The 63,764-nt window shown below is 48.4% G+C and overlaps 1 long non-coding RNA gene across 1 annotated transcript; it reads left to right on the top strand.

Annotated features, from left to right (window-relative positions):
• Positions 1 to 10,073: 10,073 nt before the first annotated feature.
• Positions 10,074 to 32,204, top strand: LOC148511349 (uncharacterized). Its single transcript, XR_015868748.1, has 2 exons — positions 10,074 to 10,651; positions 31,683 to 32,204. It is a non-coding gene; the product is annotated as an uncharacterized LOC148511349 (long non-coding RNA).
• Positions 32,205 to 63,764: the final 31,560 nt, after the last annotated feature.

The raw sequence follows: 63,764 nt of genomic DNA, 5'->3' as shown, positions 1-63,764 counted from the left end.
CTTGGGCCCTCCCACCCACCCTTATGTTGTATAAACAGGACATGCACACTTTAACAAATCAATCATTTCAGCGCCAGGGTCTGCCACACAACTGTGGCTGAAATGATTGGTTCGTTTGGGCCCCCACAAAACAAGCTGGCAATTAATGTGTCCCTGCACAAACTGGCTCTACGGAGGCAAGATGTCATCCTCATCCTCCTCATCCACCGATTCCTCACCCTCTTCAGTGTGTACATCCTCATCCTCACAAAGTATTAACTCGTCCCCACTTGAATCCACCACCACAGGTCCCTCTGTACCTTCTGGAGGCTGGTCTCCCTGGAAGAGCTGATAATTCATTTTGATGAACATCATCTTCTCCACATTCTGTGGAAGCAACCTCCTACGCCTTTCGCTGACAAGGTTCCCGGCTGCACTAAACACTCTTTCGGAGTACACACTGGAGGGGGGGCAACTCAGGTAAAATAGAGCCAGCTTGTACAGGGGCCTCCAAATTGCCTCTTTTTCCTGCCAGTACAGGTATGGACTGTCTGACATGCCTACTTGGATGCTGTCACCGATGTAATCCTCCACCATTCTGTCAATGGTGACAGTATCATATGCAGTGACAGTAGACATGTCAGAAATTGTTGCCAGGTCCTTCAGTCCGGACCAGATGTCCAAACTTGGTCCTGCCTGCCCTGCATCACCGCCAGCGGGTTGCTTAGGATACCTAAGTTTTTTCCTGGCAGCCCCAGTTGCGGGAGAAAATGAAGAAGGAGCCGTTGACGTGTCACGTTCCGCTTCAGCTGACAGTGTGTTCACCAGCAGGTCTTTGCACCTCTGCAGGCTTGTGTCGGCCGGAAAGAGAGACACCACATAGGCTTTAAACCTAGGATCAAGCACGGTGGCCAAAATGTAGTGGTCTGATTTCAACAGATTGACCACCCTGGAATCCTGGCAAAGCGAATGAAGGGCTTCATCCACAAGTCCCACATGCCGAGCGGAATCGCTCCGTCTTAGCTCCTCCTTCACTTTCTCCAGCTGCTTCTGCAAAAGCCTGATGAGGGGAATGACCTGACTCAAGCTGGCTGTGTCTGAACTGACTTCACGTGTGGCAAGTTCGAAGGGCTGGAGAACCTTGCACAACACGGAAATCATTCTCCACTGCGCTTGAGTCAGGTGCATACCCCCTCCTTTGCCTATGTCATAGGTGGATGTATAGGCTTGTATGGCCTTTTGCTGCTCCTCCATCCTCTGAAGCATATAGAGGGTTGAGTTCCACCGCGTCACAACCTCTTGCTTCAGGTGATGGCGGGGCAGGTTCAAGAGTGTTTGCTGGCGCTCCAGTCTTCGGCACGCAGTCGCTGAATGGCGAAAGTGGCCAGAAATTTTTCGGGCCACCCAAAGCGTCTCCTGCACGCCCCTGTCGCTTTTCAGAAAATTCTGCACCACCAAGTTTATTGTGTGAGCAAAACTTGGGACGTGCTGGAATTTGCCCAGATGTAATGCCCGCACAATATTGGTGGCGTTGTCAGATATCACAAATCCCCAGGAGAGTCTAAGTGGGGTAAGCCACTGGGCGATGATTTCCCTCAGTTTCTCTAAGAGGTTGTCGGCGGTGTGCCTCTTACTGAAACCGGTGATACACAGCGTAGCCTGCCTTGTAACGAGCTGGCGTTTCTGAGATGCTGCTACTGGTGACGCTGCTGCTGTTGCTGCGTAAGGTGATACATCTACCCAGTGGGCTGTCACAGTCATATAGTCCTTAGTCTGCCCTGTTCCACTTGTCCACATGTCCGTGGTTAAGTGGACATTGTGTACAACGGCATTTTTCAGGACACTGAGGACACTTTTTCTGACGTTTCTGTACAGTCTCGGTATCGCCTGCCTAGTGAAGTGGAATCTAGACGGGATTTGGAACCGGGGACACACTACCTCCATCAATTGTCTAAATCCCACTGCACTAATGGCGGATACCGGACGCACGTCTAACACCAACATAGCAGTCAAGGCCTCAGTTATACGTTTTGCTTCAGGATGACTGCTGTCGTACTTCATCCTCCTCGCTAAGGACTGTTGGAGGGTCAATTGTTTAGTAAAAGTAGTGGTGTTCCTACTTCCTCTCTGGGATGATGAACGACTCCCAGCAGCAGCAACAGCAGCAGCGGCAGCAGTAGGCGTAGCAATGCAGGATCCTCCAGAGGAATCCCGGATAGGAGAGTCAGTCATGCCAGTGACATGGCCTGCAGGACTACTTCCGATCCTGACTAAGGAGGAAATTGACGAGGAGGGAGTTGACGGTGTGGTTTGCAGGCTCTTGGATACAACAGGACAACGGGATTTAGGTGTCCCTGGACTGCTTACGGTCTTAGCCAAAGTTTCTGAACTTGACAGTAACTTTTTATGAACGCGCTGCAGGTGCCGTATAAGGGAGGATGTTCCTAGGTGGTTGACGTCCCTACCCCTACTTATTTCACCTTTACATATGGTACATATGGCAAGACAGTTGTTGTCCGGATTTGGATAGAAATATTGCCAGACCAAAGAGGTGGAATGTTTGGTCTTCTGCCCAGGCATGACCGTGATGGGCTTTTTCATCCCACGGACAACAACTGTCTCCCCCGGAGCCTGATTTAAACAAACCACATCACCATCAGAATCCTCCTCGCCAACTTCCTCCTCAGCGCCAGCTACACCAGTATCCTCATCCTGTTGTACTTCAACAGTGACATCTTCAATTTGCATATCAGCAAGTGGACTGTGGGTGCTCCTTTCAGCACTTGCAGGGGGCGTGCAAATGGTGGAAAGAGCCACCTATTCCCGTCCAGTGCTGGGAAGGTCAGGCATCGCAACCACCACCACACTTGGACTCTCCTTGGGGATTTGTGATATCTTCTTAGAAAGCACAGTTCTTCGCTGTGCTTTTGCCAGCTTAACTCTTTTGATTTTTTTAGTGGGAGGAGGGCTTCCATCGTCATGTGAAGCTGAACCACTAGTCATGAACATACTAGGGATCGACCTTAGCCGTTCCTTGCCACTCCGTGTCGTAAATGGCATATTGGCAAGTTTACGTTTCTCTTCAGCTGATTTAAATGTCTTTTTCAAGGTCATTTTCCTGAACTTTGCCATTTGGGATTGTATGTGCCCTCTACTATGACATTGGGCATCGGCCTTGGCAGACGACGTTGATGGCATGTTATCGTCTATGTCATGACTAGTGGCAGCAGCTTCAGCACTAGGAGGAAGTGGTTCTTGATCTTTCTCTATTTTATTTTTATCGGAGAAAGTTTGGTCCTCCATTTATGTTATATCGATTTGATATATACGTGCGGCTAAACACAGAAAATAATTTTTTTTTTGGTTTGGACTGGAGTGTACTTTCGGGGGTTACAGCACCCTTAACGGTCAAGCCAGCCGGCCCTTTACTTATGACACAGGCGCACGCTTGGCACTACTTTGTTGATGCACGTGCGGCTACTGCGCACACAATTCACAAACACAGAAAATAATTTTTTTTTTGGTTTGGACTGGAGTGTACTTTCGGGGGTTACAGCACCCTTAACGGTCAAGCCAGCCGGCCCTTTACTTATGACACAGGCGCACGCTTGGCACTACTTTGTTGATGCACGTGCGGCTACTGCGCACACAATTCACAAACACAGAAAATATTTTTTTTTTTGGTTTGGACTGGAGTGTACTTTCGGGGGTTACAGCACCCTTTAACGGTCAAGCCAGCCGGCCCTTTACTTACGACACAGGCGCACGCTTGGCACTACTTTGTTGATGCACGTGCGGCTACTGCGCACACAATTCACAAACACAGAAAATAATTTTTTTTTTGGTTTGGACTGGAGTGTACTTTGGGGGTTACAGCACCCTTAACGGTCAAGCCAGCCGGCCCTTTACTTATGACACAGGCGCACGCTTGGCACTACTTTGTTGATGCACGTGCGGCTACTGCGCACACAATTCACAAGCACAGAAAATAATTTTTTTTTTGGTTTGGACTGGAGTGTACTTTCGGGGGTTACAGCACCCTTTAACGGTCAAGCCAGCCGGCCCTTTACTTACGACACAGGTGCACGCTTGGCACTACTTTGTTGATGCACGTGCGGCTACTGCGCACACAATTCACAAACACAGAAAATAATTTTTTTTTTGGTTTGGACTGGAGTGTACTTTGGGGGTTACAGCACCCTTAACGGTCAAGCCAGCCGGCCCTTTACTTATGACACAGGCGCACGCTTGGCACTACTTTGTTGATGCACGTGCGGCTACTGCGCACACAATTCACAAGCACAGAAAATAATTTTTTTTTTGGTTTGGACTGGAGTGTACTTTCGGGGGTTACAGCACCCTTTAACGGTCAAGCCAGCCGGCCCTTTACTTATGACACAGGCGCACGCTTGGCACTACTTTGTTGATGCACGTGCGGCTACTGCGCACACAATTCACAAACACAGAAAATAATTTTTTTTTTGGTTTGGACTGCAGTGTACTTTCGGGGGTTACAGCACCCTTAACGGTCAAGCCAGCCGGCCCTTTACTTATGACACAGGCGCACGCTTGGCACTACTTTGTTGATGCACGTGCGGCTACTGCGCACACAATTCACAAACACAGAAAATAATTTTTTTTTTGGTTTGGACTGGAGTGTACTTTCGGGGGTTACAGCACCCTTAACGGTCAAGCCAGCCGGCCCTTTACTTATGACACAGGCGCACGCTTGGCACTACTTTGTTGATGCACGTGCGGCTACTGCGCACACAATTCACAAACACAGAAAATATATTATTTTTTTAGCACTTGGGGGGAGCACCCCTGATGGACAGAGCACCCCCTGGACAACACTACAGCACTCCTTTAGGACTGGGACACTGCACAGGACTTTGGAGTGGACACAGCCCCTATGGAGAACTGACTGCACAACACAGTCCAGCCAGCCCCTATGGACTTTGAAGTAGTGGACACAGCCCCTATTAACAACAGCAGCACAGCACAACACAGCCAGCCCCTATGGACTTTGAAGTAGTGGACAACAGCAGCACTACACTACACTACACTACACAGCCCTAACTCCCACCCTCCCTCTTCACTGTCCACAGCCGAGTGAGAAAATGGCGCCGACGTGGGTACCTTACATAGGATCCAAAACCCGCGAGACTCGGAAGGCGGGAAGATGACGTTTTGCCTCGATTTCAGAATCCGAGTCAGGCGGGAAAAGTCGAGCCTGACTCGGATCGGACTCGGCTCGGGGGGGTTCGGATTTCAGAAATCCGAACCCGCTCACCCCTAATTTTAATATATTCTACATTATATGGTGATATTTTAATAGACACACTGTAACAATATCTGTATATATATATATATATATATATATATATATAGATAGATATATCTTTTGGTATCCTAGCAGTCTGGGTGCCGGCGTCGGGATTCCGGCGCCAGTATTGTAAGCGTCGGTATCCCGACTGCCGACATGCCGAACATATCCCGTACACACAATATGTCCGTGAACAATGTTTTTCACAGACATAACGCGCCGGCTGTGCAGCACAGTCGTTGACAGATATATCTGCTCATCGTACTGTGAGGTATGGGCGATCAGCCGACCACCCTTACACTTGCTGCAGAGGCTGGCAGCTATCTGCAGATATATCTGTAAGGTGAGTACCCATTTTAAGATTGGTGGTGGGATTATCTGCTAGGGGGCACCAGCCAAAATCTTGCCTAGGGCACCAAATTGGCTAGGGCCGGCCCTGCGCACGCAGGCATATACTGTAGTGTGTAGTGCATGCAGGCAGCTTTGTAATGCGATCCTTGCAATCATGCAAATGCAGCAGGAGGTGTATGACACCCCCTGCAGGGGTGTTTCTAGAGAGGAGGGGGCCCGTGTGCAGTCTCCGTCACTGGCCCCCTCCTCTCTGTCCGGCGGCCGGCAGCGCATTGTTTAGAAATATTTGATTTTCTTAGTCTTTCTGTATGGCGCTGTACCTTATTTTTCTATATATTGAAAGTCTCAATAAAACAGATCTGAGAAGAAAAACCTGTCAGATATAATTATATACTCTGGCCGACTGCATGACATTTATCAGAATCGATGATCACTTATTATCGTACACATTATGTAGTGTGTGAATGATCTGCTCAACATTTTCCTTGATTGTTCATTTAAAACGTCACCTTTGACAATCTCTAGGACAGATAGAAATGATCATTCAAATGCTGGATAGCTGGCACTCCTCTGCTCCCTTGATAATCAGCGTCGGTGCCCTCCCTGTTTACCATTCACAACAGGAGAGCGGAATCTGTATAAGGATATATTAGGAGGCACTCAGACGACTTGAAATAAATCTCTGTGAGACCCCAATAGATTTCAACGTTTCCTGACGAAAGAACCAAAGTAAAAGAGTCCTGAAAAGTTAAAATGTCTGAGTGTCGCCAACAGATATCTATACACATATATATTTGTGTCCTTACTTGCTGGGTATCTATATGGTGCGAGACATGCAGCTTGACTGAGACACTCTAAGAAGATTATTGTACCGTATTTTTCTTTAAATATTGCATCTTATTCGGAACGCGAAAACAGCGAAAAGCCGCTCACAGTGTATCAGAGACGCTGGGCTGTGACTTTAACTGCACCGGAATTTGTATTACACACGTACAAAGTCGCAGGTGAAGCACAACGGTACTTGGCGTGAGGAAAAGCCGAAATCCGCGGCTGTTTGCATCCGAGCCCCTTTTACACAGAGTCAGACTCAGTCGTACACCCCATTGATCAGTGTACACTGGCAGTGCAGTTTAGTCACCTCTATGAGTTTTAATTATGAGAATAAGACACGCAGTTTAAGCGAAAAAGACGCTCGGCCCGGCCGAGTTGTACGGGACTTAGCGCACCGAGAGGAGCTATTTGCCATCTGTAATGGTGCGTATCCACTTACAGACATAGAAACGAGTGCACGATTATGACATAGGGTCATCAATCATGCCCGAACATGGGCAACCTGACGGTGTTGTCGGGTTTACCAGCATGTTCGGGTGATGATTGATGTCAAAAACAACCAGCGAGGCGCGCACATCTTTGGTCGTTTTCGACATTTACATGGCCGATTTGCAAGCCATTAACAAACGATTGAACGATAACGATGTCATTGTCGTTCAATCGGCCTGTTTAATCGCTAAGTGGATACACACCTTAAGAAAGGACACACGTATGTGTGTGACTGTGTGTATATATATATATATATATATGTGTGTGTGTGTGTATATGTGTGTGTGTATATATATAGTGTGTGTATGTGTGTGTATATAGATATATAATATATGTATGTATATATATATATATATATATATATATATATATTTTTAGATATACTGTGTGTGTGTGTATATATATACAGTAATGCAATGCATTTTAACTTGCATTTAATTGTACAGTAAATGTAAAAATCTTTTCAGGATTCATTATCAGCTTAATATGAGCATCAATATGTTCTTAAAAAAAAAAAGTTGACATGCTGTTGAAGGGTGGGAAATAAAGGTGCCATAGTATAGTTTATTTTTATTTCTTTTTTAAATTTAAATTCATTTTTTTCCGCATTTTGTTTTTGTTTTTTGCTCAGTTTCAGTACTCATATGTGTTCAGATTTCAACATAACATTAGTCATTTACACCTCTGCCCAATTACAATTTGGAGGAACTGGTCTCACAGTTATCATTTACAATCCGCTTCTTCCGAAAAGCCGTATACTGCCTTACCAGGATGTACTAAGTAGTCAGCAGTAGGCAGTGCACTTATAATGACCTATATAAAAATCAGAGTTTTCATGGATTTTGAGTTTGACCTGTTCTTTAATGTAATGTGCTCTATTGACTTTACAACAAGTTGTTGCACTTGCAATGTGATCTATTAATTCCAGTTAAATCAATATGTTATGGGAATTCCAGGCTATTAGGCTGTAAGGGAGCCTTGAGTATTCCACTTTCGGTAAATAACGCATTTCCCTGCCCACATGCCATTTTCTGGCAGTTACGTGTTCCTGCAGATTTTCTCTGAAACTGGGCCCAGCCCACAACATACAGCTCTGGCCGTAGGGTCCTAGAGCCCAGCCGGCGACCTCTCCCAGACTGTCCCCTTGTCGCAAAAGAGGAAACCTGCTATAACCGTGTAATGCTCTTGGGGAGCTTTGCTCGGGTCTCGCACGTTCTGAGAATCGTGATCTTGCCTGGTGTGTGTGTGTGTGTTATTGTACCAGGATGTACATGCTGCTCTTTGTCCTGTGTGGGGATCCAGAGACTCATTTACCCTTTCATCCATCTTTTGAGTTTCACGGTCGTAAGACTTGATCATTTTTATTTTCATAGTGGAATGTGCACACAGCAAGTAGAACAAGTTTATTACACTGCCAGAAGCAGATTGCAGTGGAATCCCACAGACAACTTTCATAGTTGTGTGCTCAGCACTGAGAATTAATTTGCTTATAATTGCTCTGCCCAAGAAAGCAGCCACCGACTGTGCAGATTGGCATGATCCTGCCATTTGCCCCCTCTTGCAGGAGGGCGGAGGGAAGGAGCGTCTTAAATGAGGCTGATGGTTCCGATGAACGATATATCGGATGGTTGGTACACACTACACAAACCGTTGACCTACCGACCACCCGATATGTCATTCACCGACACTCACCTTGCTGGCGTGGGCCTGGCAGCTGGGTCACTCCATCGTCCGTGCATGCACGGACGACGGAACGACCCCAATGACGGCCAGCGGGGGGCGCATATTGGGTACACGCTAGAAGATGTGCTCGATATGTCAGCCCAATCTGTGGGATCAGACAATATATCATCTAGTGTGTACCCGGCATAACGTAGGTTGCGTTGGCACTATTTGTTAACAGGTGAAAAAATTGGCACGTAGAGGAACATATTGAATAAAGACGTATGTACACCTGAGAAATGTATAATTTCCGGTGGTTGAGGGCAGGTGAAAATCCACGACGATGATGGGCGCCGACACTAACGAAGTGCTTCTGATTGGCCAATTGTAAATACACCGCTGATGCTGATAGGTGCTTTGCTCGTGTGTTTATTACGTTTTTTGTGCGTGTTTTAGAATTATTATTTTTTTGCACATGAAACGGAGAGTTGTACCTGCTGTATTACAGAGGTTTATAGGTGTTACTGAAGCCTAGTCATGTGTAATATTATATAATCCTGCAAGAATACGTAGTTCACATGCACAACAAGTTTTAAATCATGGCTGTAACTATGCATTTGCCTGGCATAATCCGAGCCTGAAAAGCAGAGAGGAGAGCAGAGCTAGAAGATTGAGGGAACTCGCTGGATAAGGGGGGGGAGCGGGGGGGAGGGACACCCAGCACTGCAGATCTTTAGATTTTATTAGAAATGTCCATTGGTGGTTTAGCTATTGATGGTCACCATCGATTAAACTATTGGTGATTACCCTTGATGGTAAGAAACCCTCAAAAGGGAACCATCAATTATTTCACCCCCACTGATGGTCATCCCTGCTCTTTTAGTCGCCGGAAACGGGTCATTCAGAGGTGAGGGCAGGACTTCGAGGGTCACATCGAGGGGAGGGGGGGGGGAATCAGAGCTAGGTCCCGTGTCCCGATGTCAGACGGGATAAAAAACCATCGCTGTGCTTTGTACCATCAATGGTGGATAACCATTGGATTTTCACCATGGATGGCAAAACCATCTATCATCAATGTTTGGTAATCATCAATGGCCGATGGCCATCCCTATTTTAAATTGGTGGACTCATCTTAAACTATGTTTTAAGTATTCGGTTGTCATTGTTCTTTGGTAGCAATTGAATGTAAGTGACGTACTATATGATAAACAAGATACAATACAATTACGTCACAGTGCATCATATGTAAAGGCAAGGCCATAAATGCTGTACATAAATAGCATAAACATAAGGATCTGGCTGACAGCCTCTCAGGAATAATCTGTGTGTTACAGCTGCACAGTGCTGCTGAGGAATCTAGAAGATCCACCTTAAGTCGTAGTTTGGGGGAGGTGACACTATGTATCCGTGTTCCAAGCAACAGAGAACCATTTCCTGAAACAAGTTGTGATCTAACATTGTCTGTACATGAGACATCACAGGGGTTACGCTGCCATCTCTGCGATCAGAAAAATCCCCTGTTTCATTTTATGTGCTGTAAATGAACAGAAACCTTCTCTGCCCCTGGTCGGATTGTCCAGGAAAGACCTAGGCTACAAAACAGGAAATAGAGTGTTAAAGTGTACCTCTTGCAGCCTGTAAATTCAGCAGAGACTAGTGATATCACAGAGGCATGAGGCACTGCACAGGAGGCAGTGAATTATTTTTATTGTTTTTACTTTTTCTGTAAATAGCATGTTAAGAACCTTTTGAGCATTAATCTGAACTTTGACAAATTATTCCCTCTTCTTAAAATCTCTGTGGAGATAGCAAAAAAAACATGCCAGTCACACAGACTGTCAGCATATCATGTGATGGTAATGGGGAAAGAGGAGGATGCTTATAGAGTACACAAAGCAGACAGCTCAGAGGGGTATTCCAAAGCCCCTCTGCTTCAGTGACTGCTGTTAGTCTATAGAAAATCTGCAGATTAATTATTAATAGCACTCTGAAGAAACACAACCAAATATAAAGGTAAGTAATGTTTTTTTTCTTATAGCCTGCCACAGTGGTTCAGGAAAAAAAAAACATACAAAAATAAAATAAACATTTTATATGGGATTTCTGCTTGAAACAAATGTTACTGTTCCATTGGAGTTTATTGATTACACCGTACCTCAGATTGTGGTAGCTTCCACCCAGTCAATAAATAATTTACGTCTTTATATTTTACTGAATATGTTAACGAAGCATGAAAAATGAAAACTACTTATCCATAGATTTTTTTTTTATTAATATTTGTAATTAAGTTTACAAAAAATGAAAGTTTACTTTACAAAAAATGTTTTCTATAGGCTAAAATAAAATTAATTATTAATGTGAAACTCTTTTTACCTTTCACCTTGTTTTATAAATTTGTAGTCGTTTCCTAGCTTCAAATGATTTTTAATTTAATGATTTGGATTGTAGCAAGGTCGGGGAACTGGTACCATCTCCTGGGGTAGATAGCACTGCGCAGAAGCTGAGAAATCACACAAAGTCCACTGGTCTGGTGCAACTGGCCTCTGCCAGTTTTATTAGTCAATGCAAACAAAAATAAACAGAAATAAACACCTTGCTGTCTGGCACTAGCTATACAGAAGTGATCCTAGCTCACTAATACCCCTTTTACACCAGAGCAAAAACCTGGGTTTTTGCTGGGTCTACCCAGGTCGCAGCTCAGTGTAAAAGGGTCCCTGAAAAATAACCCAGGTCAAGTGACCCAGCAATCCAACCCAGGTAGCTACCAGGGTTGGACCCAGGATGGACCCGGGTAATGGTGCAGTGTAAACGGTGCAACCTGGGTTATCTGACCTGGATCATGCCTAAAATGAGCTGATTGGTGGTTGTGGGGCATTCACTCCCACTTTTTATGACCTCACAGGTTTAGCAGGGCAGACCTGAGTTCAGTGTGAACAGGGCTGACCTGGGAGTAACCCAGATCAAAGGTGCAGTGTAAATGGGTCTGACCAGGGTTGGAACCATGTCCAAAAACCCAGGTCGGACCTGGGTTTTTGGTGGAAAAGAGGTATTATAAACAAAGTATAAGAAGGTCTTTTCAGGTTTATACCCCTTTTCCACCTAAATTCCGGGTCTGACCCGGAGTTGGAACAAAGTTCCTATCCGGATCAGACCTGGAATTTTGCCGGCGCCGACTCGGGATATTCCCGAGTCAGCACCGCTCACACCGCAGTTGGGTCTGCATAGACCCGGCTTTTGCGGAGTGAAAGTGGTCGCTTGGAGATGATGTCATCTCCAAGCGCCACTGAAGCCGGACCAATCGGCCGGCTAGCAGCGCACTCCAGGTCATCGTGACCCGGAGTGCTCTGTTTTCATACGCCCGTGTTAAACCCTGCCACTTACCTGGTTGGATTGCCGGGTCACTCGACCCGGTGATCCAACTCTCTCCCCTTTTACACCAGGGAGCTGCCCGGTTAACCCTTCAAAAACCCGGGTTTTAGCTCCGGTGTAAAAGGGGTATAAGTTTACCTGCTTTTTATCAACCTGATTCTCTCACAGAGACACAAAAGACTGTCCTTTCCCCAGGCAGAGTCTCCCTGTAATAATCAGCCTCACAGCACTAAAAAACAGCCACACAGCTGAAAACCCTAATTAGCCTCCTGTGAAGCTAATAACCCAAACAGCTCCTAACACAAACACCTTCCTGAGGTTTCAAAATACATAGGTCAGGAATCTAGGGCAAATATACCTGCCTTCCACTATGATGCCAGTGACCTTGTCACAGGATGTACTCTCATGCAACTTTTACTGAACACTGTTTTATTTCCTCCGAGCTTCCTTTCGTGCCTTTCAGCCAGGCATGTACATCATAAGGCACAGGTGTTTATTGCCGCTGCCCTGGGACACAACACTGCTGTGCGCATTCTGCAGTTCTTATAGTTATAGCCAGAGCGGCTTTGTGTTGTATACCACAATGATATAAATTCCTGGCTATCAAGCATAGAAGAAAACTAGGTTTAGCTAGAAATCCAGAGTACAGAAATACATGAGAAGTGCACTTTTTATAATATTATATAATATTTATATGGGGGAGAAATAGGGTGGCCACTTAATTATTTTTTTTTTTCAACCAGGCCGATCACAAAAAACTCCAGTCGGTCTCCCCCATTACTTACTTGCCTCTGGGAAAGCTCCAGCAGACTCATGATTGTCGGGAAGTTCTTCCAGACTCCCAGGAGAATAGGCTATCCTCCCAGATCCCTCCCTCTGCGCTAGTGTAGTGGGTGCAGAATTGAAGACACAATTTCAATGGGTCAGGAAACGAGGTGGAAACTATTAGTAACAGCTGGTTTGTCTTCAAATACGTGCAGATGACTCTGGCTATGTTCTGCCTCTGCTGCATATTTCCAGGGGGTTCCGCCATTGCCTAATAATAACATCAGAGGATTTCCCCTTACTAATGGGAAAGTGCAGAAAACTCAGCACTAGAGACAGACAGCAGTAAGTAACACACCTATATGCCGTGTTCCCTGGCAGAATCTAATTTATCAGTATGGGCTCTATTTACTACAATCCGCATATTGAATGTGGATTGTAGTGTGATATTACCGAGTGAATTCGCATTGCGAATTCAGGCAATATCACAGGGATTTACTATAAATCCCTTGCAGGGACAGAGCTTGCGATAAAGCTCTGTCCCTGCGGATCCCATCCGCACTCTAGTCGTGGTATTTTCGGAGAAAATACCGCGACTAAGAGCCCGCGCATGCGCCGACCCTCCGTCGTTGCTGCCCCCCCACCGGCGCTAAGCCCCACCCCCCGCGATCGCGGACCACCGCGACCCCCCCTCACCTCCCCTGCGACCCCCCCTCCCTTCATTACACTTACCTGCATCCTCCTGGCCTCCGGTGATCTCCGGGCTTCCCGATCAGGTGATCTCCCATACTGCACTGGGACCCGATCACCTGATGACCGGGCAGCAGTGCACTGTGGGAGACCAGCTGACCGGAGAGGAGCCATCACCGGAGGCCCGATCACCGGTCCCTGGAGTCAGGTAAGTAAGAAAAAAAAAAAGTTTTTTTTTTTTTTTTCTTTTTTTTTACAGCAATCAGCTTGCGGTCTGTTTAGATCACACAGCTGATTACTGGTACCGGCTCCCGCCTCTGCTCTCCCCGTTAGAGCAGAGTGGGAGCCTGGTAACCGGGGGAGACCCTGGATAACGCCACCTCCAGGTGGCGTTATTATCACAGGGCTTCCCCCGGTATTTTTACACATTTTATTTTTAGTAACTCTGGTCGGATCACATTTCCCATTACAATGATAGGAAATGCGATCTGATTACTAAAAATAAGTGATACTTAGGGGTTGGAGTAGAATTTTACGAATTCTACTCCAATTGCCCTATAGTAACTACAGGTGAAACTAAAATAATGTGAAAAGGGTGTGAAAACACCCTTTTTCACTTTATTTTAGTAAAAATAATGTTAATAAATAGAGCCCTAAGTGTGTAATAAAGGTATTACACACAGATTCAAGCTCGGTAACCTTTCTATAGAAGACTTGCAACTCAGCCACCCGTTTCCATAAGGATCCCCATAAGAAGGCTTTAAATGCATTCCAAGTAACATCCATAGAGGTGGAACCAGTGTTATAATTAAAGTATCCCGACCATAATGCCCGCAACTCAGATCCTGTCCCTATCTGTAACATCCAAGATGGGTGGTATTTCCAAAAGACCTGTCCCCTATTAACCTTCTTAGACGGAAGAACAAGAGGGGAATGGTCAGATAAACCTCTAGTGTTGTATTCCATAACAGAACTACGGCCTAGTACTTTTCTAGAGACCAGGGCTTAAGATGCATACACACACAACGATTTTTTGAACGATTACAGTTAAACGATATTGTTTAACGATAATCGTTTGAAAAAATCGTTCACTTTCTGAGTCAAACGATGAACGATTATCGTTCATGCGCATTCACGTTTGTAGTTTGTAGTTCAGTTAAGGTGCCCACACATATACCGATGTGCTCACGATCAGCCGATGTGTACGATTTGTGTACGATTTCCCTTGAAACTCTCCCCGGCAGCTCTGCACACGATTTGGTGTCCAATCTTCAAACGATCTCTCCTGCAGTCAGACTTTTTTACAGTGCATTGTGTCCTAGATTGTCAGATCTGCCCTACTGCACGGCGGATCTGAAGATGCGATGTGCGACCAGCGGGGACGCGCATCGCATCGTGATCGTGAGTGGGGACTCACGATTTCCTCAGGATTTGGCCATATTTGACACGATCTGTCGTCACGATTCGTCGAAATCGGTCAGATCGTGTAAAATGTCGCTATATGTGTGGGCACCTTCAGACTTGTCAGTTGAACGATTTGCATTAAGAGAATATGCAAAAATCGTTTGTAGTTCAAAAAAATCGTTCATTACACTTTAAAAAATCTGACAGATAATCTGACAGAAAATCGTTCATAAAATCGTTGGTAACAAAATCCTTGTGTGTGTATGCAGTTTAAGGGGTATATTTACTAAAGTGAGAGTTTTTAGAAGTGGAGATGTTGCCCATAGCAACCAATCAGGTTCTACTTACCATTTAACTAGCACCTTCTACAAGATAATAGCTAGAATCTGATTGGTTGCTATGGGCAACATCTGCACTTCTAAAAACTCTCACTTTAGTAAATATACCCCTTAAGCTGCATACACACACAGCTTAAGGGGTATATTAAGCATTATGGGGGAGATGTATTAACGGCGACATCGCCGTTGCGGTACATCCCCCCCGACTTCGCGTACATACCGCGGTTCATTACCAGTACCAAGGATTTCGCAAAGGACAGCTCTCTCGATGAGAGCTGTCCTTTGCGATGCTCCCGGGCAGAGGGACTTCCGGGTTGAACACCCAGAAGTCCTTCTGCGCCTGCGCAGAAGGCCGCGGGGGCTCATGGGAGGGATCCGATCGGATCCCTCCCAGTCCCGAGCGTCGCGCTAAGAAGCCCATAGGTTTCTATTGGGTAACGCCACCTGAAGGTGGCGTTACCTAGCGACGCGTAGCAGCAGAATGCAGCGCATTCTGCTGCTTCATACATACGGGGAATGCGGTAAAACCCCCGAAAACTGCATTTTCGGGGGTTTTACCGCATTTTGCCGTTAATACATCTCCCCCTATGTGTGAGACACACAAGAGAACTGTTGTGTAACAGGATCCTTCTCACGCCAAGGATCAGCCCAGTCCAGGTCCCATACACATGCTGCCAGCCCCTTACTACCTTGCTGGGGAAAAGCTGACATTTCCCCCATCTGTACAATGCAGGATCTAATACGTTAACATCCCCAAGACACATAACCGGGGTGTCAGGTGAGAGTGTAGCACATCCAGCAGCCCGATTCAGGACAGCATAGGAAAACGGAGGAGGAATGTAGACTGCTATATAAGAGATACTTGCCGACTATACGGTATAATCTATGACATAACATCCCCGGGGTCAGTCTTTACAGCGTTACGCAGTGTTAGAGTAAAAAACATATTCTCAGCGCACACCTGCTAGCACATCAGCCTCACCTGATCATTATCATGCTAATTATAGAAATAAAATTCCAAACTGGTAGTAATATTAAAATCTGGTTTATTTGATCATATTCAATTGATCATAAAAATTAGAGATATATTTGCAATTTATCTCTTTTTCACACATATGTAATGTTGCATTAAATTTGTAAAAATAAATATTATGTGTAGCAAAAGAGAAAATTATTCTCCTAATAGTGTTTCCTAATACCGGTATACACAACTTACCACACACATATAATTACAAAGACATAAAAATGCCACAATGGTATTCGCATACAAAATGCAGTATGAAAAATAATTTATTGAGAATTCCAAGTCTGGGATAACGCTGGCAATGTATTGATTTTGTGTGTAAATCTTGCCCAGAGAAAAGCATCAGCATTATCAATGATTAATAAGGACAGACCCCCCCCACCAAGGTCTTATTAGGGAGAGAAGTTACCACCTATCAGATGGGCCTCAGTCAGGTTGGTTATTTTTGCACCATATTGCCCCAATTGTTTAAGGGCCAGAGAATGTTTACGTTTATCACTATCACCCCTTATATTCCAGGTCAGTATCTTACCCATAAGGACAGCAAAACAGCCCGGACAGGGTATTTCCAACAGCGATAGACAGGCTGCCCAATATTTCTATAGGAATAATTAGTGACATGTCCACAGTATGAAGGATATACGCGCAGTATCTTCTGATGCACCACCCAGCGATGGATATTATAACGGCATACCTTACAGCAAGATCCAACCTCGTATATAGGCATAGAATACATTGCAACAGACAGAAAACATCAAAAAGAAATAATAAAAACACCACAAAATCCACCTTCCACCCCATATACCAACCCAACTGAGACAGGCTTGGATCACTATAACAATATCTAAGAATAAACTAAAGTCCCCTATCCTAATCACACTAGAGCCCTAAGATCAAACTCTTAAGAGCCTGCAGGAGACTCTGAATCTGGGCAGTTGAATGTAGTGCCATTTGCAGTATATTATATGTAATGTTTATGTATATATCTATATATATATATATATATATATATATATATATTTCTGCATTGTATGTGACTTATGCTAGGGCTGACTGTCTGTGCTTTATTCTCTCACCTGTCAGTGTAAATCTATCCCTTTTCTTTACAATCTGCACCAATACAGGTGTACCTAGGGTGGTTCTGAGACCTCACATATATACTTGTCAATATTTGTGAGGTTTGTCACATACTGTTGAATGCTGCATGTTGCCATATTTTAGATGGAACTGTGTGTTGCATATGCTGATAATGGGTCCCTGCAGCTAATCTTAGCATCAGTCAGGACCGGTATAGCGATGCTTGATATTTCCACGATGATCTATCCTGCAAGTCATGTGCTGCTGGTATTTGTATGAAGGATTTGATTCAGGAAGGGTTATGTATTAGGTGCCATCAGGGGCCGGGCCCCTTACAGGACCGCCTTGGGCGGTTTGTTTCTCAAGACCCTGGCCTCCACTGAGGATCGCCTGGCAGCCCCCATAGTTGTAACCCACTTGGGGTTCCTTCAACATGCTTCCCTTCCCTCTCAGGGTATCTCGCAGTTCTTGCGGTTTACCCCTGTGACACAGACTATCGCTCCTTACCGGGGTTTTTCAAATTCCCTTAGGTACCACAACAGTCTGTCATTTCCCTTGCAGGGATCACCACAACAGCCACCCTGGGTGGATGTCGTTTCTACGAAACACAAAATGGCGTAATAAACGCCCTGTGGTTACTTCCCAGTCTGCACTGCTAACATAAATCGGCAGCCAAGGGTGCACTGGATGAGGTATCGGACTCCTATCACTCTCACACGAGGGGGAGCCTAAGTCAAGTATTTTTATCCCTACTTTGGTGCTGGCGGTCAAGTCCATCCTAGTTATAGAGGATGTCGAACCTGCACCTAAATCAAATCGCCCTCAGTTTAAGCATTAAAGTGTCTTCGGCTGTTTTCCCCTTCTCTGACCAGCGGGTGGATCACATGGCGGGGGTCTGGCAATCGCCAGATAAGCGGTATCACAAGAGCATTTGGCCTTATGTTTCCCATTCCCTGAGGGTCATTGCAAGTAATAGGAATCACCTCCTGGGGTGGATTCTCATGTTACTCGTCTCATTAAGAGCGCTACTACGCCTTCCATCCCTGCTCTGACGGATTCTACAGGATACGTAGGTGGTAACTTTGCCTGAAATCAATATACTCACTTTCAGGGGCTGTTGCCCGTCCAACTATGGCTAGCGCATGGATGGCTAATGCTATTGAGTGCTGGGCTGATGCATTCGTAGAACTTTTTCCCTCAGAAACTTCTGGGGATCAGAGGCCTTTTTGTTGATCACATTCAAAATGCAGTTTCATATGTTGGAGTAACAACATTGGATGCCAGTCTCCTAACCTTCAGAGTTTCGGCTGCGACTGTATCCACTGCCATACCTTATGGCTGCGCTCATGGAAGGCAGAGGTGAACTCCAAGATAGGCCTTAAAATGGATACCCTGTATTGGGGAGATCTTGTTTGGTCCTGACCTTGACAATATTATAGCAACGTTGGCAGTATCACTAACGGCAAGTTTCCGCCTTCAGCTACTCCCACTACAAGGCCTCGGACTAAATCTGTTAAGTCTTTTTGTCCTCAGGGACAGCCTAAAGGCCAGTCTTTTCCTAGGCTGTCGGCCTATACGAGTGCCGTCATACCCGGTACCGAACAGACCTGGACATCCAGACGCTCTGCTTCTAACCCTAAGGATAAACCTTCAGCCTGACAGGACAGGTCTTCATCTGGGGGATCCCAGAGTGAGATACCGACTTTTTCAGTTCACCCAGTGCTGGTGTCAAGTCACCACGGATGCTTGTGTAAGAGTTGAAGTCTCTCACGGGTACGCCCTCTCATTGCTCAGACGGCCTCCCCACAATTTTTGCTACACAGGCCCTTCTTCAGACCCGAACAAGGCCTTACAAATACATAAAGCTATAAAGTCCTTGCGGTAAGCAGGGGTAATTATGCCAGCCCCACTATCTCAGTGAGGGACTGGTTATTTTACATTCTTTCTGGTGCAGAGGCTGAATGGTCCTCATTGGCCTATCCTCTAACTCAAATCCCTGAACCAATTCCTAAAGGTGCCTAGGTTCCGGAGGGAACCCCTACGCTCCATCATCCGAGCAATGGAACCTGGGGACTTTGTGGTATCGCTGGATATTCAAGACATGTACCTACAGGTACCTATATTGCCCTCTCATCAGCTTAGCTCAGGTTTGCTGTGCCACAGCAACACTTCAAATTTCCAGGCTCTGCCCTTTGGACTGTCCACAGCCCCACCGGGGTTTACCAGATTTATGGCTTTTATGACAGCCCACCTGTTCAGGGTATCCGACTGCTCCTGTATCTGCATGGCCTCCTGCTCTTAGCAGGTTTACCAAGGTACTTTAAAGCCATTTCCAGTTAACCATTGCTTTCCTTCACAAGCACGAATGGTTAATCAACTGGGAAAAAGTCCTCCCTGAATCTCTCACAGTGTATGATTCATTTGGGAGCCCTGCTGGATTCTCAGAAGCAGACAATCCTTCTGACGTCAGACAAGATCTCCACCTTTCAACTACCAGTGCGTGGATATTGCCACAGTCATTACACTCTATAAAGCGGGTTCTGGAATCCAGGTTGTCTACCTTCGGAAGGGTGGAATATGCTCCATTCCAGGCCTTTGCAAAAACTGATCCTCTCCAGATGGAACGGGTTTCTCCACTGGATCACTGTTCAGATGATGATGCTCTCTCCGGAGGTGTGTCTTTCTCTATCTGGGTGGCTATGGCCATCTCATCTAGGGTAGTCCTTACAACGGACGCCAGTCTCTGGGGCACAGTGACTGGTCCGCACTTTCAGGGCAGTTGGACGTCTGTCGATTCCGCCCTGCCAATCAACATATTGGAACTTCAAGCTGTCTTGGGCCCTCGCTCTGGCCTAACACATACTTCACGGTAAACCTTTAAAGGTTTAGTCCGACAATGTCACAACAGTGGCTTACATCTAGGAGACACTTGTAGTTGGGCAGCAATGACAGGAATGTCGCACATTCTGACATGGACTAAGGGTCTCCTCCTGGCCATCTCTGCAGTGTTCATTCCGGGAGTTTTCCATTGGGAACCGGACTTCCTCAGCCATCACGACGTGTATCCCGGCGACTGGTCTCTTCTCCAAGAGAGGTTTAAACTCCTAGTGAGTAGAGGGGTCCTCCCAGAGGTGGTCCTCATGGCATCCTGACTCTATCACACACTGCCGGTGTTAGGATCCAGAACTAGAGGTACTGAAGCAACCTTCGGTGACGTGTTGTCAGTGAAGTGTTCCTTCCAATTTGTGTACCTGTTTCTTCCGTCTCCCTTCTTCCTCGAGGTCTTCAGAAGTTCAATCGAGACGGAGGTATGGTCCTGCTGGTGGCTCCAGATTGACCCAGACGTCACTGGTACATTTCGGAGTCTCTCCATCGACACTCCGTTCCTGCTGCCTCGATATCCGGACCTGTTGTCTTAGGGTCCTTGCCTTTCCCTGGACCTGGATCGTTTGTCTTTGACTGCATCCCTACTGTGGTCCTAAGGCTTCTCTGGCTCTGTCATCATCAGGATGTTTAGAGCGCGTAGGTCAGCTTTTGCTGGGATCTACAGAATGTGGCATACATAATTCTTATGGTATCGTACCGGTAGCTACGATCCTCAGGTGTTTTAGGATTTCCAGAAGTTCTGGCATTCCTTCCAGCTGGCTTGGGTCTAGCCCTCCGCCTGGCCTCCCTGAAAGTGCGGGTCTCTGCACTGTCAGTATGGTTCGGATGTGGAATTGCTCCACTCTCGGGCATCCAGACCCTCCTTCAGGGTGTTTTCTGGATTCTACCTCCCTTTATCTCCCCTAGGGGCTCCTTGGGATTAGACAGTGGTTCTTCGTGCTCTCCTGGGGCCTCCATTTGAACCACTAGTTTTGATAGCCCTTACGTAGTTTATGGCTTAGACTTTCTTTCTTATGGCGTTTGCATCTGCCAGGAGAGTGTTGGAATTGGGACCGTTCTCAGGTGGGTCACTCTTGTGGATATTTCACCAAGACTGGGTTGTGAGTTGCACTTGCCTTGTGTTTGTTCCTAAAGTGGTTTTTAAGTTCCATATTATTCAGGAACTTATTGTACCGACATTTCAGTCTCCAGTCCTCTCAGCTGGGGTGGCCTCATTCACTGTGGTCCGGCCTCTCAGGATTTATGTGGTCCGTTCAAGTTCCTTCAGGAAATCACACTCCTTATTTGTGGTCTATGGATTTCACGGGAAAGGATGGCCGGCCAGTAAACAGACATTGGCTAGGTGGCTTCGTATGCCTATCTCAGGGGCCTACACATAGGAAGGTATTTTCTGTTTCTGTTGATGCTTATTCTACTCGGGCTGTAGGCCCCTCATGGGCGGCTCGCTGTAGCGCCTCGGCTGTTCTGCCTTGCAAGGTGGCCGCATGGTCTTTTGTCCTGAAGAAGAAAATGAGCGATATGGTAAGAACTTACCCTTGTTATCTCTCTTTCTTCAAAGTCCATAGGGTCCACAGGGCACCCACCCTGACTCGCCTGGCTTCATATGGGCTGTGTTACTGGCCACCGGTTTCCCATCTCCTTCTCTGTTAGTATGGTTCTTGAGTGTTCCAGTCTTCTCTCTCTTTCTTTCCTCCTCCGGCCTTTGGCTACTTACAAACTGAGGTGCCTCTGGCTTGGGGGCGGTGTTATAGGGAGAGTGGACCCAGTGCATCCTGGGAGCTGAAAGCTTTAACTGCGTGGTGCCTGGACTTGGTTCCCAACCTATACCCCAAGGTCAACCCTGTGGACCCTATGGACTTCGAAGAAAGAGAGATAACAAGGGTAAGTTCTTACCATAGCTCTCATTATTACAGCCTATGGGTACAATAAAGAGGTAACAGTAGATACACGATATACCCAGGACATCAGCAAAAATATAATAATAACAAATACACATAGTACATATGAAATGAATGGCAGTAAGAAACAAATATTACAACCAATAACAGATCAAAGTAATGTTTATTTACAATCTGCAGATCATGTATTCAGAGGGATAACCAGTCCTGAGTAATCAGTCCTCAGCTAACCGCTGTCATCCGGGCATGTGCGGTCCAGCCACACCGCTGCTTCACCAGCAGTCATGAAATGTTTGGTTTCACCATCCGCCATAAAACCGTTTTAGGTCCTTCTACCTTTTCTGGCAGGTCTAAGACACGAACATTCTTGCACCGCAAGCGTCCCTCCATGTCCGACAAATTGTTTTGCAGAGATTGAACATGCTCAAACGCAGAGCTCCAGCTTCACCGACGCATTCCCTGACTCTCCGCAAGTCTTGTCTAAGCAGGGATAGATCACATTCTCCAATTGTAGTGGAGATTGATCTCTCACAGCTAGTGACAGCCTCTAGGACATGCTGTAAATTACATCAGGAGAGGGAGGTTGTCCTGCAGCAGGGAGGGATTTGGATGGTGGTGGAGGGTCAGGGGTACTGCCTGCAGGAGGCGTCTGCTGCTTGGTCTGATTTCAGGGGCACTGCCTGCAGGAGGTGTCTGCTGCTTGGTCTGATTTCAGGGGTACTGCCTGCAGGAGGCGTCTGCTGCTTGGTCTGATTTCAGGGGTACTGCCTGCAGGAGGCGTCTGCTGCTTGGTCTGATTTCAGGGGCAATGCCTGCAGGAGGCGTCTGCTGCTTGGTCTGATTTCAGGGGCACTGCCTGCAGGAGGCATCTGCTGCTTGGTCTGATTTCAGGGGCACTGCCTGCAGGAGGCGTCTGCTGCTTGGTCTGATTTCAGGGGCACTGCCTGCAGGAGGCGTCTGCTGCTTGGTCTGATTTCAGGGGCACTGCCTGCAGGAGGCATCTGCTGCTTGGTCTGATTTCAGGGGCACTGCCTGCAGGAGGCGTCTGCTGCTTGGTCTGATTTCAGGGGCACTGCCTGCAGGAGGCGTCTGCTGCTTGGTCTGATTTCAGGGGCACTGCCTGCAGGAGGCGTCTGCTGCTTGGTCTGATTTCAGGGGCACTGCCTGCAGGAGGCGTCTGCTGCTTGGTCTGATTTCAGGGGCACTGCCTGCAGGAAGCGTCTGCTGCTTGGTCTGATTTCAGGGGCACTGCCTGCAGGAGGCGTCTGCTGCTTGGTCTGATTTCAGGGGCACTGCCTGCAGGAGGCGTCTGCTGCTTGGTCTGATTTTGGGGGTATTGCCTGCAGGAAGCGTCTGCTGCTTGGTCTGATATCAGGGGTACTGCCTGCAGGAGGCGTCTGCTGCTTGGTCTGAATTCAGGGGTACTGCCTGTAGCTGCTGCTTGGTCTGATTTCCCCGTGTAGGAATGGCAAGACAGTGGTGGTAATCCTGGCCGCTGTACACAGTGGGCTATAGGAAGCGGAGCACATGAGGTGGAGATGGGAAGGAGCACTGCATCAATGCCCGCCTTATAGACTTCTGAAGCCCCCAAACACTCCTCTGAGCACAGCGCAGCCAGCCAGCACAGGAGAGGAGAGAGGCACTAGGTTGAAGGCACCACAGGAGGAGGATGGGAGACACAGGATATAGTCAAGGGTCCTGTGAACTGAGTAAGCTGGTGAGCCCCAGGGACCTGCACCACACTCTGCTGCCGCCGTGGCCACGCCCCCACTGGTAAGTAATGTTGGGGGTGGTGGTGGGGGTCACTGGTGGTCCATAAGACTTAAACTCCATAAAATGTTTTAACTATGAAGGTGAAGCTTATCAGGTCTTTTAAGCCAAATGTCTTGCATCCGCCGAAACCTTCATGCTGGAATTGAAGATGAAAAAATGTATATTAAAATATAATAAAATATTAAAAATGTAAAACAGTGTGATTTACTATAATTATGTATTTATTTACATGATCTATGTGTCTCTCTATGTAACACGGAGTCACGGAGCAATATAACAGCTGGATAGTTACTAAGGGAATGCAGAGCGTTGTCCCCACATCTACGGAGCCCCTGAGCAGAGTAACTATACTGCATAGGAACCAGAAACCTGGGTTCCGCTCTGTACAGTCATCAGAGATCTGGGCGCTTATGTAATAGTCTGCGAGTTGCAGGAATTGGCGCATTCCCAGAGATTTCGCCTGTAGTGTTTGGTTTTTGCTTTTTCAATTATTTACACTTAAAATCTATGGGCTAAATCCCCAGAACTGTGCCGGTTTCTGCACCTGGCGGGATATTACATAAGGGCCCTGGGGTCTGCGCTATGTGCAGGGATCGCCTGGTGGGATATTACATAAGGGTCCTGGGGTCTGCACAATGTGCAGGGATCACCTGGCGGGATATTACATAGGGGCCCTGGGGTCTGCGCTATGTGCCGGTTCCTGCAGCTGGTGGGATATTACATAAGGGCCCTGGGGTCTGCGCTATATGCAGGGATCACCTGGCGGGATATTACATAGGGGCCCTGGGGTCTGCGCTATGTGCAGGGATCACCTGGTGGGATATTACATAGGGGCCCTGGAGTCTGCGCTATATGCAGAGATCACCTGGTGGGATATTACATAGGGGCCCTGGGGTCTGCGCTATATGCAGGGATCACCTGGTGGGATATTACATAGGGGCCCTGGGGTCTGCGCTATATGCAGGGATCACCTGGTGGGATATTACATAGGGGCCCTGGGGTCTGCGCTATATGCAGGGATCACCTGGCGGGATATTACATAGGGGCCCTGGGGTCTGCGCTATATGCAGGGATCACCTGGTGGGATATTACATAGGGGCCCTGGGGTCTGCGCTATGTGCAGGGATCACCTGGCAGGATATTACATAGGGGCCCTGTGGTCTGCGCTATATGCAGGGATCACCTGGTGGGATATTACATAAGGGCCCTGGGGTCTGCGCTATATGCAGGGATCACCTGGCGGGATATTACATAGGGCCCTGGGGTCTGCGCTATGTGCAGGGATCACCTGGTGGGATATTACATAAGGGCCCTGGGGTCTGCGCTATATGCAGGGGTCACCTGGTGGGATATTACATAGGGGCCCTGGGGTCTGCGCTATATGCAGGGATCACCTGGTGGGATATTACATAAGGGCCCTGGGGTCTGCGCTATGTGCAGGGATCACCTGGCTGCATATTACATAGGGGCCCTGGGGTCTGCGCTATGTGCAGGGATCACCTGGCGGGATATTACATAGGGGCCCTGGGGTCTATGCTATATGCAGGGATCACCTGGTGGGATATTACATAGGGGCCCTGGGGTCTGTGCTATGTGCAGGGATCACCTGGTGGGATATTACATAGGGGCCCTGGGGTCTGCGCTATGTGCAGGGATCACCTGGCGGGATATTACATAAGGGCCCTGGGGTCTGTGCTATATGCAGGGATCACCTGGTGGGATATTACATAGGGGCCCTGGGGTCTGTGCTATATGCAGGGATGGAGCTATGAGCACAGTAGGCACAATGACAGGACTCTTTGCTTTATGCTGTGTATTGGTGCCTTATCCTATCAGTAATCTACATTACATACATACTGTTGTGAACACATCACATTATTTTGCCCCTAGAGGATTTGGGTCCTAGTGAATAACACATATTATCAGACTGTCATAGCGCTAATCTGTATTCTACATCTTCATCATTTAGGCCTATACACAGCAAATACTGCAGTGATACTGTGGTCAGGCAGATAAGCGCGTAGGGCGGACGTGAGAGTTGCGCAGTGAATATGACGCATGATACACAAGTATAATTCTGTCTATACTACACTTAGGTCCAGGGCCGGCTCCAGCAGTAGCCACAGCCTGTGCATACAGGGACTACAGCGCCGCCTGCTACTGAAAGGGGACATGGTCTAATTACCATAGGCCAAGCCCCCTAAATGACGCTATTTGAGGTTGAGCCCTTATGGCACACCTCCCATTTAACGTCAGGCTTGGGGCGAGCCCAGGACCCTCAGTAGCTGGGCTGCCCCCAGCCCTCTTCCTGCGCCGAATGGATGCCGCGTGTATGCGCCCGGCATCCATTCCTCTTCTTCGGGGTCGGTACCACTGGGCACCCAACCTTCCGACCACCGGCGGGACACTTCAGCCCGCGGGTGGAACAGCGAGCCAGTGCCCGAAAAACGTGACTGTCCCGCTAAATACGGGATGGTTGAGAGGGGTGCACCCTCTATGGGGTGGCGCCCCCCTGTTTGACCGCACTGCTTCGAGCCGGCCTTGCTTAGGTCTCCTGCTATATCCCTCACTATTGTGCTTTGCAGCTGTGTTGGGCTCTGGCTCATTAAGGAGCAGCAGACACAACATATTAGGACACGAGGATCTTATATAATAGCCTGCAGGGCGCGAGTCCCGCCAGATAGCCTCTATTATTAAAGTGTCATCATTTCAGTAGCAAAACCAACCTGTTTTGCCTTATAGATTATTGCTGCTTTGAAATGACAAGCTAACGCTGAATCTCGCAGGTTGGTAAGTAAGGGCGGATGTTTTGGATCAGACTGTATGCTGTATTTATGGTCAGCTGGATGGCCTTTAGAGCAGCAATGGGCAGCCTGTTACAGGTCAGAGGGCACATGTGCAGCCCTATGTACAAAACTTACCAGTTCTAACCAGTTTATTTCTTTTTCTATATAATAATGAATTGTGCTTTTGAGTATATTCCTAGTTCTCTTACCTTTGATCTCTTCAGTTGGGCCGTCACTTGGTTGAGGTATTTCAGCTGCATCTGCCAAGTGGATAAATAAAGCAGGATCCATGAGTGGCTCAGTAACACTTACATACAGAATATAATATCACCTTATTCTTGTACTTGCAGTAACATAATATATTGCTGTGAGCTCTAATAACATTGTATACAGAACAATACACACTGCAGCCTGTAGCATCCTGAGAATGTGCTGTTTTACCTGATGGATGGTGGCCCCGCCCCCTCAGCATGATGTCATGCACCCAGGGGGCGTGGCCAGGACAGAGCGCAATAGAGCCCAATTCTTGAGTGGTGACTGGGAGGTGGCTAGTCAGATGCACGGCTGTACACCAGGCGAAGGGCTGATACTGACATTAGCATTAAGTCACAGACGCACCTACGGCAACAGGCGCTAATGCGGACGCAGCAGCGTGCGACTCAGAATCAGGCCACAGACTCAGGCATGCTCAGAATCTGTGGCTCTATGACAATAACTGCGCACGCTATTGCTATAGCGGCTGCTTCTTTTGTCGCAGCTGCTTCTGTGTCTTTATGCTAATTACGAGGCTAATGGGTGTCAGACTGAGACACTGGATGCAGCACAAATCTGCTGATGTGTGTACAAAGGCGAAACTGTCAGTGCCCATTTAGCTGCAACATCGGACGTCGCACCTGCACAATGGCAGGCGCAGAATGTCTGACTGAACATGTTGGTGCACTTACGTCTTTAGATGCATTCGCTGTCACCAACACACCCAGGTCTGGTAGCAACCCCCCCCTCAGTTACCGCCCATTAAACACCCATCTAGATTGCATAAATCATCTACTGTACATGCAGGATGACCTCAGTATGGAAGTGTACTGGGACTAACCATCCAACAGTAGCTTAGATCATTGGGATGTACAAAGCAGCAGAGTATCTCAGGGTGTGACCTGTCTGCTTATGTGGTTATGTTATGTAGGGCTGTGTGTGACAGGGACAGTGTCTGTATGTGATGAGGACCACGGGGGAAGAAGAAGGCAAGAGGTGGCACCAATGGTGCTCATATTATACACAATACTATGATTGGGGAGGTAGATAGTATAAACCCCCCTCAGTGTGGGCTGAGACAGACTTACTGTATATGAGGCACTTTGGGAATATAATGTCCCTGTCCCTGCACAGAGGTATAAGTCATGGTATTGTATAGGCATCTGAGTGATGACAGGGGGTAACACAGTGAGCTGTGTGTCTTTATGGCCAGATACACTAGTGTCTGTGAGTTACCAGGTAACCAGACCACACAGCAGGAGATTACACTACATCATCTACAAAGTATGAAGCTATCAGCAGCTAATTAGCAGAGGCTTCTCCATGTACAAGAACGTAGGTGGGCACCGTACACTGAGCAGGACGTATAGGTGCACTAGGGACAAAATGGCTTTCTGTGGCCCCCAGTGTATGTGGTAACTGAGGTCTGGTGGAGGCAGCCATTTTGTGGGCTGAACTAATATTCATGACAATGTAGCCTATCAAGTCACTGGGAACAAGGAACTTATTATTTATCATATATATCTCCATGGTCAATAAAAGCCATCAACAGTTTAGTAGAGATCCCGTCTGCTGACAAAGGGCTCTATTTACTACAATCCGCATAGTGAATGCGGATTGTAGTGTGATATTACCGAGTGAATTCGCATTGTGAATTCAGGCAATATCACAGGGATTTACTATAAATCCCTTGCAGGGACAGAGCTTGCGATAAAGCTCTGTCCCTGCGGATCCCATCCGCACTCTAGTCGCGGTATTTTCGGAAAAAATACAGCGACTAAGAGCCCGCGCATGCGCCGACCGACCACCGCTACTACCCCCCCACCGACGCTAAGCCCCGCCCCCACGATCGCGGACCCCCGCGACCCCCCCTCCCTTCATTACACTTACCTGCATCCTCCTGGCCTCCGGTGATCTTCTCCCGGCTTCCCGATCAGGTGATCTCCCATACTGCACTGGGACCCGATCACCTGATGACCGAGTCCCAGTGCACTGTGGGAGACCAGCTGACCGGAGAGGAGCCATCACCGGAGGCCCGATCACCGGTCCCTGGATTCAGGTAAGTAAAAAAAAAATGTATAATTTTTTTTTAATTTTTTTTACAGCAATCAGCTTGCGGTCTGTTTAGACCACATAGCTGATTACAGGTACCGGCTCCCGCCTCTGCTCTCCCCATTAGAGCAGAGTGGGAGCCCGGTAACTGGGGGAGACCCTGGATAACGCCACCTCCAGGTGGCGTTATTATCACAGGGCTTCCCCAGGTATTTTTTTACAATTTATTTTTAGTAACTATGGTCGGATCACATTTCCCATTACAATTATGGGAAATGCGATCTGCTTTACTAAAAATAAGTGATACTGGGGATTGGAGTAGAATTTTACTAATTCTACTCCAATTGCCCTGTAATAACTACAGGTGATACTAAAATAATGTGAAAAGGGTGTGAAAACACCCTTTTTCACTTTATTTTAGTAAAAATAATGTTAATAAATAGAGCCCAAAGTGCCATTAAACAAGTGTTTGACTTAGAACAAGTCCTAACTAAGAGCTTGTACCCAATCTACCCAGAGGCGGCTGAGCTGTACATGGGACCACTAATGCCTTGGACCCACTGGAGAAACTTTCTGGTTATTTTAATAGTCAGGCTCCAAAAAAATAACTCATCAGCGCTTTCTGCGCAAGCAGCAGCGCGTACTGGGCTGCAGTGAGATAAGAGGGAGTGGGCTGGCGCCCCAACCTGGGCATCGGTCGGTCCCATGTAGCAAGCCTGGGCCTGGGTAATTAGTACCGCTCCGCTCTGTATAAACATCTCAGTCACCATGTCTAATTATATCATGCTTTGTTACATTAGACAACGATTTGTACTGAGAATGTACAATGAATGTGTGAATGGAGCCTCCCTGCGGAGGCCGGGGGAGGGGGGGAAGAAGGAGCGTGGCGGCATGGTGTTTGAAATCAAAGCGCCCTCTGCTGCCTGGCGCCCTCCGCACACGTGTAGTCGGCGTAACGGGCCGGCCGGCCCTGATTTTGTGACCTAGTAGAATTGCAGGCGCAGCAAAAAGCCGCTCACAGTGCATCAGACGCCGGGCTGCGACTTTATCAGCACAGGAATTGATTTTACACACGTACAAAGTTGCAGCTGAAGCACCAGGGTACTCGGTGTGAGGAAAAGCTGAGGCCGCTCACATCGGAGCCTTTTACTACAGATTCAGTCACACACACACACATGTATAAATGTCCCAGCCCCCGGTGCTCTGTGGGCCTGATTCAGAACCGCTCGCTCTGAGTCAGGGCCGGGCTTTTTTTCTTTTTGGAGCGGCCTCTTTGCCGCTCGCATAGCTGTGGGTTACCACCCACAGCTATAGCGAGCGGCCATGATGATGGTCGCGATGGTCAAGACCATCGCGACCATCGGGCTTGCGACGAGACCCTTGTGGTAGGGTCTCGTGGCCGCAAGCCCCAGAGAGCTTTCGTCTCTAACAGAGGCGGAAGCTCTCCACTGACATCACTTGTGATGTCAGTGGGGCCGCCCCCAAACGGCAGGCGTTTGGGCAGCCACCCCCCCCCGGCCCGCCCATCAAAGGGGGCGAGCTGTCACTCAACATCGACAGCTCGCCCCCTTTGGTGCGAGACCCGGAGCGACGGAGTGCCCGTCGCTATCCGGGTCTCGCGCATGCGCACGATGGAGCCGGCTCCGTCGTGCGCATGCGCTGTGGGCCACCATTGACCCGGTTGCGAGCGCTCAGCGCTTGCGACCGGGTCTGAATCAGGCCCAGTGTACGCCAGCAATGCAGCTTTGCCGCTACCATTTGTTTTATTTATGTGAATAAGAGGCACATTGTGAGAGAAAAGGATGCTCCGCGCTTCCGAGTCACCCTGGCCCTGGACCGCTGAGAGGGGCTATTTGGTGCGACTGAAGCGACGGTATAAAAGGACACAGCTGTAATTAATTAATGATATTGAAGTATTCAAACAGTGAAAGCTAATAAAAAATCAATTTACCTGACTGAGGGAGACTGACCAGATGTTTATGGCTGCCAGCATGAAGATTAGAAGGACTAAAGACAAAAGACATAAGAAATGTGTAAAGCTGGGTACACTACACACTACATGATATCTTCAACGATTTGTCCGATTCCGACACATCGGAACGACAAATAGGTATAGTGTTTATGTACTATGTTGTGTAGTGCGCGCTCTCATTGGGTCGTCAGCCTCATCACCTGACCTTTTGTGCAGCATGTACGATCAGGCGCAAAGGCTGATGATCCCATGCAGTGTTATGCGGGGGCAGGAGGTATGGCATCATGTTGGGCACCGTATATATACACACACACACAAGGACTTACCACAGAATGCTGCCAGCATAAACATGTTCCTGAAAGACAGAGCGGGAATTATCAGTATATGAATTTACCGGCACATTCATTGCTTTCCTGGTGTGACACCAATAACAGTGACAAATACTTCATATACAGCAACAAGTAACCCTGAGTGCCTCAATGCCTCCAATAGCGAGGTACAGCCACTGCCTGACTTGTACATGCCTCACTCTGCTCTGTGATGCCATGCTGTGATCTCTCTCTCTCTCTCTCTCCCTCTCTCTCTCGTGTCTTACATGCAGACAGTGGGTCTATGATATTTGGAATAAACACTCACCTCCTTATAATCCCTAAAAATGCAGACCACGCGCCTGAGGGGAGGGAAAAGCAGATATTGTAAGAAACATGAGACGCAGTTTTATATATGTGTGTGTGCTAATTTTAAGTGTCTCATTGCAGATCCGCAATGGGGCTCTCACTTCACATGTTCCATGCCAGTCGCTCTATACAAGTTGCTGACTCCAGATCCAGTGAAAGATTTGCAGACCATCATACTTCCTCCTCCATGTCTGACAATTGGATGCTACTGGAGATTATTCACTAAGCAGTGTCTTGTAAAAGCAGGGGCGTAACAATAGCCCCCGAAGACTCCCGCAGTGGCTTGGGGGCACAGTGGCTTGTGGGTTACAGATTCCATGTGGACTAGCCATCTGCATGGCATCTGATAAAAATGGCCCCCCAAAAATTTGCGCCATCTAGAAGTAGACTGGACCTACTGGACCTCTAGTGTCTATCTAAGCAGCACAAGTGCCGGGAACACTGGCACCATCGAGGGAAGATGCAGGAAGCTGCGTCTTTCTCCCGTGCAATCCCTGACAACAAGCATGAGACCCCTGAAAACTAGCTTGGAACACCTGACCATGAGCATGAAACCCCTCGCAACGAGCATGAAACCCAGAGAATAAAACCCTTGACAACGAGCATGAGACCATTGACAAAGAGCATAAAATGTGTTGGGCATTATGGTTTGTGGAATAATGTGTAATGGGCATTATGGTGTGTAGAATAATGTGTAATTGGCATTATGGTGTGTAGAATAATGTGTAATGGGCATTACGGTGTGTGGCATAATGTGTAAGGGGCATTACTATAAGGAGGAAGAATGACAAATAATGTAAACTGTCTATGAGGGGTGAGAGCGCATTTTTAACTGTTTGCACTGGGCGTCAAATTGCCTAGAAATGGCCCTGTATTAATTTGACCAAAATGCAATGGGAGGGGGCGCCATAAAATTATTTGGCAGGGGGCGCAAAATTTATAGTTACGCCACTGTCTAAAAGCCACCACTTCCCGGCATGTTTAAGCCCAAAATGTAGAAGGGCAATGCTTTTACTATAGTAGCAAAACTTAGTGTCATTTGTTATTAAAACCGCATAGCAGGTCATTTATTTGGAGGCGGTTTCTAGAACTGCTGCTCATTAAATCCAGGGTATCAGTGAACCAATGTTATTTTGTATTCTAACTCTGGCTTCTCTGTGGTTTCCATCTGTATGGGGTTTAGTAATCTGCGGATTGCAAAACCATCGGAAAACCACCACACAATACTGCTGCTTAATAAATATATCCCCAGGTTTCCTCTTGGAGTGCCAGCGATAAACTCTGCTCCTAAGCGGGTATCTTGCCCTCATCTGCAGCATAACACTGCCAGCGATGTGCTCCAGAAATATGCACTGAGATGTTACCCCGTACTAATCCAGAGAGGTTTCCCTGGAGTCGCTGTTCCCCCAGGTACACAGGTAACGCCACCTCGCGATGATGTCACCTAGTATCATAGCTTTATAGATTGGGCAAAGCTGCCATCCCTATAGAAGTCTATGGGGACAGCGTTATAGTGCGTAAAGTAAATTAAGGCTGGAGAAATCAGAGCACTTAGGGCTCTATTTACTACAATCCGCATTTTGAATGCAGATTGTAGTGTGATATTACCGACTGAATTTGCATTGTGAATTCAGGCAATATCACAGGGATTTACTAAAAATCCCTTGCAGGGACAGAGCTTGCGATAAAGCTCTGTCCCTGCGAATCCCCTCCGCACCCTCATCACGGTATTTACGCAAAAAATACAGTGACAAGTGCCGATGCATGCGCCGACCGACCGTCGCTAAGCCCTGCCCCCTGTCGCTAAGCCCCACCCCCTCGATCACGGAACCCCCCCCACGACCCCCCCCCTCCCTAAATGACACTTACCTGCAGTAATCAGTGCTCCGGTGATGTCCTCCGTGGCTTCGGTCAGCTGACATCCCATCCTGCACTGGGACCCAGTCAGGTGATGACCGGGCACCAGTGCAGGCTGGGAGACCAGCTGACCGGAGGGGTGACATCACCGGAGCCCTGATCACCGGTCCCTGGACTCAGGTAAGTTTTTGGACAAATTTTTTTTTTACAGTGTATCAGTGTGTGGTCTGTTTAGCAGAGATCAGCGTGTGGTCAGTTTAGACCACACAGCTGATCACTGGGGCCAGCTCTGGGCTCTGCTCTGCCTGTTAGAGCAGAGAAGAAGTCCGGTAACCGGGGAAGACCCTGGATAACGCCACCTCCAGGTGGTGTTATTATCACAGGGCTTTCCCCGGTATTTTTTCACAATTTATTTTTAGTAACTATGGTCAGATCACATTCCCCATTACAATTATGTGAAATGCGATCTGCTTACTAAAAATAAGTGATAATTAGGGGTTGGAGTAGAATTTTACGAATTCTACTCCAATTGCCCTGTAATAACTACAGGTGATACTAAAATAATGTGAAACGGTTATGAAAACACAAAACACCCTTTTTCACTTTATTTTTGTAAAAATTATGTTAATAAATAGAGCCCTTAATGTGATCTAAGCCAGATGAAGAGAAACATGCATAGTCGTGCTGTATGTATGTGTTATGTTACTGAAGTCGGTCTCACCATCGCGTCTGCTCTCTGCAATTACTGCAGGTATCCTGCGGGCGCTGGAATGTAAAGGAAGATGCGTCAGAAACAGTAACGGGAACTAGTCCAACATTCAGTAAACATTTAGATTTACTTTACTGCACACAGATGTATGATTACAGTATATATATATTATACAGGGCTATTTTTATGGAAAAAATAGGTTCAGGAACTGGTGGTGGATCTACTGGGGGAGGAGCTATAGAAAAATAAAAACAATTATATCTATATATATTATACAGTATATACTTAGATATACGTAAATATTAGGCAATGAGAAATAAAGCATCTACATACTGTTCTGTGTGGGCGCCATGCAACAAATAACAGTACAGATTATATCTAAGGCCCTCATTCAGAGCCACTCGCTAGCGGCAGTACGCTCGTTCCGAGCGATGTTCGCACATCTGCGCATGCGTACGGATCGTTATACGCATGCGCGAACCAGTCAGTGCGGCCGAAATTCATGTGCTCGCAATATAGCGAATGCCTGCTATTTTGAGTGACAGAATGAGGCGTATGTGGGTGGTAACAGGGGAAGGTGCTTGAAAATGGGGAGTGGAGATCCGAACGCAGGCGTGCTTAAAGGTCAAAACGGGCGTTTAATGGGTGTGCATAATTAATACCGCAGCGTCATTGACCACGTCACTGGGTTATTTTATAGCCAGAACTGCTCGCAAGATTGTGGTAGCAAAAACCAACCACAGGAATTGCGAGCAGTTCATACGCTGGTCGATGTACTCGATTAATCTAATAAATAGCGGACATGACGTATGGTGCGAGCGGCCAGGGGGCGTTTTTAACAAATAAACGAGCGTATGTTTTTCTCGCTCGTTCAAACTTAGAGGTGTGAACAGACTGCAATTTGCGAACGGATCATTTGAATAGCCACCCCTTGTTTTTGAACGAACGACCGCAAATAGCGAACAGCTCTGAATCAGGCCCTATGTCTATTACTGTTATACTCACACTCAGGGCCATATTAACAATGGGGCAGAGGGGACTGCAGCTCCAGGCCTATATATTCCCATGACAGTACGATGATGTCCAGCCACCCAGCTGACCACACTGTTACCATAAGTATAAATATTATATTTCTATTTGCGTTACAAAATTATGTAAATTGTCCTATTCTTATATACTTAGGGAGACTTTGGGGCTAATAATGTAGGGGTGTACACGCCCACATGGCACTGGCCACACCCATGCAGCACTGGCCACACCCACACAGCACAGGTCACACCTACACAGTACTGGTCACACCTACACAGTACTGGTCACACCCACACAGTACTGGTCACACCCACACAGCACCGGTCATCACACCTCCTGCCCTTCTCGCAACAGGCCCTTGATCATTTTCAGCCCCAGGTCTGTGTGATCCTTAATCCGGCCCTGTGAGTCGTACTAAGGGGCCCATATATCAACAAGGTTTTTTTTATATTACTTCATTAACATAAACACCAGAAACAAATCTGAAATACAAATAAGTCAAGTATAATACCAAACACTACACACAACGATAAACGATACACAAGGCTTGCATAAAATACAGACACATACAGTATATAGTGTTTGGATATAAATATAAGTGGGAGATACAATGAGGAACAAAAGTAAAAAGAAGGGTGTCTGACGTTCACCTGTCGGGCAGCGTAATGGGAGGATACCTCAAAAGATTGCACATGATAAATGGTGCTCACACCAATCGGCTCCCAACTGTCATTTTTCAAACAGATGACAGTTGGGAGCTGATTGGCTGGAGCACCGTTATCATACGCAATGCGTTTTAAAACTTGTTGCATATGATAAAACTGATTGATAAATGGGCCCCTAATTCTGTTACATCAGGAAAAGCATTCTGGGTAATAGACTTTCATCTGTTGCCATTGGACGTTACTCATTCGCTCTATTTTCACATTATCCAGCAAAATTTACTTAGCTAAAATGAGTGTAACTTACCGCCTACGGTGGGTCAAGGCGTCTCCAGCCACGTAAATACTCCCACTCCTCAAAATCATCACAAATCAAGTAAATACTCACTGAGCTGTCAGAAAACGACTAAACTGGTTCAATCTCACACTGACAATGGCCAGTAACCAGTGACAACAGCAAATCAGAACTGTCAGTGATGATGTCACAATGGCTGTATGTGACCACTGACAGCAGTAACTCAGATATGGCAGCGATGATGTCACACTGGCTGTATGTGACCACTGACAGCAGTAACTCAGATATGGCAGTGATGATGTCACAATGGCTGTATGTGACCACTGACAGCAGTAACTCAGAAGTGGCAGTGATGATGTCACAATGGCTGTATGTTACATTGAAGTGAATAATTGAAGAAGAAATGCTTCTGGCCACGGCTACAGCTGTTTCCAAATAGCAGTGAAACGTGTTTAGGGTGCACTTACCCTCTCTATTCCAGAATGACCGGGAGACTCCAGAAATAGTGGGTTCTCTCCCCAGTCCTAGAATAATATACCCTGGGGCCCCGATCCTCCCCATCCCTCATTTTCTTTATTTTTTAAAAAATCTTTTATTTATATTTATTTCCGGCGCACAGCCGCAGGCATAGAGGCCATGGTCAGAGGGGGAAGCTGCATCTGCCATAGGGCTGGTGCAAGTTTTGTTGGTGCGACCGATGGTGCGTCTAAGGATACAGCAATCAGTATTACGTGTACAGACGGTGAAAGCGCGCACATTCAGCTGCACAGATGTACACATGGCAGGGATCCAGTACCCACACGTGATACACCTCCTGGCAGGGTCCAGCGCCCACACGTGATACACCTCCTGGCAGGGGTCCAGCACCCACATGTAATACACCTCCTGGCAGGTGTCCTCCACCCACTCATGATACACCTCCTGGCATCGGTCCAGCACCCACACATGATACACCTCCTGGCATCGGTCCAGCACCCACACGTGATACACCTCCTGGCATCGGTCCAGCACCCACACGTGATACACCTCCTGGCAGGAGTCCAGCACCCACACGTGATACACCTCCTGGCAGTGGTCCAGCACCCACACGTGATACACCTCCTAACAGGGGTCCAGCACCCACACGTGATACACCTCCTAACAGGGTCCAGCACCCACACGTGATACACCTCCTAACAGGGGTCCAGCACCCACATGTGATACACCTCCTGGCAGGGGTCCAGCACCCACACGTGATACACCTCCTAACAGGGGTCCAGCACCCACATGTGATACACCTCCTGGCAGGGGTCCAGCACCCACACGTGATACACCTCCTAACAGGGGTCCAGCACCCACATGTGATACACCTCCTGGCAGTGGTCCAGCACCCACACGTGATACACCTCCTAACAGGGGTCCAGCACCCACACGTGATACACCTCCTAACAGGGTCCAGCACCCACACGTGATACACCTCCTAACAGGGGTCCAGCACCCACATGTGATACACCTCCTGGCAGGGGTCCAGCACCCACACGTGATACACCTCCTAACAGGGGTCCAGCACCCACATGTGATACACCTCCTGGCAGGGGTCCAGCACCCACACGTGATACACCTCCTAACAGGGGTCCAGCACCCACATGTGATACACCTCCTGGCAGGGGTCCAGCGCCCACACGTGATACACCTCCTGGCAGGGGTCCAGCACCCACACGTGATACACCTCCTAACAGGGGTCCAGCACCCACATGTGATACACCTCCTGGCAGGGGTCCAGCACCCACACGTGATACACCTCCTAACAGGGGTCCAGCACCCACATGTGATACACCTCCTGGCAGGGGTCCAGCGCCCACACGTGATACACCTCCTGGCAGGGGTCCTGCGCCCACATGTGATACACCTCCTGGCAGTGGTCCAGCACCCACACGTGATACACCTCCTGGCAGTGGTCCAGCACCCACACGTGATACACCTCCTGGCATCGGTCCAGCACACACATGTGATACACCTACTGGCAGTGGTCCAGCACCCACACGTGATATACCTCCTCTCAGGGGTCTACCACCCACACGGATACACCTCCTGGCAGGGGTCCACCACCCACACGTGACACACCTCCTGGCAGGGATCTAGCACCCACACGTGACACACCTCCTGGCAGGGATCCAGCACTCCTGGCAGGGATCCAGCACCCACACGTGATACACCTTCTGGCAGGGGTCCACCACCCACACGTGATACACCTCCTAACAGGGATCCAGCACCCACATGTATACACCTCCTGGCAGGGATCCAGCACCCACACATGTTACACCTCCTGACAGGGGTTCACCACTCACACATTTTACACCTCCTGGCAGGGGTCCTGCGCCCACATGTGATACACCTCCTGGCAGTGGTCCAGCACCCACACGTGATACACCTCCTGGCAGTGGTCCAGCACCCACACGTGATACACCTCCTGGCGCATCGGTCCAGCACCCACATGTGATACACCTCCTGGCAGTGGTCCAGCACCCACACGTGATACACCTCCTAACAGGGGTCCAGCACACACATGTGATACACCTACTGGCAGTGGTCCAGCACCCACACGTGATATACCTCCTCTCAGGGGTCTACCACCCACACGGATACACCTCCTGGCAGGGGTCCACCACCCACACGTGACACACCTCCTGGCAGGGATCCACCACCCACACGTGACACACCTCCTGGCAGGGATCCAGCACTCCTGGCAGGGATCCAGCACCCACACGTGATACACCTTCTGGCAGGGGTCCACCACCCACACGTGATACACCTCCTAACAGGGATCCAGCACCCACATGTATACACCTCCTGGCAGGGATCCAGCACCCACACATGTTACACCTCCTGACAGGGGTTCACCACTCACACATTTTACACCTCCTGGCAGGGGTCCAGCTCCCACACGTGATACACTCCTGGCAGGGGTTCACCACCCACACATGTTACACCTCCTGGCAGGGGTCCAGCTCCCACACGTGATACACCTCCTGGCAGGGGTTCACCACCCACACATGTTACACCTTCTCGCAGGGGTCCATCACCCTCACGTGATACACCTCCTGGCAGGGGTCCTGCGCAGACACGTGATACACCTCCTGGCAGGGGTCCAGAACCCACATGTGATACATCTCCTGGCAGGGGTCCAGCACCCACACGTGATACACCTCATGGCAGGGGTCCAGCACCCACATGTAATACACCTCCTGGCAGGTGTCCTCCACACACTCGTGATACACCTCCTGGCATCGGTCCAGCACCCACACGTAATACACCTCCTGGCAGGGGTCCAGCGCTTACACGTGATACACCTCCTGGCAGGGGTCCAGCACCCACACGTGATACACCTCCTGACAGGGGTCTATCGCCCACACGTGATACACCTCCTGGCAGGGGTCCAGCACCCACACGTGATACACCGCCTGGCAAGGGTCCAGCACCCACACGTGATACACCTCCTGGCAGGGGTCCAGCGCCCACACGTAATACACCTCCTGGCAGGGGTCCAGCACCCACACGTGATACACCTCCTGGAAGGGGTCCAGCACCCACACGTGCTACACCTCCTGGCAGGGGTCCATCGCCCACACGTGATACACCTCCTGGCAGGGGTCCAGCACCCACACGTGATACACCGCCTGGCAAGGGTCCAGCACCCACACGTGATATACCTCCTCTCAGGGGTCTACCACCCACACGTGATACACCTCCTGGCAAGGGTCCACCACCCACACGTGACACACCTCCTGGCAGGGATCCAGCACCCACACGTGACACACCTCCTGGCAGGGGTCCAGCTCCCACATGTGATACACTCCTGGCAGGGGTTTACCACCCACACATGTTACACCTCCTGGCAGGGGTCCATCACCCTCACGTGTTACACCTCCTGGAAGGGGTCCAGCACCCACATGTGATACATCTCCTGGCAGGGGTCCAGCACCCACACGTGATACACCTCCTGGCAGGGGTCCAGCACCCACATGTAATACACCTCCTGGCAGGTGTCCTCCACCCACTCGTGATACACCTCCTGGTATCGGTCCAGCACCACACGTAATACACCTCCTGGCAGGGGTCCATCGCCCACATGTGATACACCTCCTGGCAGGGGTCCAGCACCCACACGTGATACACCGCCTGGAAAGGGTCCAGCACCCACACGTGATACACCTCCTGGCAGGGGTCCAGCACCCACACGTGATACACCTCCTGGCAGGGGTCCAGCACCCACACGTGCTACACCTCCTGGCAGGGGTCCAGCACCCACACGTGATACACCTCCTGGCAGGGGTCCAGCGCCCACACGTAATACACCTCCTGGCAGGGGTCCAGCAGATTGTAATAGATCAGTCCTGCACCAGTGCCCAAAGAACCTATAGTACAAATTATCCAATAACCATTGGTTCCATATCTGTATGCGTGCTGTCATAAAGATTAATATTCCATCATTTATATGCAAGATTTCAAAAAGGTGCTGCCCTGATACTATAAGTCTGAAACCAATCATTTTAAAGAAGGAAGGAAGGATATCATCTTCATAGGTGCACTCTGAACCAAATAGTATGTTAAAAATTATACTTTTGTTGATATATATTATTAAAAATAACGTTTAATTTCGGAGAATGGGTGAAAAATTTAAATATATAGGAGCTCATTCAGAGCCGCCCACTAGATGCGATTGCTCGGATCTAGCGTATGCAAATTGGGCAAAGTGACGCCATGGCAGGCGCTCGCTCGGAAAGGCATTAGCACACTTACTTTGGCTGTGCGAGCGATCGCTCTGTGTATGCAGACACCCATTAGCGTATGTTGAGATGCCCCCACTAATGCACGTCATCTCCAGGAAGTGTTTTAAAACATTGGTACATCGAAGACCATCGGAAGCGATCGCAGTGCTTGTGGTTGTCTTACCCTACCGCAAGCACTGCGAGGACTTCAGTGTAAAAAACAGTCATGTGACGTGTACTATGACGCTGCCTGTTAATTATGCACGCCTCTAAAACGGCATTGGAACACTCAGGCGCGCCTGCGTTCGCACCTCCACTCCCCCGTTATTAGTGTCCTGCCCCTGTTACCACCCACAAACGGCTTCTCCCGTCACTCATTACACTGGGCTGTCTTTGCTTGCGAGCGAGCAGTTTGCGATTGCACAGAGTAGTTCACGCATGCGCAGAACGAAGCGTTCGCATACCATTGTCCCGCTTGCGAACGGCTCTGAATCAGGTCCCTAGTGTGCAAAAGAAAGAACAGTGTATTAAAATGTATATAAAAAAAAATTCTGGCTACTGTCTTTTTATTATAAACCTTTTATCCCATATAATAAAAAGGCTATTATGTTGCTTATATTCTGTGAGAACTGTGCTATTTAGTGTTAAATTTGTATCCTCAAACAGTGAAACCTGGTTAAATTTCACTGTTACCTTTCAGTGAAATATACTTTTCAGAAAATACATGTAGCCATGGGGATCACTGTTCCTCATCACCAATGGCCATTTTCCCGGTGACCTACACATGCGCTATAGATTCTAGGCACACTCTAGTGCCCAGAGTCTATAAGTGTGGCGCCGGCCGCGCACCACTCAGTACGTTGCCGGCCACCAGACGGAGAGGAGGGGGCCCGTGACGGACCCTGGACTCCTCTCTAGAAACGCCCCTGAGTGAAATGATACTGAAGACCCCATTGGAATGTATATATCTCTGTTTTTTGTTTCTATAACAGCTACATAATTGGGGTAAGGTGCACTCAGGGAGATTGCTGGACTCTTCAGGGGGTTAGGGAGACTGCTGCTATTTCAGAGAGTCTCCCTTACACTCAGGGAGAGTTACAGTGGCCCCATGTGCCATGATGGTAGGGTGAGCCATGCAACTGTCTGAGTGCTAGAGTTTGGGGTCAGTCCCAGGAGTGGTCGCTGAATTAGGCTGCATTATATATATATATATATATATATATATATATATATATATAGTATAAGTGGATGATGTTTCAGTTTTTATGATGTAGTCTGTATTATTAACAATTACCTATACTAACACCAATATGTGTCCTCTTTCCTCCCTGCTTTTTGCACTTTGCACTCAAGCAACTATACATCAGAATTAGACTAAAATATTTCTGGAGTACCCCTTGGTGACCAGGAGTATACAATGTCACTGTTTGCTGACAATATGCTTCTCATTTTGTTGAACCTGACTGTATCACTCCCGAATTCAGAGCCGGCCTTAGACAAATTAGTGCCCTAGGCCATACTTACTGACATTCCTGGGCACCTTTCCGGGAGCAGCCGGGGGGACTGCTGCTCTCCTCTTCAGGGGTGGGGCCAGATGATAGACATTATTAGGCCCCACCCCCTTTACAGAAAACCCCCACGATTTGTGGGTTCGTGAGGAGGGGGCAGGGCTAAATGACGTGATTTGTGCCACTTAGCCCCGCCCCTTCCCTACGGACCCGAAAATTCTACGTAAAATCTCCCCATCCTGCCCACTTCACTAGGAAATGGGCGGGATGCGGGAGATGTGCCTACTCTTCTGGGGGTGCGGGGTTATCCGGAAAATCGGGAGCCACCCGCGACTCCCAGGAGGGTAGGCATGTATGCCCTAGGCAAGATTTTGGGTGGTGCCCTCCCTCGGGATCCTGATAAGGGGTGTGGCCTCACAGAAGGGGCATGTTCTAGCTGTGCTGTGACACCTTCCTCCATTGTGCTGTAATCCTAGCACCCCTCTCCTAGCACAGATCACAGCACCTAGCACAGCACCCATCACCAAGCACAGCACCCCTCTCCTAGCACAGATCACAGCAAAACACCCATCACCTAGCACAGCACCCCTCTCCTAGTACAGATCACAGCACAACACCCATCACCTAGCACAGCACCCCTCTCCTAGCACAGATCACAGCACAACACCCATCACCTAGCACAGCACAACACCCATCACCTAGCATAGCCCCGTGGGATCCAATACCGCCCGAACAATGTTCGAGCAAATTGGATACCGCCCAAAGTCTGCTGTATGTGCTGTCGATCACCAGACCAGAGAGCGGCTGCTAGAAAGAAGAGACAGGTGTCTTACCATGAGGTGAGAGAATGTGTGCTTAGAAAGCTCAGTTCTCTCTCCTATTGGTTATACTAAGATGATTTAATATGGTATGCTTAACCTTTTCCTAACCATGTATGTTATTTATATGAGATATGTTTCATACGGAAATATTGTTTTTTAAATTTTATCCCCCACAGCCTTTACTATAGACCATCCATAGTGTTAATTATTAATACTTTACAGTGTATAAGGAGAGCAATGTGTATATATATATGAGATGCTAGGTTCTTCTGCACCTCCCCCAGACTCCTGAACCTGCTCCAATGCTCCACAGAGCAGGGGACTCGGATCTTGGAATAGTGCCCACTTCCATAAAAACAAAAATCCCCAAAAACATTCAGCTCAGGCAGGCTGGCCCTACTGCCGCAACTAACGGCTTCCTGGGATTGCTGGTCCTCTAAGTGTTTAAAAGCATTACATACACTGCTCTTAGTATGAGGCAGACTATAGCTTGTTATGTGCTAATTGTGCCCTCTGCATAGGCTGGTAACACATGTGCAAAAGTCAAACAATTGGAAACCTATAAATCCTGCATTTGCCCCTGAGGTTGGAATCGGGATTAGTTTGGAGACTGCCTATAAATGTCAGTGGTGCCCCACAAAGCTCTGCTACTTGGGGATTTATATCACCAAACATTATTCACATCTTTATCACACAAATTATACCCCCCTTCCTCAGAGACGCCAGCAGCACTTACCCACCTGGGATTAATTAGATGTAATTATTCGGGATTGGTAGGCATCCGTGGATGGCATCACTGAGGTTGTTTGTTGGCATTATGCAATTTTTACGTATTACCGGGACAGTGTGACCACGCCATGTTTGCTGATGGTCAGGAATGGTATGGCCTCCCCGCTATGCTCCACTACCCCTGTGTACAGATTACTAGCTTCATACAATCTCAATGTCACTCCAGGGCTTCAGAGGCTGTCCTCTTTTGAGCCAGGGGTGTATCTGTAATGGGTGCAAGGCAGCCAGGCTTGCCACCCGCCAGATTTGGCCCGGGAGCCTCCCAAATATTGTGTGCTGCTCCCGCCGACCCGTCTGCTCCGCCCACCCATGGTGAAGATAGAGACCCCTGCAGCGGGTGGGGGGGCAGTGCACACAGGCTCCCTCCTCTCTTAAACTGCATGTGCTGGATGACGAGGGATGGTCTCACATTAGGAGTATAGTTGCTAAGGCTTCTATTTACACTGGCATCAGATAAATGTATTTTATAGTGTACACTCATTGGCAGGGCCGCAACTAGGGGGGGGGGGCTGGAGGTGCATGTGCACCGGGTGCGCCGCTGCACCCAGCGCCAGTGTCCTCCAGCCTGGTGCCGCAGGGAGGCTCTAAGCCGGATGCCCCCTGAGATGTTATTACCAGCGGGCTCCCTGCTCCTTCCCTGCAGCGCCGCGGTAGCCGGAGGCTGGAGTTCTCTCCTGAACTCCAGCTTCCCGCTCTCCCCCTTCCCGGGCACTATGGGAGAGACGTCATGACGTCTCTCCCATAGTTCCGAGGAGCAGCCGGGCGGTCCGGATGGCGGTGGACGCAGGAGCGGGGTTTAAGGTAAGTATTGTCTTTTATTTCTTTTTGTGTGTGTGTAAAAAGCGGCACTACAGGGGCATTACTATAAGGGCACTACAGTGGCAATACTATAAGGGCACTACAGGGGCATTACTATAAGGGCACTGCAGGGGCATTACTATAAGGGCACTACAGGGGCATTACTATAAGGGCACTGCAGGGGCATTACTATAAGGGCACTACAGGGGCATTACTATAACGGCACTACAGGGGCATTACTATAAGGGCACTACAGGGGCATTACTATAAGGGCACTGTAGGGGCATTACTATAAGGGCACTACAGGGGTATTACTATAAGGGCACTACAGGGGCATTACTATAAGGGCACTACAGGGGATTACCATATGGGCACTACAGGGGCATTACTATGAGGGTATTACCATATGGGCACTACAGGGGCATTACTATGGGGGCACTACTATATGGGTACTACTACAGGGGCTTTACCTCAGGGGGCATTACTAAAGGTGCACTGCTGAAGGGGACATTACTATGGGGGAATTACCAGGGGGGGCGCGCCAAATTATGTCTTGCCCCAGGTGACAAAAATCCTAGTTTCGGCCCTGTCATTGGTACATGACTCCTGATAAGTGTCATCACTTATATCCACACTCCTCTAACCACTGTTGGCATAACTGTGACATGATCGGTACTCCATATTTGGTGGGACTGTCTGGTGACCCAATAGTTTTGGTCTGATGTTGTGAATCTTATAACACAAATCTCCTGCTGTACAGATCTTAGTGATCCTCTGGTGCGCTTGTTAAATGGGCCTTTACCTTCCATCAGGGGAGTTTTAAGAGAGGAGGGGGCCCGTGTGCAGCCTCCGTTTGTGCCCCCTCCTCTCTGTCAGCGCACTGAGCACTGCAGATTCTGGCTTCAAGGTCTCCAGGAAAATGGCCACCACCGGGGACATCTTTTCTGCACATGTGCAGATCACTGGGAAAATGGCCACCACCATTTTCCCAGTGAGCTTTTGCTGCTCTGCAGCGCTGTTCCGGCGCTGCGGAGCAGTACATCAGAATCTGTGGAGAGGTAAGTATATTATTGACTATGGGTGCAGGCTGTGCGGTGTGGGCCAGGGATCCGTGTGTACTGCACACCTTTTACCCATTATAAAGATGCCTATGCCTTCCATGTCCAAGCACTGGCGTAACTAGGGTGCAAAGGGTGTGCTTGCTATGGGGCCCGGCAGATTAGGGGGCCCGCCGGCCCAGCAAACAACCCGCTGCACCCTCTATAGTCAAGTACAGTGCCAATGTTATCTTTAATCAAGAGCCGGTCGCGAGCCAGTAGGAACTCGCGGACCAGCAGCCAATCAGCAGCAGCTGCTAGTCCGCGAGTTCCGATTTGTTCACGACCCGTGCCTGATTAAAAATGACATTGGCTCTCTTAGAAGCTGGGAGGAGGCGTGGCTATAATGACATCCCTGGACCATGGCCACGCCTCCTCCCAGCTTCAGTAAGTTCAGTGAGGAGAGATGGAGCCGCGCGACTGGCTCAGGAGGAGGTAAGTAGTGCGGGGGTGGGTGCAGGGGGGGTGCTGCGGGTGGCCAGGCAGGCAGAGGGGGCAGTTGGTGCATTGGTAGATCTATGGGGGCCCCGAGGAAATTTTGCTATGGGGCCCCCATACCTCTGGTTACGCCCCTGTGTCCAAGCCTACGAATCAACTGATTGCGCCTGTGTGTAATGCCTCCAAACTATTCATTGCAAAACAATGATCCCTGTACATTATGGCAAGAGAAAGTAGTCACTATTGTGGGGGCACTCTTAGGGGTATATTTACTAAAGTGAGGGTTTTTTAGAAGTGGAGATGTTGCTCATAGCAACCAATCAGATTCCAGCTATTATCTTCTAGAAGGTGCTAGATAAATGAGAAGTACTATCTGATTGGTTGCTATGGGCAACATCTCCACTTCTAGAAACTTCCAGCCCACAGATGACATCGAAATCCCGACAGACAGTATCCCGATGGAAGGTAAGCCGGGGTGCCCTTAGTTGTTAGCCGCTGGGGGGAGGTTTAGCTTTAGGCACCACGGGGGGTTAGAGTTAGGCTTTGGGGAGGGTTAGGGTTAGGCACCACTGGGGGGATTAGGGTTAGGCATTAACGGGGAGGATTAGGGTGCAGGATAGGAAGATTTAGGATTAGGGTGCAAGAAGGGAGGGTTAGGGGGAGAAGGGGGGAGGTTTAACATACTTACCCGACCCCTGTCGGTTTCCCAGTATCAGGATGCCGCTTTTGGCAGCCGGCATCCCGGCTGCCGGGATTTCATACCCATCCCTATAGTGATCATTCCTATCAATGGCAATTAGACTTATACATAGCTAATGAGTACAAGGGTTAGTACGGTATGATAGTATTAGGGCAAGAGCGTAAATGTCAGTCCCTGTCACATCAGGAACGCTTTAGTCTGTGCATGTAATTTGCATACATTAGTGACTCTTAATGAGCAGTGTTGTGTCCACTCAAAGAAATGCCTCAGTTATATGCATCAAATACACGGGATACGTTTAGAAAGCCGGCGGCCGCAATCCCGACCGCCCGGCTTCCCGAATCCTCTATCCCGCCTAGGTTAAATGACAGGCGTCTAAAATCTAGACGCCTGTCATTTTCACGACGCCGGGAGACAGGCGCCTGGCATCCCTATCGAAGGGATGCCGGGCGCCGCGAGCGGACAGCCATGGGGGGGGAGGTTAGGTTTAGGGCACCCGGGGGGGGAATCAGGGTTAGGCACCACCCCGGGAGGGTTAGGGTTAGGCACCCCCCTGGGAGGGTAGGGTTACGCTAGGGGGAGGGAGGGTTAGGGTTAGGCACCCCCGGGGGGGACTTAGGGTTACCCCCACCCCGGGGGACTTAGGTTTAGGCAGCGGGGAAGGGGGGGTTAGGGTTATGCACTTAGAGGGGGGAGGTTAGGGTTAGGCTCCCCAAAGGAGGGTTAGGGTTAGGGGGGTTGGTTAGGTTAGTTTATACTTACCTTTAGACGATCAGGATTTCCAGCGCTGCCGGGCTCTGCTGCTTTGTTGGGCTGCCGCAGCCGGGAATCAAACTGCCGGTCATGCGGCAGCCGGGATCCCATACCGAATGCCAAATACACCAATCACAGATTGTCAGACTCATTTGTAGTGTCTTTATTTTGAAAAGAAACCGTAATTTTAATATGCAATATATATTCATGGCAGGCCATAACCGTCCGCAGTATTTGTCATTTATCAACTGGTACACTGAAAAAGTGATGTAACACTGTAGTAACAGCACTCTTTGTCAGGGTTAGGCCCCACAGGGTAATATACACTATACTCAGTCCAAGTTCTGTATTACAAGTGACATATACCGAGAATAGTATGTTTACCTCATTCCATACCATTCATTTCCCTTATATCATAGCTGAGACATAAAATCAGACTGGATGGCAATTAATCTAGATAAAGGTATAGGGTTTTTTTAGGCTTGTGTATAATCTCTTAAGGGCCTATTCATGATGTTAATTATCAGGGTTCGAACGGACCCCGATAATTAACATTCTGACTCGCCATGGTTACCGGAGCAATTCATCATTGCTCCGGTGCGGTGACAGCTGTCCCCGCGAGCCGCGTCACTGCTCCTTTTTTTAGAGCAGTGATGGGAGTGCGCATGCGCGACCTAGAAGTTTACGCATGTGCACAAGAGCACCGACATCCGGTGGAAGGAGCCGGACACGGGTGGAGGGATCCGAAAGGATCCTTCATCGAAACCCGGACATCCTTCCCATAGGGAAGGAGCGAGTTGCGATGCCGGAGAATTTGCCATCTGAAGATAGCGAATGCTCCCGCAGTAAAGCTCCAAAAATATTATATTTTCGGAGCTTGATGAATTCTGTCCCCATACTAGTGTATGGGGACAGCGTGTCATTCCGCAAAAGGAAGGTAAGCAGGAGATATCTGTGATACTAGTGTATGGGGACAGCGTGTCATTCCGCAAAAGGAAGGTAAGCAGGAGATATCTGTGATACTAGTGTATGGGGACAGCGTGTCATTCCGCAAAAGGAAGGTAAGCAGGAGATATCTGTGATACTAGTGTATGGGGACAGCGTGTCATTCCGCAAAAGGAAGGTAAGTAGGAGATACTTGTGATATCTCCGGCTTTACCTTCTTGATGAATGGCCCGATAACTTAATTTTTACAATTGCAGGTGAAAATTTGCATTTTCACCTGCTTTTGTGAAAATTAAGTGTTGATGAATAGACCCCTATATCTTGAATATATTCTTATTACTAGAAGTAAAGTATAGATGAGATTAGAAAAGCACCTGCTTTTCTAATCTGTTTTTGATCATGTGCTTGTCAGTAGTGAATGATCACTAAGAGCTTCTGGGCTCAGTGCTTGTGATAGATAGATTTCCTGTATCTGCTGTCGGCTCCAGAAGGTAGAGGGCAATGAGAGTACAGAGGGTCTGGACAGGGTGTAACTAGGTATTTGAAGGCCCCATAGCAAAACTTTGTAAGGGCCCCTGTGTACCACCCAATGGTAAAAAATATAAATAACACATTTAACTTTGACAAGGAAGATGGGCCCCCTCAGCTCTGGGCCCCATAGAAGCTGCACCCCTTGCATCTAATGTAGTTACACCCATAGATCTGGATGTAAGGTTTAAGCAGCATATGTATATGTGAGAGGGGGCCTGGCTGGGGAGGAGGAGGCGGGGGTCCCGTGCCGGTACCTGGTGTCCATCGGGCTGGTGGGTGACTCCATCTTCTCTGATACGGCGGTGAGGCACTGGCGTGGACGAGCTTGCATCCGAAAGGATATAAGCTCATCCAATGAATTTGTGGTATTCTAAAATTGGTGCCAGTCATGAGCCATTCGTAGCCGACAGCCTATCAAAGCCAGCCATGGCAAGTCAATCACAGCTCGCTGCATCCTGGCTCCTCCCTCGTGTATCATCTTATAGTAGGCGCCACAGAGAGCAACAAAGAGCAAGTGGTGAGGATCGTCTGTAAGAAAGAAGAGCTCCATTGGAGACGTGAAGATGCCTGAAAAAACCAAGCTCAACAGGAGAAGACAGAGAGTCGGAAGCAGAGTGTTGAGGATGGCGGAATTCGGCAGTGGACAGAGCCACAGCTAAAGACCACAGAGATCTGTAGTGGTGGGAAGGAAAAGAGTGTTAAGAAGCTCCCCACTACAGATTCTCCCAACAAAATGGTCCACCACTACCTTCCACTAGTACCTCCTAGACCACCGGGGATCAGGCATTAGGCCCATGGACACAATCAGGCTTAGGCCTGTGAGGCAAATAGGCAGGCACTAGCCCAGTGAGCAGTAATCAGTCATTTGGCCTGTGGGCCCTATGGAAGGCATTAGGCCCTATAGTCATAAGGCCCCTTTAGGTTGTTAGTGTACTGGGCACTAGGCAAAGAAATAATAATAATGACTCGTTGAGTCTCCAATCCCGAAGAAGCAGGCCGAAGTCTGAAGTACAGTTTGCAGCTTTCTCGGAAGTTAAGAAAATCTTTACGGTTGCCAGAAAAATGAGTTTAGGCTCAGGGGGCCAAACTGGGGCTGAAACTGAAGCTGAGGGTGGAGCTGCCCATGTCTCCTCCACCCGGAGAGATAGTTCCTGGACCTTTTGCATCAGGACCTGTATTTGGGCAGCAAGAATTTGAGCTGGATTCTGACCAGGCTCCATGATCACAATCCGTGGCTCTACAAATCTTTGATTGGTGATAATGTTATGGTTCCAGGAGGAAATCGACTGTGTCTATGTAGAGCCGACTGATGACAGCCTTGAGGGCTGGAATGTATTTTACTAGTCTTCGCCAAGGGTTAAGGATATGATTGCAGCCTTTGGGCTGTCGATGCCTCCTTGAGGGCTGATTTGCTTTGACTAGTTTTGGCCGAGGGCAAGAGATGTGATGCAGCCTGTGGGCTGTTAGACCAGCCTTGAGAGCTGGTTGTGGCCTTTATAGTCGTGGCCAAGGGACTAAAGATGTGAAGCAGCCTTTTGGGCTGTTGGAGCAGCCTTGAGGGCTGATTGTGGCCTTTATAGTCGTGGCCAAGGGACTAATGATGTGAAGCAGCCTTTGGGCTGTTGGAGCAGCCTTGGGGTTGATTGTGGCCTTTATAGTCATGACCAAGGGACTAATGATGAGATGCAGCCTTTGGGCTATTGCAGCAGCCTTGGGGGTAGATAGTGACCTGGGGCTCCAGGACCGATGCAGCCTTTGGGCTGATGAGTCTCAGGTGAGGTATGCACAAGAATGTGGAGCTGCTACCAGTGCCGCCGGGGTGACACTGACGACAGTGTGCTAAATAGCGCACCTGAAACGCAGAGTTGCTACCAGTGCCGCCGGGATGACACTGGCGATGGTGTGTTAAATTGTGCACCTGGAATGCAGAGTTGCGACCAGAGCCACCGGGATGACACTGGCGATTGATGTGCTGGATTGTGATGCTAAATTGCGACCAGTGCCGCCGGGTTGACACTAGAGATGAGCGGTTCGGAATCTGTGTAATCCGAACCGCTCCGAACATTGGGGATCCGAGTCCACCCGAACCCTGTTCGGGTGTTCCCCGCCTGACTCGGATCCCCGTATGGGGCCGAACGGCGGCCGCCTGATGTCTCGCTAGAGAATCCGACATCAGGGCTCCTATTGTGTAGGGCAGAGCGCTGAGGGGCCTGCTACTGGGGGGGGCCTACTACTGGGGGGGGGGCTGCTACTGGGGGGGCATACTACTGGGGGGCCTGCTACTGGGGAGGCTATACTACTGGGGAGGGCTGCTACTGGGGGGGTCTGCTACTGGGGGGCCATACTACTGGGGGGGCATACTACTGGGGGGGCCATACTACTGTGGGGCATACTACTGGGGGGGCATACTACTGGGGGGGCCATACTACTGGGGGGGACCTGCTACTGGGGGGGCCATACTACTGGGGGGGCCATACTACTGGGGGGGCCATACTACTGGGGTCCTGCTACTGGGGGGTCCTGCTACTGGGGCAGCCTACTACTGGGGGGGCCTTACTACTGGGGGGGCCATACTACTGGGACCCCCCAGTAGTATGGCCCCCCCAGTAGCAGGACCCCCCAGTAGTATGGCCCCCCCAGTAGTATGGCCCCCATACTACTGGGGGGGCCATACTACTGGGGGGTCCTGCTACTGGGGCAGCCTACTACTGGGGGGGCCTTACTACTGGGGGGGCCATACTACTGGGGGGGCTGCTAATGGGGGGCATACTACTGGGGGGGCTGCTAATGGGGGGCATACTACTGGGGGGCATTCTACTGGGGGCACTGCATAGGGGACCCTACTACTAAGGGGACTGCATAGGGGGGCACCACTGCTGGGGGCATTGTGTAAGGGGCACTACTGTGGGCATTGTGTAAAAGGGTCACTACTGTGGGTATTGTGTAAAAGGGGCACTACTGTGGGCATTGTGTAAAAGGGGCACTACTGTGTGTCGTAACATAAATGAGAGACACTACTTTATGGTGTAATGTGAATCAGGCTCTATGTGCGGTGTAATGTGAATAAGATTGTGCACTGTGACTCCTTGGGCCGTAGCCTGCTATGTAAACAAGTACTGTGACTGCTGGCCGTACCCCACTGGGTGGGTGCACTACTTTTCATTTCTGCCACTGCTGTGTGGCAATGTGTCATAGATGTGCTTTATACTGTGGTGTCTGTGACGCTGCTTTGTCGCTTGGTAACCAGTCAGCTCACTGCAACCTTTGGCCAATAATGGTGAAAACTATAAATTAAACTGTGAGGTGGTCTAAATTGACTGTAAATGACTGGAAATGAAGGTTATTGAGGTTAATAATACTCTAGGAAGAAAAAAAAGCCCAATTTATGTGATTTTAGCTTTTTTTTTATCCATTTTTGTAAAAAAATCCAAACCCAAATCCAAAGCCAGTCACCGCAGTTTGGCAAATCCAAATCCAAAGCCGGACGACGAATTAAAACCAAATCCAAATCCGGCAAAAATGGTCCGGCGCACATCCCTAGTTGACACAAGCCGCTGGATGGCGACAGATGCTTCTGAGGTGGGAAGCGCACTGTGCTGCCCAGATGGCAAAAGCAGCATAAGTGGACAAGATGCAGGTGGAGCTGCCTGGATGGAACAAACGGCAATAGCAAAACACAGCAAGACTGGCTCAGGAACTCGACTGACAAGCAGGAGACTGGAAACTGGAAGTACGAGAAACTCTATCACTGGCATGGAGTGAAGGGCTGGCTGGAATTTAACAGAAACAGGGCCCAACAATAGCAAGCCTCCCTGTTATGATTTGTGGTTAGCAAATCATCTTGGTGGTAGTTCCCAGTCTTAGTGTTACTGGGATACTGCATCATGTCCTGTCCTTTTTCTGGCTTTTTGCAAGTAGCTGGAAATCCAGTCTTGTCTGTGTCCATTCATGGCCAGTCACTCATGTCTGTCTGTGTGTTTTTTCATGTGTTCACTAATTAACTAGCTCTCTCTGCAGAGCTCAGGTGCACACATGCCTTTGATTAGGAAATGCTCTCTCCGGGAATTGGTTCTGATTGGACCCTGCTTCCTTTAAGTTTCAGCCAGCCTTTCACTTCACTGCCGGTTATATTGCCTGACATCCGGAGAGTGTTTGTGCTCAGAAGTCTGAATCCTTTGCCGGTCTTACCTTGTTCCACAGTTCCTGTACGCTGAGTTATTCTTCCAGTATCCTGCACCTGTCTGCCTGTTTAGGATTAGCCTGTGGAATATACCCTGCTGCTGCCTGTGGACTTTCATTTCAGAGTCCAGCCTAGCCGTGTCAGCCTGCTTCCAGACTGTGTTCCTGTCGTGTCAGAGTTCATCTGTCTGCCATATTGCTCCAGACACACCTCAACCTGCATCTCATCTCGGCTCTTAAACTGCGTCTCGGCTGCCATAGCCACACCAAGTAGCATTCATCTAGCAGCCCCCGTGCTGCCAACATTCATCATACGGCTTACTAGATGCTCCAGCCAGCTCCATCGCTACAACATCGGCACAGTTGCCGCACCATTGGCTCTCAAAGCCATTTCCAACCCCTAGGCTGTTTATCTATGGCTGTTGCCGCAACGTTGGCACCATCGCCGCAACATCGGCACTATAGCCGCACCACGGCCTGCAAGGCCGCACCTTCAACTTGTTGCTTCAGCCACTGGTCCTGCCACTTCGTTGTTCATTGTCTGTCTAGTCTTAGCTTGTGTTTTGTCTGTCTAGTTCTTTTATGTATCTTGTCTGTCCAGTCCTTGTTTTATTTTTCTGTCACTCTTGTCGTAGTCCATTCTTGTCTAGTCTAGTCTTGTCTTGATATCCTGCAGTATCGAGTCCTGGTCATTCCTGCTGTGCTGCCTGCTTAGGTTGTCCTCTCGCTTCTTGCCTGACTACCCAGCTACACCATTGTGCCTAGACATTCCTGAGACCTATCATCTGCCGCTGCTAGAGTATCCTGTCACTCACGTCAGTCCCTGTACTCATCATTTGCAGCCTCACTCCAGCTAGTACCAGTACAGGAAGCACTGCCACTCCTCAGCAGTCCTGCAGTCTCTCATTGGTTGTGTAAGCCTCTACTGCTGGAGGCATAAATCCAGACGGCCACCTATGTACCGGTGTGTAAATAAAGCACTAAGGGAACAGCGGGTGGCTGTTATTGGTAGAAGATCCTCTCCCTGGCTCTAGAGGTCTTACACAACCGTGCGAGTATCGTAACACTCCCTTAACGATAGACTAGTGTGCACCTGGGCTGTGCATAGACATGAGAATCAATTAGCGTGCACCTGACACTGCACACAGACAGGCAGTAATTAATGCAGTGCCTCAGACTGGAAACTGCAACCAATATGATCTGCTTAACTGCAGATCCTGACAAGTACATACCTTCAGCCTCCCTTACTATACTTTTGTAGTTATATAAACATAACAACACGTCTATACTTAATATATATATATACACAGTGCAATTATGGACATAGTTGATATGATAGATACTATCCCACTGTTATATTGCTCTGTGACTCCGTGTTGCATACAGAGACACATAGATCATGTTAACAAATATATAGTTATAGTAACTGACACTTTTTTATACATTATTTTAACATTTGTTTACATTTTAACATACATTTTTCTGCATCTTTAATTCCAGGATGAAGGCTTCGGTGGAGTGAGACCCTGGGGGACCAAAGAACTGCTAAACAACATCTATTTAATCCACTTATTTTATGGGGATTAAGAAAACCAATGGTTGGTGACCCCCATATCTAAAGTTTCTTACCAATGGGGGGGTTTTATGTTTTTTTTTTTATGGGGTTTAGATAGACTAATGATTGATGACCCCATATTTAACACTAAAATGTTACAAGCCTATACTTACTTGATGATGGTGTTTATCTATCATTGCCTAGCTACCCTACATTAGACCATTATGATTGGTCTTCTCAAACATCAACCATATGCTAAGACTCTTCTCCTAATCATGATGGCAAACCTGTCTTACCAAAAGGGTTTCCTCAAACATTGCTTGGTTACTCTATATAGGAATTTTGTGATTGTCCCATTCAACATGAATCACTGTCAGGTCACAAGCTTAGGGCGTGACTATATAACTAAAAGCCGCATGTGACTGGCTCACACTGATGCCAATCTATGATCTGTACTATGATTGGCAGTGACTTAGTATTTGTACCAGACTATGGGCGGTTTATTGCAAGCTGTAATGTGATCAAGGCCCATAAGGGGCGAAATGCGTGTCATCTCATTTCCAGTTTCCCAGCTGCAGCGATGAGAACCACGGAATGAGACAGGGAAATCTATCTCACACCATACAAGATTACCACTGGTATTCTACCACTCTGACACTCTATTATCTGGACCAGAGTTGAATCTCCTGCAATGGGAATTGGTATGTAATGCCGGTGGCTGTTTAGCCGCCGGATCAAATACCAACAGAGCAGCAGCCCGATGGATTGAAATCCTGACTGCAGCAGGTAAGTACCCTAACCCTCTCGTCTCCCTACCCTGCCCTTAGTGGTGCCTAACCTTCCCCCCTAGTTTCTAAACCTAACCTCCCCCCGTTAGTGCCTAAATCTATACCTAACACCCCCTCCCTGCACCCTAAACCTAACCCTCCCAGGGGGGTGCCTAACCCTAACTCCTGCTAGTGGTGCCTTACCCTCTTCCCCCCCTTTCCCTACACTAACCCTCCCGGGGGGATGCCTAACCCTAAGTCCCCCCGGGGTCTCTAAATCTAACCCTCCGCCCCACGGCTAAACGCTGAGACACCCGGCTCACCTTTGTTCAGTATGCCGGGTGTCGGGATTTTGTAGCGGGGCTAATGATAGGCGTTGGGATTTCGACGCCTATCTTTAGACCCATGTCGGATGTCAGTGTCGGGATATCATCGGGCGGGATAGCACCCACCGGTATCCTGACTGCATCCCCTGCAATGTTATCACACATCAGGAGCCCGTCTGGCTAACATTAAGCAGCAGAAACATATCTCATCCATATTTCTGTCCAGCAGCATACTCTACGTTCACCTCATCCACCGTTCACTGTGTAAGCAAACGGTAGGGCAGCAGTAACTCTTTGTGGGCGAGATGCAGGAAGGGGAGAAATGCTGTCAAACCCCCAAAATGTGCATTTCTCATATGCACCAAGCGACGCACTCCGGGACTTGATTGCAGTGGGTAACGCCATCTTCCCTCCATCGCAAAGGGCCGCTCTTACTGACAGAGCGGTCCTTTGCGGTGATCGTCTTGCATACCAGCATTACCAATGCCAGCATGCATGCAAAGACCGGCAGAATACATGGCATCCCGAGTGCGATGCATCATGTGTGTCTTCTGGACATCTTTTCCACTCCGTCATCTATAACACTTTATATTTGCAGAGACGTCTGCTTTACCCGTGTGACATTATTTAAACTTTTACAGACATCTTACATTATATTTATATGCTGCCTGTGTTTATTACAATTGTTGGAGACACGGGGCCTGATTCTGAGCTGGGAGTAAAGCAAAAAAGGGGCAAGAAACTTTGCACATGGCAAAAAAACATGTAGCACTGCAGGTGAGGCAGATGTAACATATACAGAGACAGTGGTGTATCTATAATTATTACCAGTTATTTATATAGCGCACACATATTACGCAGCGCTTTACGGAGAATATTTGGCCATTCACATCAGGCCCTGCCCCAGTGGAGCTTACACTCTATGGCCCTGATTCAGAGCCGGACGCTCTGACCAGAGCGCTCGCTCTGAATCAGGGCCCACCTCCATTAAAATGGAGCGTGGACGCTCGTATAGCTGTGGGTCACCACCCACAGCATATACGAGCGTCCAACAAGATGGTCGCGATGGTCTTGACCATCGCGACCATCAGACTTGTGAGTGAAACCCTGTGGTCGGGTTTCTCAACCGCAAGGCCAGGAGTGATTTTGGCTCTATCAGAGCCAAAATCACTCCCACTGACATCACTAGTGATGTCAGTGGGGCCGGCTTCAGACGGTAGGCGTTCCCATAGGAACGCCTCCGTCTGGCAGGCACGCCCCCGGCACGCCCACCAAAGGGGGCGTGCTGTCAATCAACATCGACAGCACGCCCCCTTTGGTGCGAGACCAGGAGCGATGGAAAGTCCTTCGCTCGCCGGGTCTCGTGCATGCGCACGACGGAGCTCCCTCCGTCGTGCGCATGCGCAGTGGGGAACATCAACCCACTTGCGAGCGTACTGCCGCTCACGAGTGGGTCTGAATGAACCCCTATATTCCCTATCACATGCTCACATACTAGGGATAATTTTTGTTAGGAGCCAATAACCTACCAGTATATTTTTAGAGCGTGGGAGGAAACCGGAGCACCCAGAGGAAACCCACGCAAGCACAGGGAGAATATACAAACTCCCCACAGTTAGGGCCGTAGTGGGTATCGAACCCACGACCTGAATGCTGTGAGGCAGTAATGCTAACCATTACACCGTCTGTGCTGCCCATAATGGGTGCAGGGTGTGCAGGGCACAGGGGACCAGGGGAGCCCACATTGCACACCCTGCACCCATATTCTCTAATACCTCTCCGTAGTCCTGTGTCGGCAACAGCAGCGCTGAACAAATCTCCAGGAAAATGGCGAGGCGGACAATGTCTACTCACTTGTGCCACCGGCTAGAGAGGAGGGGGCCCGGACATAATCTGCACACAGGCTCTCTCCTTACTTAATACGCCCCTGTGCAGAGAGGTTTGGGAGGGGCTTGTCCAAACTCAAATATAAATTGCAGTGTACAAATAAAGCTGTCCAGCATTTGTGGGCTACATGCAAAAGCAGCCGGTATTTACCCTGCATGCAAACATAATACATATATATGTGCCTTAGCATTTATACCAGCCTATGGCCTGAATCTGAGTGGCACACACTGCTGATGTCTGGCACAGGGAAGAGATATTTTTCTTTTGCGCATATGTCTATGTCGCAATGCGCGCAACGGGTCTAGACAGCGCGTGCACAGAGGTGGAGCTGCGATTAAGGCACATGGGAGACGCATGGTCTCAAAAATGTTTTGAAATTGTAGCAGGCATTCCTGGGTGGTGACAGGCAGGGCCGTAGCTAAGGTAGTGCGGCCGGTGCCATCGCATAGGCCACCACAGGACAGAGGGCGCTGTTTGGGCCTGTCAAATTTCTGTTTATTATCATTCTTGCTTGTAGCTTCCTCTTATTTCATCCCCAGCATCTCCTGGCCTCCCCTATCTCTTCCCTGGCCCTTTCCCATCAAGCCAACATTCTAACTCTCCGGAGAAACCGGAACAATTCATCATTGCCCCGGCACGGTGACAGCTGATGTGAAATCAGCTCTCCCCGCGAGCGGCTTCACTGCTCCTTTTCAGAGCAGTGAATCTTTTCACTGCTCTGAAAGGAGCAGTGACTGTAGTGCGCATGCGTGACCTACAGGTCACGCATGCGCACAAGAGCCCCATTATCCGGCGGAAGGAGCCGGACAGGGGCGAAGGGATCCAAAATGATCCCTTTTTGCAACCCAGACCTCCTTCCCATAGGATAGGAGCAAGTAGCGATCCATAAGCGGGAGCATTCGCCATCTGAAGATGGTGAATGCTACCGCAGTCAAGCTCAGAAAATATTGTGTTTTCGGAGCTTGATGAATTCTGTCACTATATGAGTGTATGGGGACAGCGGGCCATTCCGGGAGAGGAAGATAAGCAGGAGATATCTGTGATACTAGTGTATGGGGACAGCGGCCATACCGGGAGAGGAAGATAAGCAGGAGATATCTGTGATACTAGTGTATGGGGACAGCGGGCCATTCCGCAAAAGGAAGGTAAGTAAGAGATATCTATGATACTAGTGTATGAGGACAGCGGACCATTCCGCTAAAGGACGGTAAGTAAGAGATATCTGTGATACTAGTGTATGGGGACAGCGGACCATTCCGCTAAAGGACGGTAAGTAAGAGATATCTGTGATACTAGTGTATGGGGACAGCGGACCATTCCGCTAAAGGACGGTAAGTAAGAGATATCTGTGATACTAGTGTATGGGGACAGCGGACCATTCCGCTAAAGGACAGTAAGTAAGAGATATCTGTGATACTAGTGTATGGGGACAGAGGGCCATTCGGCAAAAGGAAGGTAAGTAAGAGGTATCTGTGATACTAGTGTACGGGGACAGCGGACCATTCCGCTAAAGGACAGTAAGTAAGAGATATCTGTGATACTAGTGTATGGGGACAGAGGGCCATTCCGCAAAAGGAAGGTAAGTAAGAGGTATCTGTGATACTAGTGTATGAGGACAGCGGCCATTCCACGAGAGGAAGGTAAGCAGGAGATATCTGTGATACTAGTGTATGGGGACAGCGGGCCATCCCACGAGAGGAAGGTAAGCAGGAGATATCTGTGATACTAGTGTATGGGGACAGCGGGCCATTCCGGGAGAGAAAGGTAAGTAGGAGATATCTGTGATACTAGTGTATGGGGACAGCGGGCCATTCCGGGAGAGGAAGGTAAGCAGGAGATATCTGTGATACTAGTGTATGGGGACAGCGGGACATTCCGTGAGAGAAAGGTAAGCAGGAGATATCTGTGATACTAGTGTATGGGGACAGCGGGCCATTCCGGGAGAGAAAGGTAAGTAGGAGATATCTGTGATACTAGTGTATGGGGACAGTGGGCCATCCCACGAGAGGAAGGTAAGCAGGAGATATCTGTGATACTAGTGTATGGGGACAGCGGGCCATTCCGGGAGAGAAAGGTAAGTAGGAGATATCTGTGATACTAGTGTATGGGGACAGCGGCCATTCCGCCAGAGGAAGGTAAGCAGGAGATATCTGTGATACTAGTGTATGGGGACAGCGGCCATTCAGGGAGAGGAAGATAAGCAGGAGATATCTGTGATACTAGTGTATGGGGACAGCGGGCCATTCCGTGAGAGGAAGGTAAGTAGGAGATATCTGTGATATATCCTGTTTTACCTTCTTGATGAATTGCCCGAAAACTTTACAATTGCAGGTGAAAATTTTTATTTTCACCTGCTTTTGTAAAAATTAAGTGACGATAAATAGGCCCCAATGTGTTATGAAGAAAAAAAACAACAAGGTATAGTTTGTGTGGCTACCGCATAACAAAACGATTGAAGTTGATGTTAGACTGTGACAAGAGAAAATATTTTTCAAAAAACTTCATCACAAGGGTGAGAAAACTCTCAGCAGCGAAAGGGGTTAAGGGCATACTTGCCAACTCTCCCTCATTGTCAGGGAGACTCCCTGAAATAGTAGCAATCTCCCTGTCTCCCTGAAGAGTCCAGCAATCTCCCTCATTTCATCCTTACCCACATTATGAAGCTGTGATATTAAAAAACAGAGATCTATACATTCAAATGGGATCATTAGTGTCATTTCCTTGCATTGGTTATTATAAGGCACAATGGCCCTCATTCAGACCCACTCGCAAGCGGGCGCACGTACGTTAGGCGTACGTACAAAAATATTTAAATTCAATGGCTCGCTCGTATTTTCGTTCGCATCTAAAATTCCTCCCAAAACTCTGACGACCCCTCCTCTAACTAACGAGCGTACGAAATAACGAGCGTACATCCCCGAAATGGCTGGAAAGGAACGCACGCACAAGTATAAACAGGAAGTGGCCTTGTCAGATGTCGATTACCTGCTCCTTTATTCTGCCTACCTCCATCAATCGTATCATGCCAATCAATGTATCAATTAGCTTAATTGTTTGTTTTTTTCAACACAATGCAAGAAACTTTACTCTTGTCCGTGTTTGTGTTTACCCGCAGAATACGTACGAATGAAACATTCGCTTTTATTGTTCAAAAAACATGTGAACCACAATTAAACAATTGTACTATTGCTGTGGATCCCCGCATATTTCCCTGGGTTCATTTCTTTATTTAAATTTGCTTACGCATGTCACTGCATCAAGCCTATCCTAACTCTCCAGAGATTTCTGGCCCTGTCGAACACATGACTCATACACTAACCAATAAAATTGCTCCTGTTAATTTCCAAAATACATTAGCCAATCAGAAAATTTTTACACACTTTATCAAAAATGATTTTTAAGAAAAACACCATTGCCATCATGAGAGCCTCCGCATTCACCAGGCGCGAGCTGCTGGTGCTTACGGAGGTCATGGATCGCCGGATCACCAGCCAACCTCAACCCATGACCAACCGGCAGAAGCGCTCCGCGTATGCGGAGGCACGGTCCCGCCTGCGGTCCTTCGGCTCACGCCGCAACATTGGGCAGCTGGAGCGCAGGTGGTCCGACCTGCAACGGCGAACGCCCCGCTTGCTGGCATGCTTTCGCATGCAGATCCTGGCAAGTAAGTGTTATGTATTGTGGTTTTAATGTTTGTGTTTGTGGGGCAAACTGCGTGTGCATGTTTTCCTGTCTGTTCTATTTATTATTTGTACTCATATCTGCGTGTGCATGTTTCCTGTCTGTTCTATTTATTATTTGTACTCATATCTGCGTGTGCATGTTTTCCTGTCTGTCCGATTTATTATTTGTACTCATATCTGCGTGTGCATGTTTCCCCTCTATTTCTGATTTATTCATTCTACTGCTATTTGGCTTTTTTTTTTTTTTTTTTTTTTTTTTAGTTTTGTTGCCCGGATTTGTCCATAAACTAACCGCAATTTCTTTGTCATATTTTAGGGGGACAGCCAAGACTCCGCCGTCACCGTCCGTCCAGACGGCGTTCCCGGCCACTATCCCCAACCCCCAGCCAACACTCCACCCCAAATCTTTCCCCTATTCCCCACTCCTCCCCATCCTTCCCAGACCCTCTCCCGGAAATGTCGGGCCTCCTTCCCCTCCGTCCCACTTCCCCCTCTCCTCCACCCACCCCTCTTCCAATTACCCCCTCCCCGGAGTCCATCATAACTCCTCCCCATTCTTTGGGTAATGACGGATCCTCCGAGGAGGATCATGGAGGTATTTCCGGAGCTCCCGTTTTGTCTCCCGGTATGTTTTTTTTTTTTTTTTTTTTAAAGCACAAACTGTTTGTATGTAATCATGTGTCGTGCCTTTCTTCGTGTTTTTGTGGCTTGACTTTTGGTGATTTTGAAGGTTTGCCTTTACCTCTTCCTGGTGATTTCAACATACACATATCATACCTGTGGGAATTTGTACCTAGGCCTTGTATTTTTGCCAGCCCCCCCTTTTTTTTTTTTGGTTTGGGTTTAGGAGTGATTTGGTTGTGTTTTTTTTTTTTAATGTGGATTCCCTATTGTTGTATTAACCCACACACTTTTCTCACCCACAGAGGAACAGAGGCGTCGGCAAGAGGTGGCGGATTGTGTGGGGCAGATGCGCCAACATGTCATCGGCATTCTGGTGGCCCTCGACCGGCTGTCTGGCCTCCTTCGGCAGTAGTTTTTTTATTTTTGTTATATTTTCAAAATAAATTTATTTAGACAAATATACGTTGTGGCTCATTTTTAAAAACCAAAACCAAGATAGTTTAGCATGACATAAGTAGACTGTTCCTGCAAGGATTTCCCTTTTTTAAAAGTTAGATTGTGTTTTGTCTTTGTATGTCAAACAGACACAAGAAACACATAACAGTAACAATGTCATTTCCCTTTTTGGGTGTAGTGTCAATTACATATTTCTACATTTTCCAGGTTCCTAGTTGGTGCGCAAGCTGCTTAGGCCAATCTTACAAATCCCAAGGTTGGGCCAGGCTTCCTTTTGGTGTGGATTGGGAAGCTGAAAACATATTTCAGTTTAGCTCAACTGGCGTCAGTACTGGTTTACCCCTTAGTCAAATGTAACTTGTGTTAACCTGGTTACACTTGCTGTTAACGTCCCAAAAAAGGAAGACCATTTCACTCTCCAAACATTTATTCACAACATAACAGAGAAAACAAAGTGGTCACTCCCAAAAAAAGAACACAGTGATAAATTCAAATACAACACATACCAAGAAATAATTAAATAAAAACAAAAAATCAAGAACTGGTTGACGAAGGACCATGCCAACATGATTCCACAAACATGGCGTTGCGATATGGGTTCCAGAATATATGCCCAAAAGGAACAGATCCAGGTTTGGTAAGGGTAGCAGGAAGTAGTGAGCGTTGGAGTGCCAAAGATTATGTGAACAAACAGAAGATGGTGAGAAAAAAAACACAAAATTAGATGTTCGCAAACAAACACAAACACATTAGGTATAAACACTGGAGTTTTGTTCAAACTTACCTAAAAAATCTGGCCACCACATCATCGCGTATGGCCCCCCCACATACTGACCTTCGACCAACCTCGGGGGGGCCATCCTCAGGTAAGGCATCCTCTGGCTGCATTGGGACACCACTCCTTATGGCAATGTTGTGAAATATCCCACACAGGACCACAATTTTAGACACCATATCCGGCACATACATGAGCTCGCCACCAGAGCGGTGGAGGCATCTGAATCGG

This window comes from Taudactylus pleione, unplaced genomic scaffold, assembly GCF_031769625.1.
Source record: "Taudactylus pleione unplaced genomic scaffold, aTauple2 ptg000310l, whole genome shotgun sequence".
Taxonomy (NCBI): Eukaryota; Metazoa; Chordata; class Amphibia; order Anura; family Myobatrachidae; genus Taudactylus; species Taudactylus pleione.
The sequence above is the reverse complement of the archived record's forward strand: the minus strand, read 5'-3'. Positions and strand labels throughout refer to the sequence as shown.